This window comes from Bacillus rossius, assembly GCF_032445375.1.
Source record: "Bacillus rossius redtenbacheri isolate Brsri chromosome 9 unlocalized genomic scaffold, Brsri_v3 Brsri_v3_scf9_2, whole genome shotgun sequence".
Taxonomy (NCBI): Eukaryota; Metazoa; Arthropoda; class Insecta; order Phasmatodea; family Bacillidae; genus Bacillus; species Bacillus rossius.
Window position 1 is genome coordinate 22,802,630 of NW_026962013.1, and position 72,089 is coordinate 22,874,718.

A 72,089-nucleotide genomic window follows, 5' to 3' on the forward strand; every position below is an offset into this window, starting at 1 on the left:
GCCAACAAGCTAAAGCGAGTTTTCTAATATAAGCGTCTACGCCTGAGTAGTTAAAAACAAAAACCAAATGCAAACCATAGATATACAGTGTTTAAAATAAACCTTTTAGTTTTAAACATATTGTAAGGTCACCAATCCCATACGTTTAAATAAAATAATAACAAAACTTTCAATTTCAAACTGCAAAGTCATTTAAGCAATTAAAACATGATAGAATACAGCATCCTAATCTTAACAGATTATATTCATGTTAACTTTCTGCTTATTTGTAAATCGCACTTCTGATTAGGAAGTAAAATCCAGCACATTTAAGTTTCAACTAGCAGTTATGTTAAATTTTGCAGTACAAAAAAAATCATTTTGTCCTTGTGGAACGGGGAAAACCACATTTATCCACTTGTATCACCTTTTACGGAGTAGTGTTTGTAGTTGCGAGTGAAGTACTTTGCGTGATTATGAATAGGTAAATATTTATTATAAACCTAAGTATTAGTGCTCACATTATGGCACGCCTTAAATTACTAAAGGTACGTATTTGCATTTTTCAACTTAGTTGGCTGCAGCTATTTAACCACTTCATAAAAAAAAACTTGCTCATAAACAAACAACGTACGGGTTTTTCCCATTATGAGTTAAGCGATATAAATTCCAGCCGCGAGTGAAAAAGGCTGCAGTGATACAGGTCATGCTCATGTGGTGAAGGTTGTGGGTTCGATCACCAAACCCTTGCATGGCTCCAATTTACGAACTTCGAGATAGGAACATAAGTGGTCTTGAGCCAACGATTATGTTTACGATTATTATTACGGTTTCCTTAGGTCTGTGTCTAGAATAAATCATTTAAATTATATATAAAAAAATAAGTCTCACGACATCTTTTTTGACTATGCTACATTTTCATCTATCTATAAAATAAATTATCTATTCTTTAGGCGTTCTACCAATTTTTTTTATCCCTACTGCTATGTTATAATATCTCAGATGCCCTTTAAAAATTCCATAATACATTAATAGAATAAACGAAACTTTAAAATTGTTTAGTGAACAGAATATTTTAGTAAATAGGTGTGTAAAATATTATAATACTTACTGTTAAAACATAAAACATTTTACTGGAAATAAACTTTAACATAAAGCTATTTAAAAAAATTAAAATACATTATTTTCGCTTGTTTTTGCAGTAAAATTTAAAAATATTGCCCTAATTTTGGGAAAGCTGTAAAAGTGATTGTTATGAATTTTGTTCACATTTATGTGCTTGTCCATGTGTTGACACAGGTATTGTTAATGTATACATATTTTATATTATGTTTTTTAACAGTGCTTTTTTCTTGTGTCTGTGGGTTTTATGCTACCCTGTTTTATAGGTTTCATTTATATGTATCACTCTGTTAATCGACTTCAAACAGTTGGTTGGCACATAAAAACAAATAAATATAATTAATATATCAAACAACGTAAAACATTACTTAGATATTCCAAGCGCTACAAGAGTTAACTAGAATCGTAGCTAATATTATACCAACAGAATCCATACTTATTTGGAGACACGCAGAATTCACTATTTATTATTTGGATTCAGCCTAGAATTTATGGCGTTAAACATTTGATGGACTTTTATTACTGTAACATGGATATTTTGACACGTCCTAAATGACATGAAACCCAAAGCAAAATCATACAATTCGAACTAACCAGTGATGTGCAACTCAGAGAGAAGTTAAAATAATGTGAAATAGCCACTAAACAAAATACACCAAACTATTGTGTTTGCTTTTGTATAATCTAGCTTGGTTACATGAAATAACACTAATCTGACATGTCTCAGGTCATGAGTCAAGTTGGCGTGTGTCCAAATATTGTTTCATACTTTTCCATTTTTTGTTCACCTTTTAGGGGTTTAAAATCACGTAAAATCGTAAGATTTACATGAAAAATAATTCATTTGCATGTAATTGTTAAAAAAATTCAGGAGCATGCCGAAAGATACCTTATTCAGTGGCGAGTGTAAATTATTTATTTTATGAACTGCGCAACAAGTTAAGCTATAGGTTATTGCGGGCTTTTAAAAGGCCAGGGTTTAAAGAAACTCTAATACACAATTAGGAAGTACGCCTTTGTTACGGTTTGCAGAACTGTCTCTGTGATTTTTTCCTGCAAATATGAACGGCCAGTTTCACATTGTTTCATGGTGGGGGGGGGAGGGGGGTTGTGGTCCTTCTTTTTCCATTCGCCCTTTTCCTGTTCCAGGTGAAAAGCGAAGTGAGGTTGACTGGTTTAACTTAGAATCGCCGAGAGCAACAGAGATGAAAATTTGTGGCGAAAAAGGCGTGAATAAATCCAATTTGGCTGGTACACAGATGTTGGAAAAAAAAATTCCTACAGGCGGAGGTTGATGTTCATATTTCTCTAGGTTGAAGCAAAGAGTGCCAAAGTCCATTTTAACCAGCTGTAAACCATTGCAGCAAGGGTCAGTCATATCAAAAATTAATTTAATATTAAGTTTTAGGTGATTTTTAGAAGATTTACAGTAATTTTGAACGGATTTGATGATTTATTTTTAATCGTGTTATTAATAATATTGATGAATTATAAATATTTTTGAAGTAATACTTCTTAAGGCACGTTATAAAAAAATTAAGAGTCTGAATTTTACGATGTGCACGCGGCGTGTAACCAAAATTTACAGTATGAAAAAATGCTATTTACAAGTAAAAATTATATATGTGCTTTTAAATCACATTCTTTATTGATTGATATTGAAAACTGGTCCATATAATTAAAAACATTTATTTATTGATAGTATGATGGATATAAATTGTCTTGACAATCTTTTTCAAGTGTACTTTCAAGTAGTCAAGGTTATTTTCTCGGATGTATAATTAATTTGCCGTATAAATATTTACATTATTTTTTATAATAATATAAATAATAAATTAGAATAAGCATTCAGCATATTTATTGATTTTAACTATTAGTTTTAATTAATCTCGATTATTTTAATAAAAATAATAATAATTTTATACATGTGTTTATATTAATAATAAATACTGAGTAATTATGTAATTTTTTTGATTTGATTGATTTATATTTTACCAACCGTATTTTTAATTTCACTCCAGTACTTTTATTATAATTTTATTTTTATTAACTATTTGCATGCAATATTAAAGTTAGTTTTTATATTACACCAAGTAAGTAAAACTTCTAACGCACGTACGTAAGTACACGCACTCAATTTTTTTTGTAATATATTTCCATCACTTGAGCTATATGCTTGGTGTTTTACAAAACTTCTCTTAAGGCCAATATTTGATACTACATTTAGCAGATATATATTTTAAACTGATGAAATATTTTTAGTGTTTAAAAATTTCGTATAAATCTTTCGTCATTTCAACCCTAGATTTCACCCATTAATGAACTCGACCGAGATTCACGAACTGTTAATTTTATGTATTAATCTGGATGTAATTTTCTCACATTTATGGTAGTTATCGTGTCCATAAAAGCGGATAAAAACTTTTGAATTGATGATGGTTTTTGGTGTCTAGGGGCCCACAAGGTAAAAAAAAAACTGTGTATAATGCGACTGCAATATGTAGTCCTTCTTAGAAATCTGTCTATGAGGATATTGGGCTCGATCACACGATAAAACTTTACCGCGTTTCGTATTATGCTCATACTTACTCACTTATTATATAAATTTCATCCTTTGAAAAATTACTTTAGTGAACTATGTGCAAATGCCACGATCTTCCGTGAAAATTCGTCATTAATATTTAAACAATTTTTTTTTTTTTCAGGTTTTCCCACTGTAGTTGAAGATAAAGCAGGGCTCCACGTCCTTGGTAAGCGTTGTTCTGTGTACTACAATGATATAATATGTCTTAAACTTCTAAGTTTTATAAATAAGAATAAATGGTATCCATTCTCCCATAATATTGTTTACAAAACCAATATTTTTTATGTGTAACATCTTATTTTTCGCCACACGGAATTTGGTGGGAGTATTTTCATGAATTCAGATGGAGTCAAGGAACGGAAAGGTTTTACAACCACATTCTGTGGAGGATGGTGCGAAACAAAGTTCACAAAGACAAAGGTAAACTTTTAGTTTTAACTTTTTAATGGACTTTAACAATATGTGTATTAAAAACATTCCTTGTCGAAAATCAGGTTCAAAGCGTGGGTTTAGTATTTTTTTAAAAGTCTTCGTAGATTTTATCGAGCTGTTGAGTTATAAAGTTTAAAATTTCGGTCTGCTAAACAAATTATTCAATATTCGACGTAGCAGCCTCCGGCAGCGAATTCTAGTGGAAGGTGCGGAAACTTCAAGTGATTCGCGTTCAGAAGTGTAGTTTAAAACACAGTATGCGTATATTTATCACGTTCGGCATTTTTATAAATAATTCTACGTTAAATTTTAAATTTCGTATTATAAGTGTATTTTCAACACGAAGAGACATCAATTTGCTCGTTATCGAGGTTAGATAGAGTACAGAAAGACTCGATCACATTTTTGTTTCTCTTGCTTTCGGACGGAACGGACAGACAGGAAAGGGCGAGGAAGTGAGACAGGAAAGGTACTCCCTTGCTTTTACTGTGCTGTAGTGGGATGAAATGCCAGCGATCAACAGCCCTGGGAACCTGAACGATAAAATGTTGAGGGTCGCGAGAGATCTCCTGTCTGTCGCGAATTAATTGTTCAGAGAGCACGCTACACGCTCGCACAGAAGATAAACCTTCCAGAGTGGGCTGCCCCGTCGATATTAAATTTACTCAAAGCCAGTGTTTAATGTTTGAATTTATTTCACGAATTTATTGACTTTTTAATATTATTTTGTAACAACCAAAGCTTTTTAAATAAAGGATATGTGATTCTTTGCGTGTCATCAATTTCATGGCGAGAAATATTTAGCAAATAAACTAATTCAGTATTGGGGCACATTTGTTTTTTAAACAGCAAGATCACGCGAAAGCTTTCTGACAACTCATTAAAGAACTAAACAGATTTTACAGGAAAGAACTGCGCACAAATCTGAATTAATAGAGACGAACTGTAGTAACTTGCGAGATGTTTTGACGTTTTCTACCCATCACAAGAAGTTTTAAAAAATTATTAATTTACTGGCACACCGCGCGCGTTTAATACATCGTTACTGACTCATGTGAAATCACTAGATGCGTGATAAGAAAGTGATTTGCTTATGTACTTGATTATCGGAAGAGGCGGTTACGTAGGGAGGATTTGATATAGTCACTCTGTCTGTCGTTCAGATTAACGAGCAATAGATAAGTCAGCCTGCTAATTTCTTGAGAGGAATAATGCATAGGTGTTGTTCATGCTTTAAATGAAAGGAGCGATTTGTACGGAAATGTATATTAGGCTATTACAACACAGGGTACTGTCTAACTTTATATTTAGGAGAGTGATACGGGCTGAAACGCGTGTTTTCAGAATGATATTTTAAGCATGAAATATCCAGTAAACATTACTCAGACCACTCATGGGACCTGCATTACACACTTACGTTCAGTTATCCACCATATAATGTTACTGTTGCCGCTCGAATCTCATATTTGCCTTTGCACGACGAGAAGACTGCTCGCGGGTTCAGAGCCTTGCGCTTAGAGGAGGTTCCGCGCTGTAAGCACCAGCAAGCGTCGCCCTTATCATCCCGCCTCTATAACACACAAACACCCCTGACTAGGCTGGCCCCTTAACAAGCCTTGATAGTGTAATCAACTGCTATGAACTGTCTCTGCTCTGTGAGCTGCCCTTACATAGTACCGGAGTACCGGCAACCAGGATAAAAAAATAATTAAAATTAATTTCTATACCCGGATGATGTAACTGAGTCAGAATCTACCCGAATTTACAACATACCTTGCTAATAATAACGATCGCAGGCTGTTTGGTCAAGCTTTTTGTATTCTACACATCGTGCTTCTGTTGTGAAATCTTCCTTGTAGGCCTACCTTGGAAGGTAAACCAAAAATTCTCTTTCTACACGCCTCACTGTAAAAAAAGAGGTACAAAACATTTAAATTCATTACTTTTAAAGGAGTTTAGTGCCTTATTAAAACTCATTTTCGGTTCAGACCTAAATTGGCCAGGTGTCAAGTTATGTGAATGCGTTTATCGGTCAGATCGCTGTTTTACCTGTAGGGACAGGAAAAATTGAGGATTAATTTCACGATTGATTAAAATTCTAATGTGTTAACCTTTGTGTTGATATTGGTATCGGCTTATTTTTTCTCTGGCGGACTATGGGAAAATTATAATTGAAACATAAAAAAAAGAAATAAAGTTTTAAAATACTTAGCACAATTTTGTTTCCCACTAATTAGTACTAGATGAGAACAAATAACTTACATATTTAGAGTTCAAAATTATTAAGTATGGGCCCCAACTTGACGTCAAGCTAGCCCAAAATTATAATCTGTTTTAACTTTTTGTTTGTATAAATCTAACAATTGAACATATTAACTGTGAGCAGCAAAAACTGAGCATTACATTTTTGAAGAAGAATTCACACATATTTATTTCTTAAATAAGTAACCATCAACAAAAAAAATCCAGTCACGTGCTACACAATCCATATGGCTTTCAAATCAGGACTGAGGTGACTAGCCTAGAGATCATTGAAACCCGCAAGTTCATCCAGTGTCTCCTTATCTGCTGATGTGCACAGGCTGATGAATTGATCATGTACCATTCATATTTCTGTAAATGTAACATAAATATTCATGTTAAATTACAGATATAGTTTTAAATTTTTACATTTAGACGAAAACAACTGTACCACAAAAAAAAATAGTGTACGCTGTAACACTGGGTTTTTGTATTCTTACCCGGGCACTCATTTTATGCTTTGTGTTGTCTCAGTACCATTCCCCAAATAACTTTACAGTAACAACTACTGCACACATTAATAGGGATAATAAAACAAAATAAAGTCAAATTATTGAACATTTGACTTTATTTTTCAATGGTTTAAAAAAAATTCTCGAATGAATTATCGATTGAAATATAAAATTATGCGCCAATTTTGGTAAGAAATACTTAGTATTATCTCGAAAAACGTATTTTGTATATGCAAAAACAACCGTAGCCGTATATTTGCAATATCTTTCTTGTAGCATTAAGAACTATTTCTTGGCAACTGATTTTCAAAGGAATATTTTTGTAAATGTACAGAGAATTTTTTTTTGACGTGAATACGTCTTTAAAATTGCTTCCATAATGTGAGGCAATAAAAAAACGAATGATAACAAAATCGGGGGGTACAGTTTGGTGTTGCAGCTACATATCTATCATCTCCATACAAAAAGTATAATTACACCACTGGATAGCTAAAGGATCAGAGAATTCGTTACGCTAAGTGAGGACAGTGACGCATCGCGCGTGGTGGAGGGGGAAGCGCCGCCATTTTGAGGTCATTTTGCTGCGTTTCGAGAGGTCCATGTAGCATTAACTTTTGACTCGGAGAAGCTGCGACGTTCGTTTGAGTTTAAATCGTCAGCACTCGTCAAGATCTATCGATTGCATGCATTAAACATTACTTTAAAATAGTTACAGAAAATATATATTGTGTTAAAATTAAAAAAAAAAATTGGTTGTCTGTAAAGTCAGTTTACGGACGATAGTTTAACGTGACAACGTCATAACAAAACATTGATAAAATTGTTGCATACTTTTATGAATAAAATTGAATCATTTTTATTGAATTATCACTATTTTGTATCGATACCAAGAAGGAGTGAAATTAAATCTACAATTTAATTGATAAATTTACTTTTATTTGCACTCATTAATTCAAATATGTTTATTACTTTAACGAAGATATTATTTTAACTATAACTTTTTTACGTGTTTGCTATTTAACTTCTTATAATCTGTGTTATTCTGTTAAGGATAGGACGATGAAAGGAAAAGTAGGAAAGGAATGGGAGTGTTTCAAGTTTAATGTGCCTCGAAAAAGTCAAATCGATGGTTGTTCCAATCGAGTGGAAGAGAGATAGATGCGGCGCAAGCGTACAATGAGCGTAACGGGACAAAGCGTAACGGGACAATGTGCGTAACGGGACAACGAGTTATCCTTTTTCGTGCGTGCAGCCGGCGTTCATCAATTCATTACACGTTGTCACATCAAAAATATTACCTGTTACGTACACGTATTCACGTACAACACACGGCCGTGTGTCCATGACACAGCCACACCCCATTTTTTTTTTTCCTGTGTGCTCGGTGACGAACCTTCCCAAGATAGAGGTCCACTTCGCCGCTCTTCTCTTGGCTCGTCTCCCTCCACACACGCGCAGGGTGCGGTTCGTGAAGTGTGGTGCTCTGGCCGCGGGACGAGCAAACGAGTAACTTCTTTACAACTCACGTACACTCCGTTTTAGACTAAGCACGTCACCGTTCACAGAGAGTTTTGGCGATGTCGCATCTGTCACGTGTTTCTACCACGGCAGCGAAGCCAAAGCAATATTGGCAAGAACGCCTGATCCGCGGTATTTGCTTCAAACTGGCGAAGCAGTGTCTTGTCTTGTGCTTCGTGGTCTGTCTGCTAAACAGTATTAAGATCAAGTAAATTGCCGACGAGTCCTTCAAACACGCCCGAGTGTTTCGCAGCGCGTTCTCGCTCTCCCACCGAGACCTGACGTCACACAACGCGTAATCCTGGTTTGACTTGCAACAGTGCTCTGGCCGGTAGCTTCCGTCTCTTATGTCCCTGCGCAGAGCGCCCCGATTTACAGTTAAAGATTCCAGTTGGTAAAAAAAAAATAATTTAAGGATGCGCTGTTGCAGAATGTCTGACCTGTGTTATTTGTAGACTGAAAAAAAAAATAATCGAGTCTTTCAGTACTGGACCGGTGACTCGGTTACGAGCACATTAATGCGTTCTCATGTTTGAAAACGCACTTACAATACGAAATGTAACGTAGAATTATTAAAAAAATAGTGTCGAGCGTGATAAACACAAGCAAATTGTGTTTACAACTGCAATTCTTAACGTGAATCACACCAGCATACATACACTTTGGTTGTATTGGAAGAATCAATGCGAGTTTCGTTGCCTGTGCCAGCTTGTAAGAAGCCCTGAGAGTTCCATCAGCTACTGTTAAGTATGAATGGTTGTTAAGTACAGCTGGACTTCTTGTCAAACAGAATATAAGAAGACTCATTAATAATAATTAAAAAAACATTCTAGTTTTTCCCAAAAAAGAATTACTGCACTTTTTTAACCTTAAAAGCTGGTATTTTTGTTCAGATTTTTTTATTTATAAGCGTCATAGTTATGTAAATAATATGTACATAATTATGTATTACTGATTAATTATTTTATTAAAATTTATTCTGGGACAATAATAATTCTTAATTATATGAACGAACAATAAACAATTATGTTTGGTTTTTTACCAAAAGATTCAAGTAGTAATTTTTCCGTTATGGTTCTCAGGCTTTAGTTCCACAGGTTTTCAACTGTCCCCTTAACCGGAAAGACAACCCATAACTCTGGCACCCTCCTAGGAGTTAAGTCCCGCGCCCACAAGATGTTTCTGTCATCAAAACAAACTAACAATTTGAATTAACCGCGTGGGTACCACATGTAGTTGATTATAAAGACGTAGAAAGCGAGCTGCATGAATGTTCACCGCGATCATTGCATTCATCATCGCTGCACTCACGAGCTAAATTTAGATCAGAGAGTTCTTGGAAATGGGTCAGCGCTGGAGCCGAGAGGAAAGATTGCATTCTTTAACGGGGTATGTCCTTTCCACGTCATTATTTTGTATTACGTTCAAAACGGTTAAACTTGTTAGACTTTATGCATTACCTCCACATTCGATTACGGGCCCTGGACCCTCCCCCCCCCCCCCCATTTTACAGTCACTTGCTACATTATAATTTCATGGTTATTTCTTACCTACACTGTTTTTAGAATGTTTTTTAACCTTAAAATACAGGGTATAATTATGGTTGCTATTTTATAAGTCCAAACTAAGCTTTACTTATAAAATATTCAATATGTTTATTTTATATTTTGTAAAAAATTATAATAGTTAAACATTTAAAAATAAACAGGGCTGGGCCCAGGGGTCCACCCAGCCCCACCCTTGTGGGGGCCATGACTTTATGACTGACCGAACTTAAACAAAAAAATATATACCTATTGTGCGTAATTTTTGCATAGTTGGCTGGGAAAGTTGAATTTTTAACATGGTTGTGCAGTATGGATAAAGAGAACCAAATGGAATAAAGAACTGTAAATGTTTGAGTTTAAAAGCAATGCTGGTGGCTACTGCGTGATATGGTTTAAATTTATTTCACAAAATTTTATTTAAATTCGGTTGGTCTTTAGAAATAATAAAAATTGCAAGGAATTAAAATTGCGAGGTAAAATTAAATATTTTTTGTTTCTGAAAAAGATTAAACTTTATCATTTAGTAGCCAGTAAAAATGTATTTAAACCTTAAAAAGTCTCTGTTTTATATTACATTTCGTTATCATTATTCATACTTCACAAAAAATGTTTTTAAAAAATAAAGATTTTGCCAGCTAATTATGCAAAAAGTTCGAAATATATATTTTTTATTTTGTGAAAGGTTCAGCCGCTCAAAAAAATCAGCAAATTTCACCGGGTGGAACGTATATATAAAATAATGACCTGGAACGGGACGCAACAGAACGTAGCGCGTAGCTGTTGGCGAGAGATAAGGGACTAGGGTCCTCTGCCACGACACTCTTTCTTTGGATTAGCCCGCATGCGCAATTCCCGAAACTCCGGCAGAAGATAGCAACATAGTCGACGCTGGGACGCTCAGACCACAATCTACAATACGAGCCAGGGAGTCACGGCACAGACACTCGGTTTCCTCGTAAACTTTGGGACTTAAAAAGAAAAGATAAAGGAATTAATTTTTACACCCCTCGCTCTAGTTTGTTACAGTAACTGCACAGGTTCTTTATAATATTTTTTTTCTAGAATTATTTAAAAGTTGAATATCAAAAATGCTTAAGTGCCAAAAACGTGATTCCGGGAAATTCGAGGAAAATGTTAAAAATCACATCGATTCATTTAATTTATTGTGATGAAAATAAATATTTTGTTTACATTATCTATCTTTAGAAGATAATTAAACACGGCACATAACATATTTATTTGTGAAAATACCGTAAAATATCACTTTTAACACTTAGTCACTTTTAAATTTCATCTTCGAACATCTGTGTAGCTTATAGTGAAATAGGATTCAATTTTTGTCCGAAAGTATGCATGACTTGTCATTAAATCTACTTTCCATAGTTTCGCACACAACCTGACACATTATTACCATAAGTTATTTAGCAGGGTATAAAGATTATGTCTAAAGTGTTGAAAATAAAGCTATATACTTCCTAATAAATGTTACCACAAATTTCTTTAATCATTATTTCATTAAAAACTGTAATTAATTTTTTAATAATCCCCTTTTTACTTTAAATATCATGCATAACTGTTATTTTGCATACTTATAAACTAAGCGAGGACTGTCCAGCTGAAAATGGAACAAGGGAAGGAAGGTCCATGGTGCTAACCAATAACGAACAATAACAAAAGGAAGGACAGCATGTACTAAAACCAACATGTATTCACTCATATTGCTTCTAAGCCATTCTTTAACACACAATAACGAAAAGGAGGCTGAGCAAGCTTAGCTAGTTGCCCTCGCTGCTAGATGTCAGACACGAATATCAACAAGAAGTTATGTACCCTATATAAAATACTGTAGAAAATTTTGAATGGTTAATCTACACGATATGTAGGGCTTCAAAGCATATTTACTAATAGTTTATTTATGAATAAGCATATAAATAAAGTTAGAAACAAAATTATATCGTATAACTGGACAGGTTGCGCTATCTTCAGAGGATATAGCAAACTCCGTGTGTATTGTGTAATGCCTTATTTTTGTAAAAAAAAAATCGATCTTAAGGGAGATAGGAACCGAAAGAGACCATTTTGATTTCAAAGGTTTTTCGCGGCTAACAATTTGGCTGCGTTAAAAAATGGTATATTATGTTATGGAATGCCTAAAGTTAATAGTTACTAGGTTGCTACGATTAGGTTAACTGTGTAGTCTTTGGCGTTTAGCACCAAATTAATTTCTTTAAAAAGACTGTAACTGTGAGTGACTGTCAATGGACACTTTGTTACAAGACATGTATGCAGGTCCCTTAAGGAGTGTTTCATGGGAAAAGTAAACGGTATAGCACTTGCTCTACTCGCGTAAACGCTCCTTTAAAGTGTGATTCCTGCCGCAACGAAGAATTCTTTTCAATATCAAACTTCAAAACTTTGTAGTAGAATAAAAACTGTTGAAACTATTATGGCGTGTTTAGAGTCCTATCCTTCCGTTAATTATTACACTCCAATTGCAGTGCATACAATGATCTCGTGGGCTTGCGGACGAAATGAAACTGTCACACAGATCAAATCTGAGGCCAAAGCTAGACACAAATACAGTATGTTCATAAAAAAAGGCTCCCAGTTATAATTTTAATAGTATTAACTACTGTGAGAGTCTGTAGAGTGTTGGTTCAAGTTCACAAAGAGTAACTCTAACAGTTTTAGATAGGCGCATGCGCGGGTAGGTACTGCTTTGTTGTTTTCTCGCTTGCAACGCCACCTACGCGAAATGGCGAATCGTCATTTCCCCAATTAATAGAGAGTGAACCTGTAAACTTTATTTGGAAAAAAATTGATGGAGCCCCCTCCTCCATTGTAATCTCTACGTACGAGAGTGGTTGAACGTCGAAGTTCCTGACCGTTAAATTGGTCGTAATGGTCAAGACGACAGAGCTCTTTTTCGCTGGCCTCCACGTTCACCTGACATAACGCCATTGAGTAATTTTCCTTTGGGGCTTTTATAAAAGATCGTGTCTACGTTCCGCCGGTTCCTAATGATTTGCCAGAGTTGAGACACGGAGATGAAGAGGCTATTGCTTCCATTACCTACTCCGGACTTGTTAACCAAAGTGTGGGAAGAACTGTATTTGTGCCGAATAACTATATAGGTGCACGTATTTGACATTATTGCATGTTAAACTGGGTTAGTTCACGTTATATTTAATGCATGATTTGTTTTAGTCTAAATTAAACGGGTTGTAATGTACCGTTGAATCTGGGAAATTCTTTTTTTTTTTTATGGAAAGCTGTATGTTAAAACGAGTCGCCGGACGAGGTTCCTCGCCGAGATAACGAGCTTCCTCGCACTGCCAGGCGGGTCGATGCCGCTGACCATCGCGCGGTCCTGATAAGTCCGGTCCGACCGACGTGGCTGGATGTTATCATCGTGGCATCTCGTGTTGTGTCCTTCGCTGAAGAGAGATTAAAAAGATGAATATTTGCACAATGGTATTCATTCCCTTTCCCCACATGACTCCGCATTTCATCCTTCCCCCCCCCCCTCCCCCTTGAAATAACAACCGTTCACCCTTGCTTCCCCCCCCTCCCCCTTGCAATAACAACCGTTCACCCTTCCCTCCCCCCCCCCCCAAAAAAAAAAAAACAACAGATACCTGCCGAGGACTATGGATTCGATAGTCAACCAGGTGGTCCGAAAGTCCATAACTCAGTAAATGTTTGAAATTTTTTTTAATTATTATCCAAAATCGTGTTTAAAGCAAAATAAAACCCTTTGATATCAAGCGAAGTATTTCTCTTCAAGGTAAATTCATTTAAATTGATAAACATTTCTAGATTTTGTGTTTATTAATTTTTTTATCCCCCTCCTCCACAAAAGTGTTTTAATTCTCCCCCCCCCCCCCCCCCCCACCAAGGGCAATTCGCGATGGTCAACGCTTTTTTTTTATCTTGACTCGATGCTCAGAAATTTGTGTCATATAGGGACTCACCACTATTTTCTTTCGTAACTACGTTGACAATTGCAAACTCAACTTATTTTAATAAAATGTAACAATTAAAATTACTTTTACAAAAAAAAAGGTAGAGAGTTTTCACTTATAATAATGATATGTTGATATAAAGCAAAATACTTACGCTTGCAAATATTGTGCTGAAATTAAGAATTGGCGAAATATTCTACTTTCATTAAAACCAAAATATGAATATCGACAAACATTTTTTATTGATGCCATGTCTAGCTACGCTGTTTTTTTCTCACTTTTTTTCTGGTCTGGCAGGGTGGACTAAAAAAATGTTTTACAGATTCATACATTTTCTTAATCCATTCAGGGCGCTGATGCAGTCTACACAAGATTTATTAAAAAAAAATTGCTATTTTCCATTCGTCAAGGTTTTAGTTCAGTCCAGTTTAAAGAATTATAATAAGTTACAAAAATTAAAATATACAGCGGGCAAATTTATATCAACGACAAACACTCAATCTTTCTACAATTTTTCTCCCTAAACTATAATTTTTTTAGTGGTCAACGGGTTTATACTATCTACCAGACACACTTGTCTTTATCAATTATATTACTTTATTAGTCGCAATATCTACTTTAAACATCCAAATAATATGATCTGTGTGTTACAATATAGCTTTTCTCAAGTCATATTAGTTAGCAAAAGCACTTGATTACTAGCATACTTGACCACTTGCATACTTGCACACACTTGCATACTTGCAAACTTACATTCTTTATACTGGCATACTTACATTTTTTTCATCTGCGACCTCAGCCCAAGATAATTGTTTCCTATACGTAATAATATAATAAGCATGAAGTTTCAATTCTGTCGCGCGTGGACTTCACGCACAGACTTTTTTTTTTTTTTTTTTTCATTTTTTGGAAAAAATAACTCGATACATGAAATGAGCATTGGTAAAACTATCACACGACTGAAAATACTGGTGTGCTTGGCTACCCTTGAAAACTGAACGTTTTTTAATGTGACCAGTGAACTTTTTTTTTTACCACTGGCGGCTTAATGGTCATGCCCGCGACCTCTGGAGGAATAAAATTAAAGGAGAAACGCGCTTGAAAGTTGCTCGCATACTGGAAATTGCACGGCGGATGGATATTTTGAATCTCGTCGTGCCTCTCGTTGTAGCTGCTGCCTCAGGTACTTCACTTTGTATACTGTCGGCTGGGATGAAGAGATGCAGGATCGATGTGGCAGCGTAGAACTGAAACCAACCAAATTCTTTCACCGCTCAAAGGCTTCGCTGCGGGAATGTTATGTGGGGTACGTGGGATCGTTCTGCTACAAATATTTTTCCATAAAAAAATAATAATTTTTCTGTGTTTCAAAAGTAGATAATTTTTTGAATTCGGACACTGCTTTTTTGTTCTGCATCCGTCGGTTTCATCCTCAAAATATGACAAGTAATAATTCCAAACAAAAACATGTTGTATCAAAGCTTTTAGTGATTATAATTTCTTCTCTCGTGATTGAAATAACCACAAGCTTTACCACAGGAGCAACGTTTTGAGCAAGTATAATTGTTTCAAATTTTGTTAATGAAAATGTACATGCCTGTGTCTAATTATTAAAAAAAAAATAAGTTTCCAGTTTTGAAATACACACAATATTCTACAGTTTAAAGGAAAACCCTCAGTTTGTAAGGGCAACAAAATTAAATTGTAAACAATTAATTTTTTCACAAATAAATCCGTGTCCATATTTCATTAATAATACAATGTTTAAATCCCAGTCCGAGCGTATATATGAACAAATCAAATACAACCGTAATAAAAGTTGATTATTTTGTTTGTCCTACATTAAGTTCTTTATACTTTCAATCTGCAATTATAATAGTCAAGGATTTACATATTCTATTTCTTCTCTTGTTAAAAAAAAAACAATCAAAATCACCTAATTCAGTTTTTTCAGAGTACATACATTTTAACTACTTTTAAAATAGACTACACATTTTTAAAATATGATATAGAGTTCTGCACTTATGTTTAACTAAAATTGGCAGTTTCATGCCCTTCCTTATAAAAGCCCCTTCCGAGTATAATAATTAAGGATCCTCCTGCCCCTCAGAATAGATTTTTGGATTTTTTGCTAAGTCTTGGTTTATAAGATGGAATCGTTAAAAAATTTGGACTATAGAAGTTAAATTAAGCACGTTACATATAGCAGGAAACGTTCATCAAAATGTGCTGCAAACTCTAATATGCAACAAACATGATGGTTTAGAGCCCAGTATAAATAAGACTTACTGAAAGAGAAAAGACGCCATTTTGGATTCAAAAGTTTTTGATCATAACGATGTTAAATCACATACAGTCGAAAATTTGATTTCAAGACATAGCGTACTGCTTAATACCAAAAAAATTTGCTTGAAGTTAATAGTGATGATTCCCTACGAAAGCGTCGGTGCTTAGTATTGAACTATTCATATATATGAATGACTAAACAATTAATAATACCTACTATCAATAATAACTTTTTTAGAAGTCTTAGAAAATCTTTCTGCTTTAAGGTTCGGTATAAAATTTGACTTTTTTTAAATTTTTTTTTCGATACTATTATTTAAATGCTATTTCTGTAAATTTGTCAGCCAGGAACTCCTACATGTTATGATGCTTCGTTCAGAATTTGGCCACCGGAAATTTAGAAATAATTTTTTGCGCTAGTAACAAAAGTTGATACGACGCCTAAACTGCAATAGAGATATAGTAATAAATTTACAAGAAAAACCCTTGAACATCAATAATGTAAAAATAATTAAAAACTAAAATTGGATATGAGACAAAGTCATATGGGAAAGGAAGAGAAACCTTAAGACACCATCTTAGTTTCAACATATTTCAGACCACAACAATTTTCTATCGTTTAAATTTCAAATTTGGCTTTCTTAAAGCACAGTGTTTGATTTAATAGAATCTTGAAGTCAAAGTGGCTCGCTGCTAAATATTTTCACCTGTGAATTCAATTAATGGCTTTTTTTTATTGTATTTTATATTTGGGGTGATAAGTAGGTTTACTAAACTGTACTGTTTCGTAGGTAGCACTTCACTCTAAATATGGATGGGAAACACGTAAGTCAAAACGCAAGAAGATGAAAGTTGGCCGAGTATTGCATTGCGTTTTTGTGTCTTCCGTAATTTTATAAACGTGTACTTAAAATTCAACGCTTTTTGAAATTTTTTCGTGTAGCGTTTTCTTGCGACGTTTATGAACCCCCTGCCTTAAAAAAAAGGCCTCGTTGAAGGTCACTTCGCCAGCTATTCCAGTTTTCAAGGACGAACCACACCGCGTCAGCACCTCTTCGCCGTCGAACGCGCGAACCGACGCGACGGCGCTTGCGGAGGGGAAATTCATTTACCACGCGCCAGCGCCGAAGGGGGTCCCTCCGACCGCAGCGAAGACGGGGCGGAACTGGGCCGCGGGCTCTTCGGGAGCCGGTGGGAGGAGGGGGTAACCGAGCGGTAACCAAGTTACCGCTCGCTCCCACTACAACCCCTCTCTCCCCCCCCCCTTCTCCTTTCCGACCCAACAGACACGGCTGCAATCCCTTTCCCCGCCGCAGCCGAAACCACAGAGTTCCCTCGCGATCGCTCCCGTAAACCAACGATGATTCAGAAACGGATTTATTTTCTGCTCCTCCAGGGCCCCTTTCAGACGAGGGCGGTTCGGTTGGTTCTACCATTGAATATATATACTGTATAGAAGTCGCCATCCCAGGTTAAAGTTTCTAATACGGTTTTGAGGTAGTTGGTTAATTCACCGCCGCAATCGCCACCATCACTAGGGCATCGACTTGTGGTGGTCCCTAGCGGACAAGTGTCGGAACTCTTCAAACAACCCTTCCCCCTCCCGTTGAACGACCTTGAGCTGCAGTGAACGATAGGTGGGGGGTGCGGGGAATGACAGCGGGCGACAGTGCTGCGCTCTAACGTGTAAATAACAACTAAGACGATACAGGGCGTTACGGCAGCGCACTGCAGCGGTGAAGTTCCCAAGCTGCTCATCATACGCTTCTGAAAAACGTAGAGTAAATCCTATCCACTCGCGACTTATTTACAGTATATATATTCAAAGGTTCTACTAAGTTGCCTGGTTGACTCTCGACTTAGTTTACTGCCGTCTGGAGACTCTTTTTCGGGCTGTCTTCACAACGGGCAGGCAAATTGTTTAATCAACCTCTCTTCCCGACAGCAGGTCAGTTCGATGGTAGAACCCGAGGAAGGAAGAACACTTCTTGTGCTTGATCTTCTACAAGAAGCCCAGTCGAAGAAAATTGTGGGTTCATCAGGATGGAACATTCTGGGCCGCTATTCGTAAATCTTGCGATGGGTCTTTACGTGGGAACCCAGTGCTACCGTGCGATTAGTCCACCCGCCTCACAGTGGCGTCGTGAGGGGGAGAGAGATCCAGGCGCTGGCCCTGTGACTCTTATTCACTGGCGGCTAACTTCTTCCAAGAAGGCATCGAGAAGCCTGTGTCACGTTATGACAAATGCCTCGATCGTTTTGAAGGTTATGCAAATAATAATTAAGATCCTGCTGTACTTTTGGTGATAAAATTATTAAGTTATGTTCATTTTTATTTTTTTATAGCCCCTCGAAGTTTGAATAAAATTCAGCCCTCGTGTTTATATATATTCATGACTGAAATATATGATTCTAAGTTTTCTATAGCCAATTGTAAATAATATAATTTTTGTTAGTTCAAACATAATTAATGTAATTATTTGAATGTTTTAAATCTAAGCTGTTAATGTTTGAAATTCACCAGCTGCTTGGAATTGACTGTTTAAGAATAATTGGAAAGTTTATGGTTTTGAATTCCGTATACGCCCTATTCACATTGTGAATAAATAATGTTTTATAGGTCATACATTAATGAAAACCTGTGTTACAGTACCTTTGGGATCATGCGAGCATAACAAGTGTGAGGCAGCATTGTGTCAGTGTGAAGAAAGGGCATTACTGTTTGATTTATTTTTCTTATTGATAGTTCAATGCTGCCTATTTTATCGAATTAAATTGTGTTTGTGGCTCAACGCACATCTTCTCTTTCCTTATGAGTTATCACCAAACTAATCCAGTTGTCGGGATAGCCAACAACACGTTTGAAGCGTTTCAAGACATTGTAATTTACGTTGGAAAAAAACATCTGAAATTTTTCTTTTCTCATGCAAAGTTGTCAACAAACAGTCGCTGCTGCAGAGTAATCTGATCCAAGTCCGTCCGACGTTTCATTATGATATTTTTATTTTTTATTTTTTTTCAAAAGTTCAGTTACTGTTTAAGTTTTGATTTTTCCCCACGACAACTTTTTTTTTGGCACTTAGATCACTTTGCCCCTGAACATCACATGTAATTGCGGACATCCTAGATTTTTTTTTTATCACGCTCGTTCTGAGCATGCTACCCACGCGCTCGTTATTTCTTAACACGTGACTGCGTCTCACCGGTAAATTTTGTTGTCGTCAGTCTTGCTGTGTGTTCCCGCGCGGGTCACGTCTACCCCGTTGCCGTTAGCAACACGTTAACCTCAACTTCCCCTTTCCCCCTTCTACACCCTCGCTTCGGGCCATTCGTCTCTTCCCCTCAAACCTACCCCCGCCCCCCACCACCCCTTTTCCATAGCGACAACACGCACGTCATCCCTCAACGGAACGTGTTTCCGTGCGACAAAACATCCCCCTGGCCATGCGCAGCTATAAGTTGGCCAAACTGATAGCGCGCAGTTGGTTCACGGTCAATTAAACCACCGTGGAAGCGCTGTCTAAGTTCCTACCCTCTCTTCGCTATTCAGGCACGTATCTCCCTCCGCTAACATAATGATATTTGCATCCTGGCGATACTCTGCAACTCATTTGGATCACAAATAGATTTTATGTACTCACAATTAAATGTAATCAACGTCTACATGCTCCATTCGCGTTTTTAAAGCATAGTTTATTAATGTAAAGTGTTCAATGTAACTGTTGTAAAAGAGTAACAGTGTTGTATACTCTTCTTCAATCATCTCCGTAAACATAACGCCCCCCCCCCCTTGAATAATATCATACGATATATAGCTAGTATACTATAGTATATTATATATATTTTTTGTTTTAAAAACCTGGAGTCAATAGTGATTAGCTGCTACAAAGAGTTATGAAATCATTGGCGTTTAGTATTGAATTCATTTTCGGAACTGACTTGTACTGCAACAATACGGTCAATAGACAACGTGCTAAGGTCCTTCAATTTAATGAACAATGAGTAACATGTCCACCACTCCGTGACGCGTAAACTAAACGGCACGGACCTATCTCACGGTCATTCTTCACATTACAACCATATCGCCACAAAGTGAAAATGAAAAAAAACAATTAATATTCCACGCACGGAATTTTTTTTAACTTTTTTTTAAACTAGAATATTCATGGTTGGACTTAACACATTTACACACTCGTAGGCTCATAATTATAATACGGTGTGTGATTTAGTTAATCAAATAATAATTCGTAACAAATAATTAACCAGCAAAAATATTTAGTTACCAAGCTAAAACAATACTCATGTAACGCTGTTTAACAATACTGATTCACACAAGTAATTAAAATAATACGTACTTGAAAGGATACAGTTTTCTTGTAAATGTGGCCCGTGGCGCGGTGCACAATAAGCTCACACCTCAGTGTGTTACCCTCTGCCCAAATCTTACTAGATGCCAGAAAGTCGGGTGGCGTCAGGCGCAGGCGCAGGCGGGTCCCTACCGCCGCGACCCGCCTATCCCTGCAGCATGGCGGGGTGCAACCTGAGCCGCACTCTTCACGTGCAGCCCGCGTCCCGCTAAGTTCTCTGCACTGTCTGCAACCTACTAGCGTCATAAATCTTTTCAAAACAACAAAATGTCCACGCTCCCGCCCATTAGCATAGTAGTTTTTCTACTCTGTCCAACTCTTCTTCCAGAACCATCCTTCTGTTTCCTGTAACCAACCTGCTTGTAATTAATGCATGAAATTTTGCATCCCGCATGTCAGTTCCCAGGATTTTCCCTGTGTCTATGCAGGTTTTACCTGGTTTACCAACTTATCTAGTTTTAACTTAGGATAGTCAGTGAGGGGAGTTAGTCATGGCTAAAACGTTGCCATGGCTGGCCAATCACCTCCTAGCACATGATGCATGCTTCCTCTCCTGCATGGTTCATAACCTGCATGCTTAGAGCGTATAGGCTTCGGCCTGAGACGCACTTAGTCTTCCCTACCCAGATCCCTCCCAAATACACTTAGTAATTAGTTAGGTTAGGAAATGAAAAAAAAAAAAAAACAATGTTTCACGAAAACGTTGAATTAACATTCGGCTTTTGACATTTTATTCTTCAAAAACCAACATGGCGTGTGAACCGATTTTTATAAAATTATTGACATTAAATATGTTGTATGATATGGACTGTAAGTACTGGCATTTGTTGTGGTGCTGTTTGTCTGCTAGGACCAGAAAATTTAAAATGTCATGGCTCCACTGTTAAGAATTTTCAGCTTAAAATTACGAATCAAGCTGGTTACATATTATCCAGGGATCTATATAAATTTACCGTTGTCGTCCTATATTTATGGGTATTAATTTCATTGACTTTGAACTCGAATCCACGAAAATAATCTTGTATAGCAGCGAAAAAATAAAACCCTTTTAAAAGATTCCTGCAAAAACACTCTTATTTCTTCTACGAAAGTATATACCTTAAAAACAGAAAAGAAATCGGAAGATGAAATTCTACGATTCAGTAATTTAAAATTACGAAGAACTCTTCCTTTATTTCAGGTGAATTCTTTGATGAGAAGTCCGTAAAATTATCGTAATTTTTAAGAGTTTACCAAAAATATATTCTTACAACACATTGTCGTAATATAAATACAGGGAACCTGAGTCATAGTTAAGTAAAACGGAATCAAAATCTGTAACGTATAGAGTACACATTTGTTTAGTTTCGTAGAATTAATTGACTTATTTTACATCAAGATATTTTTTTAGGAATGGAATGTTTGATTTCAACTTTTACTTCGGTAATCTCTCGCAGTCCCCGAATGTCGCTTTACCATTTTGTAAATAAATTAATTAACAACGTCAACTAATTTTTAATTCCTAGCCGTCATTTCATACTTTTAATGTACGAACTTCTCCTGTGACTCCAAGCGCAGAATTTTCCCAACATTTTCAATCAATTTATTTTCGAAATTTCTGTTCCCCGTCCCTTCAACTCTGTCCCTTTAAAACCTCTCTGGAGCACCGTCTAATTTCCCCGCGTCACTTTTATTACTGCGTAATTAATTAATTTGATCATTCTTCCTGCCTGACGTGCTGCCAACCCATCTCTTACCCTCCGCCTCTTTCACTCTCGGTCTGTAAAGTCACCTCTTGCCCTGCCCCTCCTCGCACTAAGGAACTTTGCATTATGTACTCAAGTTTCAATTGGTTCCCAGGGATATCCCTCCTCTACCCCTGGCCTGCCTTCCGTCCACCATTCAGGACTCTCTATCTAACTTCCCCCCCCCCCCTTCCCGATTCCGCTTGTCTTCAGGTGGATAACGGCGCGCTGAGATGGATGGGCCTCTGCCATTTCCTGTTCTTGTTTACCGACAATGCGGCCTCCCTAAGGGCCACACGGGTGGTACTAGGGCGCCTAAGGGGGGGGGGATGCATTTTTTTATTTTTGTGAGAAGGAAGATGAGTTAAATGCACGAGTTTGAGCGTAAGGTAGTCCTGCTGGAAGAGGTGGTCTCTCGGTAAATAAGGATCATTAAAAAATTAACTTGGACACGAAATTTAACGTATAATAAATGACCAGCGTGGTAAATATACGCAAATTGTGTTTTTTTTAACCATATTCCTTGACGCAAATCACGCGTAGTTTCAGCACCCGCCTCTAGAATACGTTGCCGGAGCAGCAACGTCAACTATCGAATCATTACATTTGTAGACCAAAATGTTATACTATATAATGAAACGGCTCCGATAAAAGCGAAAAGGTTTTGAAAAAAAGCAACTAAACCCCGGCTTTGGACGGACAAGGAATTTTATTAAAATTCTGTCCATATATTAAAAATTTTCCAAACAGTTAATACTAAAGAGTTTCCCTTTTGTATTTGTGAACTTTGGTTCACGCCATACACCACATATGGCATCACCGCGGTTACACATTTCCGTTCCATGCGACTTCCGTTCCAGTTACGAAATTACTCCTACCGGATGCAGTATACCGAGAGCTAAGATGTTATACATCATAAAATCCCTTTCGGCTTGGCCTGTAGGCACAGGCAGATTTCAAGTACATAATTTATTTATTTGGAACATTCCAGAAATTTCGAGAACACATTTGAAACTTTTAGGACATTCTAGGATCTTCAACGTACAAAGCACATTGCATGTTCTGTAATATTTAAAAAGGATCGATAAAAATTTTAAGTACACATATTCTGTACGTAGACCAATCTAGAGATTACTCCCCGTTTTATTTGTTAACTCGGCGCTCTTGGCCGTTAAGCCCATACGTCCCTGAGCCCCCATGGGCGTGGATACGGATACGCCGTACACGCGACATATTCCGTACAGCTGGAAATGTTTCGAATATTTTGTATTCAATGCAGCCAGAATTTCACTAGAATAGCTAGATAATTTTTTTATAAGAACGACGTAGCCATTGATCTGACATTGGCACGGTGCTGCTAGTAAAAACTCAAATGGAGGAAACATAGCCATTGAAATATCCGCCCACGTACGATGTGGAGAGCTTCAGAAGAAGAAAAAAACCGACGTGATTTAAAAACTGCACGACATCCGAATGGTGTCTGCTTACTGAAATCTTTTGATAATACGCTCAGAGCTTCTGAGTAGTTATTTTTTCGTATTTCGTTTTTAAACTGTATTTTTAGGAGAGTTAAAAGGGCTAAAAAGTGTGTCTTCTGAGGAAATTTTAGGAAAGGAACGCCCATTAGAGATTCTTGAAAGCACTCAAGTAACTTGGATTACACCTTCATTTTCATTTGTCCGCCATATAATGTTATGATTACCGGTCGAATTTCATAGTTTCCCTATGCATGACAAAAAATGCTGCGCGCCAGTCCATAGCCTTGAGCTTAGAGGCGATACCGTGCTAGAAACACCAGTGAGCGTCACACTTATTAAATATACCACCTCACACAAAAACAGCCCAGACTAGGCGGGCCCCTGAACTTCCATAAGCTGAGAACCGAAATGTCTAATTTGCCCCTCGCTACGAGGACTGCGGTTTACAAACAAGTTTCAGACAGTATATTTTGGTGGTTAATGTTTATAAAATGTACAGAAAATTAGAACGGGCTATTATGACTAATAGTTCAGGGCGATGGGCGGATAAGGGTTGAAAGACAAAAAAAAATTGATTTATTCCTCAGAAGAGACAGTGTGAAATAATTACTAAGAAATTTACATTCAATTTTTCATAAATTGCAATACTGAATACCTACTTTTTTTCCGATATTATGAAAATCGAAGAACTACTACTGGATGATAACTTATTCATCAGAACCCATATGCACTTCGAAAGACCAGGAAACATGGAAATGGGTACGGATGTTTGTCAAGAGCTTCTTTCACTGCCTTCACGTGGCGCGGGAAGTGGAATTGTATAGCTAACAAGACGCTGCTTTCGTATATGCTTGTTAGTCTCAAGTGTTTTCTTTTATGTAGCGTCTGGGTCGTGCTGTGTGGGATGGAGGATTAAAGGTGATATTACAAAGGTCCTGTCACACTGTCAAATTTTGTGTCTCCAACTACATTTAACAATAGAGTTGGAGGGGTCATATTTTACGGGAAAAAAATGGCTTGCAATTTTATCCAACAATTAAAGTTTGACAGATAACCTCAAATATTTTTTAAATCACGTAACACTATCAAATTTATTTTTGTTCTGAGCTATCGCAAACTTTTTCAATTTTTATCTCATTTTGAAGTAAAATAATGTATCACACTGCTGAATGGAATATTTGAACTTAAAAAAAAATCTGTAAAATTCAATCCACATTATTACTCGTTACATAATAAAATTGATGTTATTGACACATTTTCTTTCTTATATAACATAATTGCCACAATTATTTTAGATATTTCACCTCTCGATCATCAGCCACGCATTATACCGCGGTGCTAAATAGATCAATCACAAAATATTATCTTGCCAGTGTTGTAAATCCCAAAATTACAACGAATTTCAAAAGTTGCGAGTATTTCTTTATGTGAATATTAAAGTTTATAAAATGTATTCCAGAACATTTTTGCTATCACAGAGATTTATTTGACACACCGATAATATTCATATGTCCCCCGGTGTTATTCTAAGCGAATATATATTATATATATTATATATGTGTGTGTTAATGCTGCCACACGAATACGAATACGAGACAAACTCGTCTAAGGAATTTTAACTTCAAAAACGACTTCGAGCAGTTAACAACATCGTATTTGTTGCAAACAAACATTGCACGATAATAAATAACTACGGGAAAACGTACATTCTAAAAGGCCAAAATAACCTTATCGCACATGCTTTAACGGCGTAGGATCAGGACCTGCCGCTAGAATGCGCTGCACAACTTGTCTCCCTTTTTTTGGACGACTTTCCTATATCGATCTACTGCAATAGAGTCTGCCCAGAGATCTGTATACCTGCCCGACCTAACCCACACTCTGGCCGGCTCCTGAGCTCCATTTACCGGCCACGCAAAGGGAGAGCTGAACATTTCCCCAACCAGAACTCGGTAAGAAGTGTGGTCGCGAGCCTTAGAAGCAAGTAGTTTTGTTAAACTTCGCTGCATTTATCCACCATTTATCCACGTTGATCCCAACCCATTTGATGTCTATGTGCGTTATGAACACACTCACTTTATTGAATGCAATATATATTTTTTCACGAGTTAAATATTTTACTGAATAACAAACGAGGTAAGACTATTTTTTTTACAGCTAAGTGTAAAGTTGGTCTGGTGGCTAACGTGATTGTCTGGTGGTGGAACAAGGTATCCGGGTTCGATTCCCGACAGGGGAAGAGCACTTTTTAAAAACTTTCTCCATGGGTCCAGGACTGCGTGTTTGCGACGAACTTTTCACCTTTATCCCGCGGAAGGCAACGGTAGACCATCGAGGAATCATGCAGCCTTGGCAAACACAGAGACGTCGCAGCTGTCATCGCCCTGGAGTTGCCTGCGCTCACGCCACCCTGTAATAGGTTAAACGATTCGTTATAATCATCATCATTATCATGAAGTGTTAAATAATGTGTGTTTAACATTATTTGCACCTCGTTTAGCTGCCTAATATTTTCATGAAAACCCACTTTGTGCTTCAGTCATCATCATCATGATAATCGTGATGATCATCTTCATCATCATCACGGCTTGTACGTAATGAAGGACCCGCGACGGAACCGCACAGACTCTAAAACGAAGACAGCGCGCCGTCATGTAATCATCATTAGCCCCGCGCGTTATTACGGCCAGTCTCATTTAGAACCTTTTGATGAAGGGCATTTAGAGGTAATTGCGGTCAGCGAGCGAAACTCCACCCCCCCCCCCCCCCCCCCGGCCGGCACTCGAACCTGTAGTCTGCACTTCACGCGGCTGTCAACACGCGCGGCTAACTTCAAAGCGACCGGCTTGGCTGCTAGTACAGATGACCATCAGGACGACAATGCGGATGAGAGATAACTATACATAAAACCAGTCAGATAAAGTAACAGTGCACTTTAGTGGCACCACAGTACCTTACAAACGATTATTTATTCAATTGCGACAAAAAAAACTACTACTACTTTATTGGTTATTTACTTATTTATCGAATTATTTTACGTTCCGAAGTTATCCACCACTTAACCACAGACATGTTGTAAAATTAAATGTAATGTTATAACAAAACAATCATACATAAATAACCTAACCAAAAAATGAAAGACTATAAACGATAAAATTATAAAGAACATACAAAATAAAATACAAAAACTGAATAAACAAAGCTTTTATTAACAAGTAATGAAACACGATTCACGCATATTAAACTAAATGTTGCTGATATCAAAACTGTAAACACGGGACAGTAATATATTTGACAAAAAAATGAAAATGAAACTCATTCCAATTACAGTGGAAACTAAAAACTATTCATAGTTAAAATTAAGATAAAAGAATGAACCGATAACAAACAATTTAAATAAACACACACACACACTTGTATAAAGCTCATAAAAATAAGGATCACATTCACTACTTATTCCACTTTGTAATATTTCATTGAATTTTGAGATATTTCATAACTGTTATACGTAAAACAAAATTGGCGAGTTTCTGGGGAGCAGCACATTCAAAGATATAATTCTCTGTTTTAGCACGCTCTGTAATCCGGGACCAATTAAGCCACTTACGTTCAGAATTGTTTTGGTTTTCGGGTGTATTCCGAATGTTGATCTTAGCCGTAAAGTTGCAGCACTGCGTATCCGGACTTTCTTAGATCGCTCAGAGTTTTTTGTGAACTGTCGGTGTTCATTTCAGTGCGGTGTTTCCTGTTTTACTAGGAAGTTACATTTCTGTAATGATTTTTTTAAATAAAGTGATCTGAATCATGGAATAAATGTGATAGCTGAAACTTTGTAAAACAGTAATGCACATCTGTATTTTTATAGAGAAGCCTAATGCATATATTTTTAATACCATTGAACTATATAGAAATTAAATTTTTCTTTAAAATTTTCAGACTCCAAGTGAATTATACATATTAGTAGCATTATTAGAGTGTTATTCCTTTTGCCAGACATTCTTTAAATAGAGTTTAAATGTGTAATCTAGCAAGATTTTGGAATACTTGATACTTGTGTAAATATAAGTGAATAAATATAAGTAGCTTAAAACCAATTTGACTATACTTTTGACCTTATGTTCCCCATCAGTCATAACAGTATATTTTTTGTGTTAATAAGTAATTATATTTAAATTAAATAATAATATTTTAAGTGAACTAATGAATACGTAAAATTATTTATATAAAATAAATAATTCCTTTAAATAAATAGTTCAAGAAAATTACACAGTAAATGAAAGGTCATGTTTAAAAAATTGAATGTAGCAGAATCAGGAAAAATATGATTGGTGTAGTATGACTACCTATTAAAGACTTTGACTTATTTGTAATTAATTTTTGAATAACTTCTAAGAAGTAAAAACTGAAATTTTATAAGTGAGAAAAGTAAAGTTAATCTTATAATATATATAGTATATAATAATCGTATATTTAATACTATAGTATAGTTGTAGTCCGTGATACACCGCGTGCAGGGGAATCGTAGTGCAAACACCACTCACAGAAGAAAAACCCCAATAAGTCCTTAATTTCTCTGCTGCGAAAATGAGGGCTAAGAACCCCCTCCCTCCCCTCTCCCACAGAAGGGTCAGACGTTGCCCAAAAACCTCGGCCATAAATCAAATTCCATCTACAGAAATTGTTTCGTAATCTTAAACTTCGGAGAACGCACTAAAAAATGAAAATATATTCAAAATCCTTATACATTGTCCTCCCTATACCGGCTGCGAAAATGTTCAACTTTGGCGGATGCCCCCACCCCTTATCACTATATTTCTATAGGGCCGCCATGGAGATTTAATACAATACAACCCACGGACCCTTCGAATATTTTTGGGGAAAAGGAGGGGTTAGGGTGGATCCAGGTTCAAGACTCGTGGGATGCTAATCGAGATTTTTTTTTTTTTCGTTTTTGTGAAAAGTATTGTACGTTTGTAGCGGTTGATAGGTCCTTTTGAAAATGTTCTATGATTAAATATTTAAGTTATTATTCTTAACGCTTAAAACTGTTGGAGACAATCTCTGAATGATTGGTATTTTCTTTTACTTGCACAGCCTTGAATAGCAGACAAACATTCCAAGATCTTCTGTCTGCGTACCTCGGGTTGAAAAGAAAAACGGGGTGTGTGGAAAACTGTTAATTGGATCGGGAACAATTTTAGGTCATCTTCCGTCACAATCAGTTCAATTAATCTAGGGAAGTCTTCCTCGCTTAATCGGACCTCTCACCCCGAATTATCTGTAATCATCTCGATTTGCCGAAAGCGAGTTGAGTTTCACATTCGTGTTGGTTTCGCCGCCTCCTGACATTGAATATATTCAATGCTCCTGATAAACAAACGCTAAAGCTCCCACGCATCAAAACCGCGTAGTGTAATGACTCGCTTCAAAGCCCACGGTCGCTTTGACTGCGAGAGTAGTAATGTTGATTGCGTGCTTTGCTCATTTCAGCTGAAGTTGCAGCGACGCGGGGATTAACCTGAAACGTCGAATAAATGAACCCAGTGCGCAGTTTTTCATCCACTCACATTTGTTGGGCCTCGCGGGAAACCCTTTATATTCATTGACCCCGAGACAGATGCTCGAATAATGCACGCGTGGGCGCATTTTCTTTGTCTTCGTAAACGTAAGCGATAGTGTAGATTATTTTTGATATGTAAATTAAATTCCCGAGAAAAACAATCGATCGTTACATGATCGTAAATAAGATAAACTTATAGGTTTGGCAAGATCATTAAAAAAAAATTAGAGAATATTTCAGTACTCGCAAGTGATGTGTAACATCTAACCACGGTAACGAGCAAATTCATGTGTTCTCGTGTTGCAAAAAATACTTTTAATACGAAACCTAGACGCAATTCTTTAAAATAATGCCGAGCGTGATACATTTACGCAAATTTTGTTTTCAACTACATTTTCGGACGCGAATCACACGTAGGTTCCGCACCCGCAGCTAGAATTCGCTGCCGGAGCAGCTGCGTCGACTATTGCATCATTCTATTTGCTGAACTAAATATTAAACTAAATAATGAAAAAGGCTCACATAAAAGCGAAAAAGGCTTGAAAAAAATCCTGAATCCCGGTTTTGGACCTCTGATTTTCGTTAAGGAATTTTATTTCCACCTTTAGTTATACGGCATACATCCAACCTGGATTCCAGTTATTCCCACACTTTGGTTAACACGTTAGAAGTAATGGAAGTAATAACCTCTGCAATTATGTGTCTCAACTCTGGCGAATCAATAGGTAGTGGCAGAACGTAGACACGATCTTTTATAAAGCTCCAAAGGAAAAAATAAAATAAAATTTTATGATGTACCATTAACATTGGGAAATTCCTTTATGGACATCATATAGAAGAAACCATGAATCGATACTTGTATGTACAAGTGCAATGGCTTTTAAATGCTACTCGTAATCACGGTTTGTGAATGGCGCGTTAACACCTGGAGATCTGTACGGGACCCGGCCAAGCGACCATTTTAACGTGATCATGAATTATACTGACAAACATTTGGCTGTATCTTCTTCTCGAAGAAATAATTTGCTTACATAAATAACACTTATGGTTCCAAGTGCTTTGCAAGGCTGGTAAAGAGCTCCTGAATTTGGAGCTGAATTCTGGGTTACATCGAATGGTAGAGTTTTTTTTTTTAATTGAGCACCAAGTGTCTGGAGAACCATGTTTGACACGGCCAGCCAGGACGCTTTTTCTTAGTTTTTCTTCCACACTAAATTGCTGTGATTGGCTAGCTGACAGTGTATGTGTACCTGAAATAAACACTCCCATGGACGATGCTACAGTGTTTTTTTAACTCTCAGTAGTCTAGAAATCTTTCCGTGAAAAAAAAACCCTTGCCCCTAACTATTTTTAAATCCAGATTAATATTCCCAATAATTTAATAAAATCATTTATGACATTGACAAGTTTCGCGATTCTTGTAGAACTTTTATCGGTGAAATAACATCCAGACACTTAGCGCTCCGTCTTAAATCTTTACCTAATATTGGGGGGGGGGGGGGGGACCTGTTCATCTCCAACTTCAAAGTTGTATTACCGCCTTTGGGAACCACTTTTGACCACGAGTCTTATTAGATGTTTTCAACTTACGTTTTTTCGTGATGACGTTTGTGGGACTCGTGCAATAATGAACCTCGTTGTTTTTGGGGGTTCCCCATGATTTCGGGACGTCGCGCCTTCACGCGATCCTCTTAGTTTCGACTGCCTTTCGGTCAGTGTCCACACACGGTGGGTCCCCTCCTGGGGGGTTGTGAGGGGTTAGGGGCAGCTCCGGTCCACTGGCCGCCCCCGGGGAGGTGGACGAGAGAGGTCCTTGATCCTCTTTGCGAAGGATTACGCGGGACAGTTTTGATGAACCGCGCGGGACCCGCCGGCGAACACGCACGCACCCTGGGGAAGTTTCCCCGCCTCGCCCGGGCAAACACGTGGTGTGCGGAGCTTCAGGATAACACACGCACTTTTTGGAGGGGAAAAAAACCGCTCATGACACCCGAGTGGAAGTCTGTTTCCGGAAAGCATTCAACAATTCGCTGAGGACGGATTAAAAACTGTATTTTTAAAAACTGTATTCCTAGAAGGGTTTTGAAACGGCTTAAAACGCGTGTGCAACCAGTACAGACCCTCAAAAGAAATTAAGGGGCTTCAGTTCTTTGGAATATAACGTTATGGTTGTCCTGCGCGCCGGTCCACAGCCTTGCGCTCAGAGGCGATGCCGCGCTAGAAGCACCAACGAGCATCGCACTTACCATCTCTTGTCACCAACACACACCTCTGACTAGGCAGACCCCTTAATCCTCGGTCGCACACGTGATGTGGATTTTTTTTCCCTCGTTATTTCTATTAGTTGAGGCGATAATATTCGAAATAATTTTACTTATAATATTTTTTGCACGTATTTTAAATAAACTCATACTATAACTATATTTTATTGCTAATAATTTTTTTTAATAAACAAGTACTTTTTTAATGGTTTTTAGAACTTCAAAGCAAATACTTATGTAAATCGTAGCATGAACTGAAAGCCTGATATCATGAGGTATTCAGATTTTGATTAACCGTTCGTACGGAGCCTTTTTCTTTAAACTCTTTAATTTTAATGTCTGCTTTTATCAAATTAATAAAAATTAGGTTTTCCAAAAAAAAGCCATAAATCTTAATTGTTTAGTGTTTTGGGAAAACATAATTTTTTTAGACTTATGACTGGTATATTAGAAATAAAGTGTTTGAAGACGAAGATTACTTATCTACGGTTAATCCAAAACTGTATACAAAATGATTACACTTTTTACTAAACGCTACGATTGGCATAAAAATTTGCTTTTAAGTTGGTAAAAACTATTGAAACGAGTATGTGTATAAGTAGAAAGTATATTTTATAAACAACTAAATATTGTTTTGTTATGAATTTATTACAAAAGCATGTGCGAAAAAAAACGAAATATTAAAATCGAAATAATTAAGGCTATTACAAACACTTGCCGGTCATTTTACAGCAATTATAACACAGTAAATACATATTGATCGTATTTGTGATAGAACAATACCTGCAAGAGAAGTATCGATTTGAATTTAAAGAAATATACCTTATCTAATAGTGATGAAAAAATTAATAAATTGCGTGTGAGACCCCACCTTCAACTCCCGCAGTCACGCGAAACGTGAAGCGTTCGCAGAAAAGTGGGACTCGTATCACCACTTCCTCCGAGCCAGAAACATCATGTCGGCGCTCTGTCCTTGCGTTTGCCAGCTATTTTTTTAGGTGAAACCTTTTTTTCCCTATTACATTTCATGGAGTAACTCGCGGCGATAACATTAAAGGGTGATTATTGAAAAGCGAATAACTAAAAGTACGCAACTAACATTCGCACACTCAGCGCACTTGCTCACTTACGCACTTCCACATTTGCGCACACGCACAATTGCACGCGTCTAACGAATTCTCATTCCTCTGGCTGTGAAGTTACACTTCTAAAGCATGTGACGGCCATACGCACCCATAGTTTATTTCATTTTTTTCTCGATTATACCGTCCTGACGATGCATTTAAGGGAAAACATTAAAATATTTACATGTACACTTTATACGATTATTCTGGAATTTAAAAAAAATTCAAATCTTGAGTTACTTATTAATTGTAGACAATGAATATTTAACTCGTCGATTTTCGTAAATAACAATTGTTTTTGTAGACATGTCCCGTTTAGAAATTTCGCTTCTGAATTGTTGAATTTGGCGACAAACAATAATTTTCCTATGTTTGTACACATTGTTAAATTTATCTTCTGTATCGTCTCTGGTTCACATCAATTTAAACTTAACAATTTAAAATAAACAATTTTTTTAATCAAAAGTAGTATTCAGTAATGGATATGTTAAACAATTACGTAGATTATTTATATACAGTTAGTATATACTTTTTTTCCACCGAAATACAGAAATTCAAACGCTGGGTCCAAACCTGTTGAAGGAGCGCAAGAGCGCCAGGAATCACAACACAGGCCTGCAACTGGCACATTGGGTGGCTGGTTCACTCACACAGGCCTGCAACTGGCCCAGTGGGTGGCTAGTTCACTCACACAGGCCTGCAACTGGCCCAGAGGGTGGCTAGTTCACTCACGCAGGCTGCATCTGGCCCAGAGGGTGGCTATTTCACTCACACAGGCTGCATCATCTGGCCCAGAGGGTGGCCAGTTCACCGCAGCCATCGCCACCAAGAGGCAGAACCATAGATCTCTCGCACCGCGCGACGAGGCAAGCAAGTGCTGCCGGCAATACATCAACCCGCGTCCGGAACAGAAAAAAAAAAAAAAAAAAATAGCTGTGGAAGGGGTGCGACTCGTAGCTTTATAACCAGAGTCATCCGCGATTCCGCTGCTGCCTCATTCCTTCCTCCCAGCAATGGATTCTCTTTTCCGACATGGCGCAGCTGAGGATAGTAACAGACTTGGGAAGTGTTAATTTGCTAGGAAACAGCCTGTTACTTAATACAGCCTGGGTCAAAATAATACCAACATACTTCAGCTGCAGGTCCATTATGGGAAAAAAAAATTTAAAAACATATGTACGACATATGATCAAAATGCTTCCCAAGGGTAGTTTGCGCTGAACAACTATTTAATTGCAAAGAAATAAATTATTTGAGATGGATAATGTTTAATTTAAAAAAAAAATGCAATCACTGCAAAATATTTCTAGACACAAGTTTTGATAGCGCCTCACAGGTTGTGGCCCGGCATTTGTTACTACAAGGTTAATAATTAGAGTCCCGGAAATTTCGGGGATTCCTCTGGCCTCAGGATAGATTTCAAAGTTATAGGTGTGTTCGACCCATGTTTATTTTCCCATTGATTGATTTCTTGTTTAAAAATGATTTATTTTAAATCATAGGAAATAAAAACAATCAGAAAAATGTATGAAAAGTTATCACCCAAAGTTTTTAAAGTTGAAATAATTCTACAACAGCGACAAGTTTTGCGGTGTTTCTAAAACTTTTCAATTAAACACACTATGCATACACACAAGGTTCCAGCTTAAATACTTTCTCTATTATTTAAAATTCAAGATTTGTTTATCTTCAACTCCAAAGGTGTATGACAGACTTGAGATGCACTTTGAATCATAAGTCGTAAATACGATTTCAAATTATTTTTCCGTGTTGAACCAGCAACCTAGGTTTTTTCACTTGAATTATGGAAAATAAAAGCATTAGTTATTGCTATATATAAATTAATTTATTTGTGCCAGTTAATAATCTACTATTTATTTTTCTTTAGATATTATAACATAAAGTGGATAGTTTGGGTGATATTGCGAATTACAAATCGATGAATAATTTTACCTTTTCCAGCGCAATTCAGTGCCCGACTTGGGATAGCAGAGACGTTCGACATCACATTTGTAAACGAGGCTAAAAAAAAGAGAGAAAAACAAGTGTTTGCGATGCATAACAGAGAAGGACAGGTGGGGGATACGGGGGAAAAGAAACCACTGCCGAGGGTGAACCAAGCCAGAAGCAGCGCCGATCGCCACCCTGGTTCGGCGCGGAAAAAGGCGCCGAGAAGCGGGGTTAAGTAGATTAGCGGAAGTGCAGCGATATTCCGAAAGAGGCCGTAACCTTGTTTCAGACGCGCCTCTTAAGTTAAGTGTGCTCTTAAGGACGTGTCTCGTGGCTTGCTGGAATTGGCTGGGTCTCCGAACGAAGGAGGTTGAATGGGACTGGGGTGGGACAGATGCTAGGCTTAAAGATAGAAGGGAGAGAGAAAAAAAGGAAACCGAGATTTTTTCACTGAACTATAGAACAATTTAATACAGTTCCCTGTATGACATTATAAGAATAAAATTTCGTGCAGATTATTTTTTAACTTTGAAATGCCTAAAGTACTTCTTTCCTTCGGGTATTATGCCAAATCCATGGAAAAATGATGGTGTAAGTGATGTTTGGAATATGTCTTTTTGTTGCCATCCATAAGCAAGGACAATTAACAACTGAAGGCACAGCATTTGTGTCGGACCATTCGCAGCCGAGCTGTGATTGGTCCTTGTGGGGGGCCGTGACTGGAGGAGGTTATTTCCATTCAGAATTAGCCTGCTTAGTCTTGATCGTGGCTAATACTTGGATGGTATGACTATGGTTTGCCTCAAAGCCAATAAAATTAAGGGGCCCTGCCTACCTGGGCACCCACACAGTGTACAGAGCTTCAGAAGAATTAAAAAACAAGCTATCTAATATCTGCTCAAGATATGCTAACGAACAGGATTTAAGAATACTCTGAGAGCAGATGAGTAGTTCTTTTTACGTATTTTATTTTTAAAATGTATTTTTATAAGAGTGAAAATTTCTAAACAGAGTGTTTTCAGAATAATTTTCAGGCATGAAACACCTGTTTCATTTAAAGCACTCAAGAGACTTAATTTCTCCACTGTCAAATGTTATATTTACCGTTAAATTCTCATAGTATCGTATGCACGATGTGAAGACTACATACACGCCAGTCTACCTTGCTTTTAGAGGCGATACCCTGCTAGTAGCACAAGAGAGCGTCGCACTTATCATCCCGCCACACTAGCACAAATACACCTCTGACTAGGTGGGCTCCTTAAGACAGTTCTGTTAAGATGCATGCTACGAATGCGTAGCCATGAGCTTGGTGTTGTTTTTTAATAAGCGATGCAGGCGTAGTTTTATTTTCCATGTTTATTTACACCAGTACTGATCAAAGGAAGCTTACACCAAAGTCCCTTATAAATATATTTCCTTTTGTTTTACATGCATTACAAAATAATGTCATCATTATAAACTGAAATATTTTCATATAACTGAAACATCGAAATACAAACGGAAAGTAAAATATATTTCGATTAACTTAATATTAGATTTCATTTAGACCTAATTAAGTCAATAATTGCTTTCCTTCATATTTATTTTGAGGAGAGGAAAAAGGTTTTTTTTTCTTTCTTTTTTTGCTTTCAGTATTTAATAGAGGTTCGTGCCTGACGTCAGAGCTCATATCTTTCTTGCTTCTTGGCCGTGAAATAAAATAGGAGCAGTACAAAGACCTTCAAAAGCCTTTGTCTTCGCCTTTCCTTAACTTACCTTTCGTCCGTCGCAATAAGTCAGACAGCCACCTGATACTTGTCTCTACTACAATAGAAAATTCTGCAAGACTGCGTCTGTCAAAGGTGAACAGATTTTTCGATAGGATTAATCTATTCACTTTTAAACATGTAAATTTTTTTACAGAAAGCGGACAATTATTATTCGATGTTACTATCACAAAATTAAAATAATGACATGATATACATTAATAATAAAAATCTGCTTTATTAAATGTTTGTAATGAAATGAGTATATTAAAAAAATATTTACATTATTTGGAATACACACATATATGTGTTTTTCTTGTGTTTTTCTATTTGTTCTGGCATCACCCAAAAACTACAGAACCGATTTCCATGAAACAATTTTGTTAGAAAATTATTTCACAATTTTAAACAAATGTCATATATAATTGTAAATTTGAACCCTAATGAGCATTTAAAATAGTAAATATAGTCCAAAAACACATATTTATCCAGTGAACGTTAATATATCAATTAGGAACAGTAAATAGAGAGAAAAAAACAACTCTTGTAAGCATTGTCTTATAAATAGAAAATCATAGCTCCACAGCACATCAGCTGGGAGGTGAGAAACTTATCACGAAAAAATACATAATGAGTTACATAGTGTACGTTTTTCCACTCTTGCAAATTCCATCCTTGACAAAAAGAAAATTAGGTATTTTTTTTACTATAAAAATCATATCTCCTAAGCTGATCAATCTGAAGTTCAGAAATGGGTTATCTGTAAGGAATACATTGAAACTACCATCTCTTATTTGTCATTCTTAGATATTAAATCATTGAGGAATGTACAATTATTGGTAAGTTTGTTTTTACAAAAAAATAATTGAATACACTAAAGGGAAAGATATGCTATCAAGCATAAACAAATTTACTTAAATATTCATAATTTTTTCAAATTCAACAGATTAGGTGATTAAAACGATATTCGTTTGATTTTATGATAAAAATCATATCTCCAAAACATATCCTACAGTTTTCAGATGTTTTTACTCTTTAGAATGTAAAAGAGATAATTTTTGTTTTGTGAAGGAATTCATATTTCTGACGAACCTAAGTGAGAGGAAAAAATCTTTGCATGAAAGACATACCTAAATTTTGAATTATTAAAAATTTTTAAGTAAAGGAGTCAAAATGGAAATAAGAATTTGTTTCATAATAAACCACCAGATTTCAAAATATTTATGAGAAATGCACATTTTAAAATGGAAACAAATACATTAACTATTTTTTGAAATTAAAAAAATAAGGAAGTAAAAAAAGGTGTTACATAGTAATATTTTCTTCATTTCTCGAAATGCCATCGCTTTAGTGGTGAAATGGAGGCAGAAAAAGTTACAATAAATATTAATCTTGTTTGTATAATTTAAACCTAACATGTCGGAATACATTAAATCAGTGGATACATTTAGAAACATAAATTTACGTTATAAATAAATGTATATCATTGTTATATTTTACGCCTAAGGTGATATTTAAGAAATTACTTTAGTTTTATTGAATTACTTTTTTAATTTTACTTTGCACAAGTTTGTTTAAAATGTACAAAAAATTTAGTAAATTTGTTTTTATTTAAAGAAACTACCAATTATTTATTCTTGTGGAAAAGAGTTATTTCCTTTGAGGTAATACCCGCATCTCTACTAGTCTTTATTATTATCGCTTGTTCTATAAAAGATTTGTAATAATTTATTCTGTCTATACCTATTAAGCAACGGGTTTCACATTGACACGCATGGACTCCATACGTAATTTGTTTTATTATTTTATATTGCTTATCATCTCGTCAACAGCAAAATCATTCTAGACGGTATTCAAGTAGAATAATAATCGAAAATTCTAAAGAAAAAAGTGTTACAAATTAATTCTTAATATTTGGTGGGTATATTACGAGAGCATAAAATTTAAAATAGGTGTTTGTGTGATATATAATTTACGAGTTGATGGCAAATGTGTAATAGTATTTCTAGGTGTCTCTTTTAAGAATTGTTTTTATTGGATAGGAGGACAAAAACACTTGTATACTTTTCTGACGCGATCACGCACGAAAGAAAGAGAGCAAGAAGATGTAATTATCTTTCACTTTCAAGAAGAAGAAAAAAACATGTATTTTTTCTCATTCGATCATGCGTGAAAGAAAGAGAGGAGTAATTTGTAATTAAAGGGCCCGCCCTATCCAGTTTGTGATCTTGTCAGTGAGGCGGGATGGTAAGTGTGACGCTTGCTGGTGCTTCTAGCGCGGTATAGCCTCTAAGCGCAAGGCTCTGAACTGGCGCGCAGTCTTCTCATGGTCACAGGAAAAATGCGAAAATTTGAGCGGTGACCTTAACATTAAGTGGCGGAAAAATGAAGATCAAATGTGTAATGAAAAGTCCTTTAGTAGTGTATATTGGGTGCTCCGGAAACTGGCGCTGGCGCGTGGTGTGTGTGTCGGAGCCACCATCTTGGATTGTGACGTCACGGCGGCCATCTTGGATGACCTTGACCTTGACCCCAGCGGCCATTTTGGTTAAGCGTAACGGGACACAGCGTAACAGGACACATTGTAACAGGACATATCATAACGGGACAAGTAGATCACGGCGGCCATCTTGGATGACCGTGACCTTGACCTTTGACCTTGACCTTTTAACTGGTCCATGACCCCGACAGACATTTTGGATCCGCCATATTGGATCAGACATATTGGATACCGTCGACTTTGTTTCTGTTGTTTGTTCCTAGATAGCACCAGCGTCGCTCTTGATTTTTTTCTGTTCCACTGGAGGCCGCCATCTTGGATACCGTCGACTTTGTTTCTGTTGTTTGTTCCTAGATAGCGCCAGCGTCGCTCTTGATTTTTTTCTGTTCCACTGGAGGCCGCCATCTTGGATACCGTCGACTTTGTTTCTGTTGTTTGTTCCTAGATAGCGCCAGCGTCGCTCTTGAATTTTTTCTGTTCCACTGGAGGCCGCCATCTTGGATACCGTCGACTTTGTTTCTATTGTTTGTTCCTAGATAGCGCCAGCGTCGCTCTTGAATATTTTCTGTTCCACTGGAGGCCGCCATCTTGGATACCGTCGACTTTGTTTCTGTTGTTTGTTCCAAGATAGCGCCAGTGTCGCTCTTGATTTTTTTTCTGTTCCACTGGAGGCCGCCATCTTGGATACCGTCGACTTTGTTTCTGTTGTTTGTTCATAGATAGCGCCAGCGTCGCCTTGTCTCATCACATAAGGTCGATGTTCCATTACCTACCAGAGCTATTATGGTCCTTATCGACATATTAAATTTATTTTTTTATTTAAAATACATTGGAAGCACTGTGATTCGAACCAGCGCAGCTCTGATCTCTAGGTTGGAAAACATACGCCTTTAACCACTCGGCTATCGAGTCATTTACCACACTGAGAATTAAATAAAGTATATAAAAAAATATCATGCATATCGGGACTTGAATTTTTTTAATTTTAAGTAATAATAGCACTTCCTGTTCGAGACAGAACCACCATCTTGTATTAAGTCGTAACTGTTGCAATTATCGTTACGCCCGCAATAATTCAAATCCGCAATTTTTATGTTAGAAAATCGGGACAAATTTTAAAAATCATAAAAAAATTAATTAATCGAATTAAATAATAAAAATCTTAAAAACCACTGTTGTAGTTATCGTTACGGTCGCCATCTTGGATTATATAAATGTTGCATATTTCGTTATTCCCGTCATCTTGGTTGAGTACTATGCCATCGTTACACTTTATGTTACGACCGTCATATTGGATCATATTAATGTTGCAATTATAGTTGTGATCGCCATCTTGAAATTTAGACACCATCTCTGAAATCGTAATTTTAATGCTAGAGATTCGGGAAAAATTCCAAAATTCATCAAAAAATTAACTCATTAAGGAAATTATTGATTCCTGTCCTTGGTTGCTTCCAAATGTGCTGACTTTTCGATGTCGGTGCTTCCAAATGTGCTGCCTTTTCGATGTCGGTGCTTCCATATGTGCTGCCTTTTCGTTGTTGGTGCTTCCAAATGTGCCGCCTTTTCGTTGTCGGTGCTTCCAAATGTGCTGCCTTTTCGTTGTCGGTGCTTCCAATTGTGCTGCCTTTTCGTTGTCGGTGCTTCTAATTGTGCTGCCTTTTTGTTGATGGTGCTTCTATTTTTAATGTTGTTTTGACTCTAGTATTATAGTAAATTGATCTTGATTTGACTAGCGTATTATTCCATCCAGTGCATGTATATAAGCGAGTCCTAGACAGCAGGACGCTCAGTTTGTTACTGACGCCGACGGAGTAAGGATCACCAAGTTCGTTTAATCTGGTTCATAAATCGCGTAATTACCTGTTCTTGCGAACTCGATGGCATCTTTACCGACTTTAACGTCGAACTCGGAGGTTGTACCATCGTCTACGGGAACCTTGACGACAGCTACGATGGAGAAGGTGCATATCCCGATGGAAACGACGACGTCAACATTGGAGGAGATTTCAACAGATGTGATACCACCATCAGCCAAAGTTTCATCATCAGCAATGGATACTTCAACTAATGAAGAGCATACATTGCGTCAGTGAAAATATTGTAACGCATCATTTACTATTACCTCAAATGCTCGCAGACATGAAAGAAGCAGTTGTTCTAATAATGTTAAAAGAATACAATTTCAGTGCAATAAGTGCAATAAACTAATTTCACGTCTGGATAGCTTACATCTTCATTATAAAAAATGCTCCGAGAAAGTTAAGTGCAAGTTTAATAAAAATGGTTATTGTTTTGACTCATATGTTTTACCAGCTAATGAGAATATATAAGTGAGACCCTCGTGATATGAACTTCAGTCCGTCTCTGACTGCGGTGATGAACGGATCGGATAGTCAGACTTGACTAACGTAATAGACCAGTACCTAGCTATTCTTGAGAACTCGATGGCATCATTACCAGTATCAACACCGACCTGGATCGAAGGTCTACCATCATACGTGCAGAGCACGAGGACAACGTCGTCTACAGCTGCACCTACTCTCTCAATACCGCAGGAGATTTCGACGCGTGCAACATCTTCCGCAGAGCAGACCTCAAAGGCTTCCGAAGTTAACATGTCAGCAGTGTTACAATGGTTGTCAACAGTTCCAGTGTCATTGATGAAGGAAGGAGCAACCAACGGTGTTCCGTCGCCCAACTGTGCGTACTGTGGAAAGATCAAAAACTGGAAATTACGGGATTATGTAATACACAATTGTAGTAATAACTCTGAACGCATTAAATATCAGTGCAACAGGTGTTTAAGCAAGTTTTTACACTATGGAAGATTAAAACGACACCTCAGGAATTGCGATAGACTGGCTGTACATTCCTCAGAATCAAGCTGTATATTTTGTAACAAAACATTAACAAATATTCAAAGTGCTAAACGACATGAAATATATCACTATCCTTTTAATGAAATCGATAATTCGTCTTTGTGTGAAAATTGTGGTGTACCATTATGTCGACCTGATTAACTGAATAGACATTTACGAACATGTAAAGGAATTAGTCCGTACGATAAGAAGGCTGTTTGAATCGAGAAATCCACAAGACTTTAGTACTTTGTGTTTTTTTGTACTTGTAGTAGTGTATAATTTATGTAATAAAAATTTATAAAAGTACTTGATGTGTTTTTTATTTTCTCCAACCTGTCACTTTTGTGGTATTTTTTAAAATTAAAGTTGTTTTGTATCGTCCAGGGATCGAACCAAGGACAGGAATCAATAATCTCCTTAATGAGTTAATTTTTTGATGAATTTTGGAATTTTTCCCGAATCTCTAGCATTAAAATTACGATTTCAGAGATGGTGTCTAAATTTCAAGATGGCGATCACAACGATAATTGCAACATTAATATGATCCAATATGACGGTCGTAACATAAAGTGTAACGATGGCATAGTACTCAACCAAGATGACGGGAATAACGAAATATGCAACATTTATATAATCCAAGATGGCGACCGTAACGATAACTACAACAGTGGTTTTTAAGATTTTTATTATTTAATTCGATTAATTAATTTTTTTATGATTTTTAAAATTTGTCCCGATTTTCTAACATAAAAATTGCGGATTTGAATTATTGCGGGCGTAACGATAATTGCAACAGTTACGACTTAATACAAGATGGTGGTTCTGTCTCGAACAGGAAGTGCTATTATTACTTAAAATTTAAAAAAAAATTCAAGTCCCGATATGCATGATTTTTTTTATATACCTTATTTAATTCTCAGTGTGGTAAATGACTCGATAGCCGAGTGGTTAAAGGCGTATGTTTTCCAACCTAGAGATCAGAGCTGCGCTGGTTCGAATCACAGCGCTTCCAATGTATTTTGCATAAACAAATAAATTTAATGTGTCGATAAGGACCATAATAGCTCTGGTAGGTAATGGAACATCGACCTTATGAGATGAGACAGAGCGACGCTGGCGCTATCTAGGAACAAACAACAGAAACAAAGTCGACGGTATCCAAGATGGCGGCCTCCAGTGGAACAGAAAAAAATCAAGAGCAACGCTGGCGCTATCTAGGAACAAACAACAGAAACAAAGTCGACGGTATCCAAGATGTCTGATCCAATATGGCGGATCCAATATGTCTGTCGGGGTCAAGGACCAGTTAAAAGGTCAAGGTCAAAGGTAAAGGTCACGGTCATCCAAGATGGCCGCCGTGATCTACTTGTCCCATTACGATATGTCCCGTTACACTGTGTCCCGTTACGCTTAACCAAAATGGCCGCCGGGGTCAAGGTCAAGGTCAAATGTAGAGGTCAAGGTCATCCAAGATGGCCGCCGTGACGTCACAATCCAATATGGTGGCTCCGACACACACACCACGCGCCAGCGCCAGTTTCCGGAGCCCCCAATATACACTACTTTCTTTTAGTGTGCCGGGCGTTCAACGCATAAAAAATTATTATGAAAACATCCTTTTTTTTTTTTTTTTTTTTAGCCATTTTTCACTCTTATAAAAGTACGGTTTTAAAACTGTGTACGGAGACAGCACTACTCATTCATAAATGTTTTTTATTATTTTTAAGATACCATTCTGATATCTTGAGCAGTTTTCAAATCGCGCTGTTTTTTTTTTCTGAAGCTAAGCACAGCGTACGTGCGCAGAGGGCGCGGGGGCCTTGACATTCAGCTTCGAGAAGAAGGAAAAAAACGAACACGTGCTTAGTTCACGACGTGAACATGAGCAAAATCAAAGAGAGGAAGCACAATTAATTAACGTTCACCCTTCAAGAAAACAAATTGAGATATACTGGCGATGACGTCGTCAACGTGTGTGGCGTCGATAGCGCCTCGTTCAAGTACACACATCCATCAAGCGCACGCGAACCCCCACGGAGTTTTTTTAAATTTAATTTTTTATCTGGATGTCCTCAAGCCTCGACTTTCTTCATGTTATTAATCTCCGTCAATTGTTTTTTGTGTCTCCTCCCTCGAAGAGATTGCGGAAGTCGGAGCGGCTTCGCGGAAAAGCAGTGCGAGAATGCAGCGTTGCCACGACTTGGAAGACGATCAACTTAGAAACACACAGGATAACAATTTTTATTTTTACGACATGTATGCTCTAATTTATGTGGTTATAGCTTGAGATAGTTTTTTACAGAGAAAAAAAAAGTTGGTTTGTTTGTATATGGAGGGAAAAAAAATATTTACTTGATATAACAACATATTTGTTTATCCATACCTCAGCTGATTTTAATCCGTGTCCGTACAATTTAATCCATTAATGTTTAGATAATTTACTTCGGGTGAAACGAATATATATATATATATATATGTGTGTGTGTAGAAGAAGTTTGAGTAGTAAATTCTTCTAGTCAACAAAATCTAAAATTTATATTTTGCATTAATATGTGATTTAAAAAGAACCACTTTATTTGTCATTAGACATAACAAAATAAGTTTTTAAGTAGCTATATTAATTACATGGGCTTAAAAAAATATAATATGGAACGTGATTCAGTTTCAAGAGGAAAAATTAAAGCATAAATACAGTTTGGAAGAAACCGTTTCTTCTTTGTTAGCAAATATAGTTTTAAGTCAACTTTTATAATTTGAGTATTTGTTTATATATTAATACTGTTTGAGAAACGAGAATATTTTTTTTTGTATGCGTGAATCAAAAGAAAAGTTTAGAAAAAAATTAAAGTAAAGTTATTTTTTCATTTACAGTGAAATTTGATTGCGACCATGAGTCATGTCGGACTGCTGCTATCGGCGAACAATCAGAGATGTTTCATTTAAGCAAACCACTGTTGGGACCGCTCTCGCTAATCAGAGAGTGTATTGTTCTGACTAACCACTCTGTCTGGTGCTCTCGTTCAGTTATTTATGGTTTTAAATCTCACTGAAAGCCAGGAGAGTTTATTTTTTAACGCAGTCTCTCAGGGAATAATTTATTATCCATCCGATAAGCCACCTGATGATTTGCAAATTCCAGTAGCCATCTACTCCTGTAAGGGCAACATTACTGATGGTTTCTGCATTGCATATAAAATTTAACATCTGGAAATTTTGCAAATTGCATTGCATTCTAACCAAGTTTAAGATAGCTCTTCACTTAAGTGGGTACATTTATAAAAAAAACTTTAATATATAATAATGCGTTCGTAATAAGTATATTTAAACGAGTTCCGGTTTATAACATAAAAATTATTTATCCTCCATACAAACTGCACTTACATTTAGCAAAGTAAGATATTTAATTTCACTATTGTGGTGACAAAGTTTAAGTTACATATATAATATATAAATTGTGATTTATTTTAGACACACCAAATTAAACATCATAATATATTTTATATTTCAGTAAACTTACGGTAATGTCGTGCGTGTACCGTACATTATATATATTACTTTTGCTTACGGGTGATTATTATCAAAATATTTCAAGTTTGTAGTTTATCTTAAGTTATGATTTCATACATTCAAACAAATAAAAAATAATCTCTTTCCCCTTACAAAAAAATCGTATTGACCTTTATTCTAATTTTAAAAACAATTTTTATCCATCCTGAAAAATTTGGACTCTAAGAGGCTTAATTACTGTTCAAATTTTTACATATAGTCTATAAAATAAAAACACTGTCAAGAAAATTTAATTTACAGACCTCTGTCAACCTTTTAAAGCAATAAAAATTAAACTTCACTTTTTTGTACATACTGCTGCAGAAAGAACAACACAATAGAAGCAAAAACTTTAATTTGTTATTTACTTTCGGAATTGTGGTTTTCTCTTAACAGAGTTATTACTTGCAGTAAAACAAGTTTACAGTGTCGCCTTTCTTCTTTCAAACATCGTTGAACTCGCTAGTCCTTTGAGTAGATTTCAGCTGAATTCTCCGTGGAGAACAAACAACTCATTCATGACAATTAGGTTACCTTTATGGAATGGCTCTGTTCAATGTTGCATTCATGAAGATTTTTTGCGCCAGATATGATATAAGCGTAATATACTGTTTTTAAACGTAAGGTAGGCGTAAATATATATAAGATTTTTCTGACTAATTTAGTTCTCTTTTTCTACGTACAGGCATTGCATACTAATTTGCTTTTTCTGTCCCATTTTTTTTTTTCGTGTTTCTTTTATAATTTTCTAGAACTAAAAAAAAATTGCAATGTAACGCGTAGAGACCAGCCTAAGATAAAGTTTATGGAAGATAGCTGATTTTCCGAGTGAGTGTTTATCCTCGGCTCACATTCCTGTATCGGAGAAGATCACGCATACAGGCCTCTGCAGACTGGAGGATAACAAAACCGTCCTCTCGCTTCTAGTGGTCCAAGAGCAGTTTCTCTATGCACAAACGCTGCAATTCACAAAACGGATCTTTTTTTTTTCTGAATCAATGTTTGATTTTCTTGAGAGACTTCCAAATACAGCGAACTCATGTTTATTCGATGAAAGGTTTCTACCATACGTTGTAGGCTCGACGTGGAAGAAAAAAAAATACGCATGGCTTTGAGAGGTTCTTGTTATCCAGAATAAATATTAAGGTTGGAGGTATTCAGCTCAGATTGGACAAGGATACAATCTTGCTTAAATATTTCTGTGAACTATCAAGAATAGTTAGTGCTTGGTTGGTGCGAAAGTGTAAACTTCCAGAATTGTGTGTTTCTGTGTTTCGCCTCAACTTATCATGTCCAGTTTATTGAAATGGGAAATTCGAAAATAACAAAACGAGGCGGGGCAATTTTAAGACACTGGAGTGCGTGTTCCATTTTCTAAACAAATATATATATATTATTTAATAGAGCAAAGTTTTTTTATGTGAGTACTGAATTTAGTTTTATCCTGGTTTTGTGCCTAAAACTAGCAAAAACATAATATATTTCTAAATTTCCCCCTTTTTTTTTATTACGAAAGCCACGCAGTAACATTAGTAATCAGAAGGTTATATTGATACAGGATTATTGCAGAATTACCAAAACCAACACACAATTATACGCACATTAACTTCCATGAATACACAATTCGACAACAATAATCAACAGATAATCCGACACACCTTAACACACATCGATGGCCACCAGGCATGTTCGTGGCCACCTTTGAGCGATCACTTGACATATTATGCATGCATTTGGAGGCAATGGAGGAGAAGATTCATCACAACTTTCTCACAGACTCTTTATAGACTACTTATAGACTCCTTTACGATCCCTCATAGTGGTAGATTCATCACTGCTCCATCTGGCTACAAACGTAGACTTGTAGTCTCGCTACAAATGTCACTAATTACTACATCTGGCTGCAAATGTAAACTAGTTGACTTGTAGCCTGGATACATTTGTAGACAATTTCTCTATCTGGATACAAATGTAGCCTTATATCAGGTTTTCGAATGTAGACAATTTCACCTACTGACTACAATTGTATACTTGTAGCCTTATGCCATGGCCACAAAAGCAACAAATTATTCCATCTGGCTACAAATGTAGCCAACTGCTCCATCTGTCTAAGAATGCTGGAGCAGGGTACAAGATGTGGCACGAGCATTTTTCTTTAAGTACAAGATTTTTAGGGGTTTTATCAGTGTTCTTTTCTTGAAATATTTCACTGTATGAAAAGGTCCTCAGTTTATTCCAGAGTTGAAATATCAATTGTATTAGCAATCCAATTATTGATTGAAGTAGATCCATAAATTAATATAATAAGTTAATTATTTAATAATTTCTGGAATCTTTACCATATTTCAAGTTGATAATTATGAATTCTAATATGGTGGCCAATATGGCTGCCAATATGGTGGATGCTACGAATCTGACCATCTGGCGATTGATGTTACTGCACTCTAGTGAGTAAAAAAAAACCAAAATGGTGGTAGCGAACTCTAGCAGACGAAAACAAGATGATGGATCCAAGATGGCCACCATGAAGTCTGGTGTAAGTAATATATATTCCTTGGCATAAATGTTGGGGGTCAGTCTGCTAGTAGATACCATGGGGGAAGGATTGTTTAATTTTTCCATCGCCAGGTTTGAACAGATGACTCCTAGGTAAATGATATATAATTTTTATTAAAATTTTATATAATTTGTTATTAATTTTTTTGGAAAATAAAAATTCGATTTTTATTATAATTACTGAATTTCAAGATGGCGGATGTGATGTCATACAATACAGCAAAAAAAATGGCAGAAAGTTATACAAAACAAAATGGTGGCTGTGATATAATCCAATATGGTAGAATCCAAGATTGCTACCAGGGTCAAGGTCATCCAAGATGGCAGCCGAGTCTAAGTCAAGATCATACATAAGGTTTAGTTCAACCAATATCAAAATCCAAAGTGGCGGTTCCCGTAATCATAATTTACACCCTTCAATTAGGCACCGAAGGAACCAATATGTACTACTGAAGTACATTCAAATATTCAGAGGCCACAAGCGTGAAGAATTTGTTGGTTCTAGCTGCCACAAAATTATGGTAAAATGTAAAAGGATGTGAAAAATTTGCTCTAAAAGTATCTTAATCTAATTAAGGTACTGCTGAATAAGACAGAGTCTTGATAACCATAGTTGTAAAAATCTTTAAAGTAAAAAGGCTTATAAAATTTGAAGTTAGCAGTTGTGTGAAATAAATTATAAAAATTACAAGTAATTTATTTTACAAATTTTGTTAATTCTGAGGTATACCCGACGGAGATTCCATAATATATGTATAAACGTTACAAACATTTTTTTTTTTACAGCTTGTAATGCTATCACCGTTTCCCCGTGTTCGTGTTAATGGCTGGGTATTAAAACCAGCGTCCGGAACTTCCACGTAATCATCATTCATTGTCTGTAACATCCTCGGTTGTACTCGAACGTTCCACACTCTCGGTCGGCTCGCGTGACGTCACAGCCAGACGATTCCACCTGTTTCTCCCCACCACGCCTTCAGCTCCCGTCCTCCGATAATCTCGCGTGACGTCACTGCCACTGCCGGACGATTCCTCTTGTTTGTATCCACCACGTCCTTAAGTTCCCATCCCCATTGATCATCTTGCGTGACGTCACAGCCACAGCGGACGATTCCACTTGTTTCTATCCACCACGTCCTTAAGTTCCCATCCCCATTGATAATCTCACGTGACGTCACAGCCACTGCGAACGATTCCACTTGTTTCTATCCACCACGTCCTTAAGTTCCCATCCCCATTGATAGAGACCTGCAAAATTCGCGGTTTCGATGGCCTTCAGGATAGACTGCACACATCCCTGTACACTCGAGCAAATAACGCAAGTTCATTGGCTGCCGACTTGTAAGTCGTCTCAGCTGGTTTGTCTGTGATTCGATCCTTTTTTGGTTGAGGGTTTATAACTGGTTGAGATTCGTCCAGATGAACAGTAAGCCAATAGCAAAATTATCTAAGAGGTATATGTGTTTGAATTCTAGCCTATCACCGAATGAATCCGCGAATTTTGCAGGTCTCTACCCATTGATCATCTCGCGTGTCGTCACAGCCACTGCGGACGATTCCACTTGTTTCTATCCACCACGTCCCTAGCGATCCTTCCCTTCCTCCTTATCGCGAACGATCCGAGCAGTGGTTCGGCGTGGAGTGGCGAGGACTCGAACGCGTTGACGCCCCAAACAGCCCTGATCGGCCGCTCGCGAAACTCGTGACCTGCATGCGCGCAAAGGAGTATTGATTACCACCTGTTGCCCACCGCAACCATTACTGGAGGGGCGGCGGGCGGCTGGAAACAGCCCGTGATGCCGCAGGAGTGAAGAACGAGACGCGAACATGGGCAACAGTTATTCACCTGATGCGCCACGCACATACGCTCTAAAACTAAACAAGAGATCTCAATCGACCCGTGGGAGGGGAGGGGAAATACAACGTCTGTCAGTGAAGCTCTACGCAAAAACATCTACATCTCTCATAATTACGGGCACGCTTGCCACTGAAACAATCGGTAAGATTTCGCTGGTCCCGACTGAGAAGTTTCAACCGAATCCAAAATCAGATGTTTCCGATTCATAGCTGTTTCAACTTTTTCAGGGAAAGAATTCTCTAACATTTTTTTTTTTTTGGCTGATATCAGCTTAACATTTTATGTAAATGAACCGAATTTTATTGTAAACTTTCTGAATTAGTTTTATACAAAAAATTAGTTAATATATAATTTTTTTTTTTTACTTTTTATTTGAAATGCAGCGTATCCAATATAAATAAATATATATATTCCGACCATACTGTCCTAATAATGCTGAATTCGAGATTTACATACTGTAACTTGTCAGTAGGCTAATCTAAATAGTTTTTCAACGAATAAACGAGTGTGCTACAAACCAAATGTAGAAATCGATAGTTTAAAATGCAAAACAAAGAAAGGTCACTATGGAAAACGCTCCCGTTTCATGAAATTCGATCAGTACTCCTAAACTATGATAATAATGGTTAAGTGGCCCACATAGCCAAGGGCCTATTTGTGTAGGTGAGGCGGTATGATAAGAGAGACGCTCGCTGATGCTTCTAGCACGGTATCGCCTCTAAGTGCAGCGCTGTGAGTTGGCGCGCAGTCTTCTGGTCTTGCTTATATCAGCTATGAGACTTGAGAGTTAACCATAACATTATACGGTGGAGAAATGAATATAAAGTTGTATTGCAATCCTCCCAAGTGCTTTCAAGAATCTTTAATGTCGCTATTACAAAAATTCAGTTTTAAAACGAAACACAAAAACTGAACGACTCATCTGCCCTCAACGTATTTTTATTTTTTTAAAGGCTCCACTGGGATATATTCAGCTGTTTTAAAACCTCGTGGTTTTTTCTGAAGCTCTGCACACCGTATGTGTGCCCGGGTAGGTTTTTTATACACATTATAAAAGTTTTGTTAGTGAAGTCATTTTAAACGAAAAGTGTCTGTCAGAAGACAATGTAAAACTTATGTCGGGCTGAAAACTCATCAAATCTGCAAAATCGTCTTGGAACATGAATTCGACAGTCAATGTTTTCACCATCAAAGTTTTTTTTTTCATGAGGTTTTTTTTTCGCCGCACCGTTACGTGCAGATTTTTATGGTGGACTCCGAACCACTTGGGTGACTCGGAAAGGTTGACGCGGTGGGCGAGTGGCCAGACTACTCGTGTCCGGCTAAGCCAGGGTTCGAACCCCAGAGGCGGGTGTTTCTCGCAAGTGCTAAACGTGGCGGACGTTTCCCTGTACTCGTGGGGTTTCGGCGGTGTGCTCTCCTTTCCCGTACCTGTGCCATTTCAACGACGCTCCAGCCCCATGTTGTCGCACCTCATCGTCTGCAATGCAGTACACGTAGTGTAAATAAAAAGTCATGGTGTTCCTTGTGAAAATTATACACGCGAAGAAAGAGAAATCTTAAAATTTTGTTTTTACGAAACTTAAAATGAAAACTTTCATAAGTGGTGCACCCATGAAAAAACGCAAAATAGTCTCATGAAGCATGCATTTCTTACTTAACTGTAAATCTGAGAGATGTGTAGCAAATTTAGGGTTGTCCCCGATACCTTAACGTCCTTTATGACCAGAAATTGGGTAAACACAATTCAAACAGTCTCGATTAAAAACAAACGATTGTTTAAACATCTGCAGGTCACTTTGCACTGCATGTAGGCGGGCCCATACCTCAAGCCCCGATTCCTCCAATCGTTCATCTACGCCGACTCAGCGCTCATAAATATGAGAAATGGCCGAAATGTTGGGACCGAGCTCACGACCTTCGCGATATGGGTGTGGCGAGTTGGAGATCGGCGCCTCCCCCGGGATCATGTATCGAATGTTAATAGCTCATCGTATCTTTGAATATATATACTGTATAGAAGTCGCCAGCCCAGGTTAAAATTACTAATACGGTTTTGGAGGTAGTTGGTTAATTCACCGCCGCAATCGCCACCATCTCTAGGGCATCGACTTGTGGTGGTCCCTAGCGGACAAGTGTCGAACTCTTCAAACACCCCTCCCCCCTTCCCGTTGAACGACCTTGATCTGCAGTGAATGATAGGTGGGGGGTGCGGGGAATGACAGCGGGCGACAGTGCGGCGTTCTAACGTGTAAATAACAACCTAAGACGATACAGGGCGTTACGGCAGCGACCTGTAGCGGTGAAGTTCCCAAGCTGCTCATTATACGCTCCTGAAAAAGTAGCGTAAATCCTATCCACTCGCGACTTCTATACAGTATATATATTCAAAGATCGTTTTCATTAACGCATTGAGGTTATTACATGCAATATACCAAATATGTTATGTTCAAGCATGCGTCACTCATTAAAAATGTTCTCCTTCATGATAATTGCAAGTGACTTTTTTGACACCTTATTTATCTGAACGACACCCTAGGCATGCATATAAATACTCCCAAATATATAAATAAATGTTTCTTTGTAAACACACAAAACTTATATCTTTATAAAAAATTAACCAACATATTTAAGTATAAAATAACATTAATTGTAAGAATTTTCGCTTGTTAATCGTTTTACGTATTCACCCGGTATGTAAAATCCAATTTACAAATAAGCCGGAAAGAGTAGTCCACTAAAAATTTATTTATGGATCAAAATGCTAGGATAATAGTTATGCGTACATAAATAGCAATAATATTCAACGATGATTAATATTGATAGTCATGCGTACATAACAATTATATGCACCAGTATTTTAGCTGTATGACTTTAAAAAACATTGATAAATTATAACGAATAAAATCGTTCATTTAAGAAGCTCTAACAAAAACTTCAGCTAAAAATGTAGCTAAGAGTATTTTTTTTAGTAGCATCAAAAAACCATAAAAGCATCAAAAAGGTTTTTGGGCATGGAACTAAATATGGAATCTTAAAAAAAATTAAACATTTATCCATCCATTAATCCATTAAAATATAACTGCGAAGTTAACAAAATAGCATTGCGTTAACAGTAGAGTCACAAAATGACTGTTTAAAAAAACACTATTTATGCAAGTTTCAAGCATTGTTCATCGATTCGACGCACCAGCAGGCTTCATCCAAGCGGGAAATGAACCCGTGGAGAGAAGATTCATTTCCGGAACTGGTTACCGTTTTTCCACTCACGAAAACAACAATACACATTCGCGTGATTTTTTTTTTGTGTTAAATAATCTGCACGAAAATCGATAGGAAAATCATACATGAGATTGCTGGGGGAGGGGGTGGGAAGGAGGAAGAGAGATTGCTATTACAACGTTGAATTAGTTACCACAATTTGTTTGCTTTCCTTTTATTTATTTTTTTTCTCCCGTTTCCGTATTCGCCGGTTCATGTTTCGACCCTGGATCCTTTTTTAATTTGTTTCCGTAACTGTAACTTGAGTATATATCTCTGGATTCTGTATTTTATAGTCAAATTAATTTTGTTTTCCATTTTTTTTTAAATAAAATGTCTGCTATTCAGATTCTCATTATTTTCTTATATTTGCATGATTCTTTTTATTTTTTATGTCTTGAAACATAAGGAGAACGGTATGTATTTTCCTTCACTCAGTGGAGACATTGAATTTTTTAAATGTATGGAAAATAAGTCTCAGATTATACTGCAAATCTGTTAAAATATATTTATTGGAAATTTTTAACAACATACTCGAACGAAGCTGTTCGATAGCCAACAAACATTCGTCGAGCCAAACTTTGCCAGGAATTGTATGAAATACAGTTCGAAAACCACTCGAAATAAATAATCTAAAAAAAAAAAAATGTTGCCATGGTATGACCCTACATTCTACCGAATTCAAGTCAAGCTCGCCGACAAATATCTAAAAACATTGAGAAACTCCAGATAAATTAATTAAAATAACTGGTTATAAGTAACCAGTTCCATCTTGCATGCCTATAAGCTGTGTGAATAGACATGTGAAGTAAGTTCATCGAAACTTCATTTACAGTTTTCTTTTCACTTTTCTCGTCATTCAAGAGCCGCCAGCAGATGAAAATGTAGGTTTACCCTAAATATTTTAGGTCACGGATAAATTATAAAAGTTGCGTTTTTTTGTTGGTACCATTTGTTTGTGTTCGGATATTAATGAAAATTTTTGCATGATTTAAGTTAATTTTTTTTTTCAATTTTTTATGTGTTTGCGTGTCAGTAATAAATATTACAGTCAAATATCACGCATATCATAGTATTATGTAACCCGACGAGTAGTATAGGAATGTATTTCCGGGCGCAGGGTCCAGGGTGAGGATTGAGGAGTGGGATTGTCGGTCCACCATAGTGGATTGTGACGTCACGGCGTTCATCTTGTGTTGTGACGTCACGGCGGCCATCTTGGATGGTTGTGACCTTGACCTTTGACCTTGACCTTGACCCCGGCGGCCATTTTGGATCCGCCATCTTGGATCCGCCATTTTGGATGACGTCATTGTGTTTTCTCGAAAATTCCGGCGATGTGTTTTCCGCCATTTTGAATTATGACGTCACCGTTGCAATTTCCGTTACGGTCGCCATCTTTAACTTTTTTATTTATTATCCGATTTTAATGAAATTTTTTCTAAAAATTAGAAAAAAAATTCATTTAATAAAATTTTAATAAATTATTTATAAAAAATAGTACATTAACGACACGGAGTTTGGAGTCCTCGGTTCGAACCCGTCGAGGTCAAAAAAAATTAAAAATGGCGACAGGCTCCTTCCTCAATGGTGGGTGCTAGCAGACTGACTCCCACCACTTTTTTTCAAAGCATATATATCGTCACCTAGTATGACGTCATGTCCGCCATCTTGTCTTCGATGCTGGAGACCACCATCTTGTTTTCGGCCGCTAGAGTACGCTGACGCCATGTTAGCTTAACTCTTACCCGCTAGAGTGCAGTAATCATTTATTATTGCTGTGACACCCGCCATCTTGTCATTCGGCCGCCATCTTGAAAATCCGTAATTATTTAGCTAGAAATTCGGGAAAAGTTCCAAAATTCATTAAATAAATCACTCATTAATTTACATATTGATTCGATGGATTCCTGTCCTCGGTTCGATACCCGATCGATGCAATAATGTTTAATTTTATGAAAAAAAACAATAACTTCAATAAACCATGTTCAACATTCTTAAAGAGACTTTAAATCCTCTACTACCATCATCCTATAAGCCATCAAGACCAACATATTGGAAATTCGTTATTTTAATGCTAGAGATTCGGGAAAAAGTTCAAAATTCATTAAATAAATTTGTAATCTATATACTGACTGATTAGATCGACTAAGCTCCTTGGTTCGATCCCTGGATGACACAAAACAACTTTAATTTTAAAAAAGTACCACTAATGTGTAAGGTTTGAGAAAATAAAAACACCGCAAGTTCTATTAAAAAATACTTTTATTACATACATACTACACTACTACAAGTACAAAAAATACACAGACAAATTACTAAAGCCTTGTGGATTTCTCGACGTCTGCATCAGCCACCCACGAATTGAAGCGAGGTGGAAAGCCCCACCACTTGACGTAGGACAGTCCATTTCTTCGTTTTATAATATTCTCCACAAAGTACGTTTCGGGATACAACGTAGGCTGAATCTCTTCGGCATAGAAGCCGCCATGGATAGGTTTGTGGTCCAAATCTTCGAGGTAGTAGGTCCTAGGCTCTGATTCACGAACATGTGTCACACGGAAAAGTTCGGGACTCCAGTTCGCAGTGAAACCTTTCTCGAAGATACCTTTCTGCTTGGAGATTCGCACAATGTCGCCGACGTTAGCTTTACGCTTTCGTGGATCTTTCTTCTTCGTGTTGGGAAAAACTGTTTGAAGCAGGCGATTATCCTTTACGTCCTTTGGCTTCATTTTCGTGGTAGAATGCACAGTGGAATTATACTCGCTTATTAGTTTCGGCAAGATGTCAAGCCACTTGTAATTTCCGTTAGCCGTGAACTGCCGCCACATCTTGGAACGCAAAGTTCTGTTAAACCTTTCGACAACGGAGGCTTTGACGTTACTAAATGTAGAGTAGTGTTTGATGCCATACTTCTTCATCAAAGCCTTGAAGGTCGCATTGTAGAATTCATTCCCGAGGTCCGTTTGCAGGTGCGACGGTACACGTCCATCACGCAAAATATTGTTCATGGCCTTGGCTACGTCAGTTGCAGTCTTTGATTTGACAGGTCTAGCCCAAGCGAACTTGCTATAAACATCGATGACTGTCAACATGTACTTGAAACCTTTATTCAATCGGGAATACGGTATCATCTCAACAAGGTCCGCCTGGAATAAATCATCAATTCCACGAACTATGACTTTGCGACGAAGGTATTTCCGTCTAGCAGGAGCATGAAGTTCGCGAGCGATTCCGGTTCGGCTCATTGTATGTAGCCGGCTTCCTTCAGTTCTTCAAGTATGGAGACTATTTCGTTGATGTGCGAATAGTTTCCTACACTAAGCGATGCATGTAGAATTCTAAGGCGATCAACTAATTCATTAGGGTCGTCCCAATATACATAGTCAAATGTCTGACCACTTTCTAGCTTTTTTAAACCTTCGCCATGTATTGTTAGTTCACTGAAGAGATTAGCGAGAATGTCGATTTTTTCATGATCTACGTCTTTATATACACCACTATCTGGATCGTTATCGCGAAAATGTGCATTGGTTAGCTCTAGCAGTTTTTTGTACTCTTGTAAGTCGTTGTGAGAATATCCTTTAGGCTCCCTGCGAAACAGCAATTCGTACAGACCCGGAGTCCCGCGCGTTTTGAACTCTGCTACGCGCACGATATTTCCTGGTAGAAAGTCTATTTCTTTAGCACCGAGGAACCATTTATTATGTTTTCTGTACACTCCGTAGGTCGTGTCATTATTCCGGCTCGTAAACGATATCAGGTATGGTCGGACCATTGCATTAACTTGATGTCCCTTTTTCGGTATTTTTTTCTTGTGCATGGACTCTGTACTTGTTAAGTCCTCTTCTTCTCGATCTGGTTCATACTTTCTCTTCTTTACAGTCGGCATTTCATCTTCAACTTCTGTCTTCACAATGAAGGCTGGTTCTTCCTTGTTTTTAAGTTCGTCGAGGCGACTAGTGATTGGTTTAAATATCTCCTCATTTTCCATCTCACGTGCAAGTCTGGTTCGTCTAGCAAGTAAATATTTTTCGCGAACAGACTGTATAGCTCGATGAAGGTCACTGGCCAGGTCCGACATTGTACTGGCTGAAAACTTATTGCAAGACCTCCTTTTATACTTTTCTATTCGTTCGCAGAAACTTCTTTCTTGTGTTTGGCCAAATCTGAATTTGTTGACGATTGAGATAGTGATGCTTTCAGACTACTTTGAAAAGTCCTCAGATCGTCCCGTCTTTGTGCATTCGAAACTTCGATCATGTCGCGAATGCGAGAATCCGAAGCTTCCACGCGCTGGTCTATGGCTACGAGGTACTCAAGTAATTCCTTTTTCACCCCGTCTATTTTTTGAGCCAGTAGCGAAATGTATTTGCGGATAACGTCGTCATGAGACTTGAGAGCAGTACGTAAGTCTCGACTGCTACGACCGAATTTCGAAATGCTATGACTCATGTTTGGTGATAAACTGATCGAAACCTCGTCTGTACCTGCCCTTATATAGAGGCCAGTCTTTGACTATGACTAGGAATCCGTGTTCTTCTTTCCAACACAAGGAGCACATATCTTTGAATTCCTGGAATGTCATGTCGGTGTTTACGTGATCATCATAAGCGTGGCGTAAATTAAGTTCGTCCATGCGAAACAAAACTATGACATTTGCGTTGTCTCGTAGGAGATGTTTTGGAATACGACTGTACGTCTGACACAGGTAAACGCAGTCTACCTTGGCGTGTCTGCCCATGGAAAAGTACTCTTGTATTATGCCTTGTTTCTCGCACATTACATCGTCGAAAACAAACACGGAATTGGCTTTTGCTTCGCTTGGAGGTACAACATCGGTATTATCGCTAAACGGAAAATACTCCAGACCATCCACAGATCGTAGAACAGTTGCTAGGCGCTGGTACTTTGGCTGTTGCAACGACTTGGAATACAAGTAAACGTTCTCGAACCGAAGACCGTTTGGCTCCTCCAGTAAACTCAGTAAAACACACGTTTTACCGCAGTTGGACGGACCCGCCATTATGCAACGTACGGCAGAAGGCAACAGTAAGCCATGTCGTGATTCACGCGCACTAAATACATCGTCTTGCGTAATTCGCACGGGCAAACAAACATCTTGCTTGACGACCTGCATTGTACTAAAGTAATTGTATAAAATCAAACACATTTATACTTTCTGGTCAGTTGTGCGTAATGACTCGAAGAGGTAAGAACAAAAAACACATCGGCGCAGGACTCGTGAACTCTCTGATAAACAATCTACCATTCGAGCTACACATTCCCGGCTACAGATTTTGCGGCCCCGGCACGAAACTAGCGAAAAGGTTAGCTCGTGGTGACGTGGGCATTAATTCTCTCGACGAAAAGTGCAAGCAGCACGATATCGCATATTCATTAAGCAAGGATCTGGAATCCAGGCACCGGGCCGACGAGATATTGGCACAGGAAGCCGAAGATATAAGTAAATCGCCGAACGCGGGACTAGGAGAGAAAATCGCAGCGTGGGGCGTATCTAAGATCATGAAGGCAAAGACGAAATTAGGACTGGGTGCTCGTCGAACCAGCTACATCAGGTCAAAGACTAACTCACGCAAGACCAAGAAGCGCAAGATCGGTGCAGGCGTGCAAAAAGCCAAGCAAAAACTACAGACTCTCGACAAGAAGATTATAGGAGGATTTCTTCCTTTGCTTTTGCCTGCATTGGGTGCTCTCGGAGGCCTTATCGGTGCAACGAGCGGTATAGTGCGGGCAGTCAACACTTCGAAGAATGAGCGCAAGCAGTTAAAAGAAGCACAGCGACACAATGCCAGCATGGAAGCCATTGCCATCGGTAAAAAAAACGGCGCAGGACTGTACTTGCATCCTCACAAGACAGGACGAGGCATGAGAAAGAAACGTGTAAAGAGAAAATCCTAAGTTCCCTACCGAAACGACCGCTCACCAACGTAGATTTAATAAAGTACGCACGCAAACTGAAAATACCAAATTTCCGCGGCATGTTTATGCGAGACACTTTGCCCAGCAAGCCAAAGACACGTGAGTGCGCCATAATTAATTTAGACACGTCGGCGGGTCGCGGCACGCACTGGGTGGCGTACATAAAGTCTGGAAAAAAAGCTACTTACTACGACAGTTTCGGTAATTTACGCCCTCCGCCCGAACTGCGACAGTACCTGGGCCGGTCCACTACGTTGTTTTACAATTACGAAACGGAACAGAAGCCTAATCAAACAAACTGCGGACACTTGTGTCTTCGCTTTTTAACAAACAAAAATTAGCTGACAAATAAAAATTGCTACTTAAAGGTTGTGCAGTGATGTTAATTTATTAGTCATGTCGATAACACTTACCCTGACAGGTCACGCATCTGAGCTGCGGGCGGTTCATTTCCCGCCTCTGGATTTAGACGGAGAATGGTGTATCGGACTCGTAGATTTTCAAACGTATAATGCCATACCTAATATCGACGAAGAAAATTGCAAGATCTGCTTCCTGAAAAGTGATGGGACCGCTCATGAAATACGGTTACCTGTTGGCTCTTACGAAATTGACGACATTGCAAATTACATCAGGGATATGTTACCACAGGATGTAGACTTTCAACTGCGTGGAAATCCAAACACTCAAAAAAGCATTCTAACATGCAGTGAAAATGTCGACTTTACGAAACCTGGCACCATAGGTACGATGCTCGGATTCTAATCAAAGGTTTATGATACGGGAAGAACGTACGAATCTACACGCGCAGTAAACATTTTGCCTGTGAATGTCATAAGAATAAACTGTAATTTGGCAAGTGGAACGTATCTCAACGGAAGACTAAGCAACATGCTGCACGAGTTTTCGCCGATGGTCCCGCCAGGATATAAACTGGTCGAAGTACCGCAAAGTATCATTTACGTTCCAGTCGTCGTGAAGTGCGCACACGAAGTCGTCGTCCGAATCGTTGACCAGCGAGGACGATTGGTGAATTTTCAAGACGAAGAAATTACATTACGTCTGCACTTGAAGCGATGGGCATAAAGTTCGTAACACCGAACAGTTATAAAAGAAATCGTATTGGCGTGAACAAGAACAGTTCTCTACCAGACATCGGTGCATTAACACCTGACAACATAAAGTATCTTCTCAGTATTGGACAAGTGCCGAATAAATATGGAAGACGAAATCCTCAACGTGGAAGATCCAGTCATTTTTGATGACAGCATTACGAAAATGGAATTGCACGAGTACCAGCCTTTCCTGCTCGGACCGTACGCACTACCATCGGAAGTACGCATTGCAGTACAGCACCAAGATATTTGTACTTTACCTTCGCAGTCATTTCTACGTATAAGAGGCACGCTTACAAAAGCGGATGGTACGCATCCGACAACGACGTCAATATCTTGCAATGATATTCTTCACCTAATCGAGCGCATTACTTATGTACTCAATGGTGTCGAGGTAGACCAGACGAGAGATGTAGGCATAACATCTGCTATGAAAAATTACCTTTCGCTCACGCCAAATGAACTGTCTGCTGCAAAGATGGCCGGTTGGGCTCTCGAGGATGAATATAAGCTTCCGGTTTATGCCGAAGGGAAGTTCGAAGTTTGTGTTCCTCTGTCCATGCTTCTTGGATTCGCTGAGGACTACAAACATATAATCATTATTTCGAAACAAGAGCTCGTACTGCTTCTAGCCAACACGCACATTAATGCAATTGTCGCCGCTGCAGAAAACCCTCAAGATGTCTCGTTAACACTACAGTCTATCGAGTGGATGCTGCCCCACATCCAAGTGAGCACCGTTGAACGAGTCAAGATGTTGAAGAACATAGAAAATGGCAAGAATTTCGATGTGCCATTCCGATCCTGGAGCCTGGAAACTTATCCTGGCTTGCCTCATAGTCAGCGTATCAATTGGATAGTAAAGTCCAGCTTCGCTACGGAAAAACCAAGATACATCATCGTCGGGCTTCAGACCGGAAGACAGCTCAATGCAGGAGTAAGTCGCTCCGTATTCGATAACTGTCAAATACGTAATGTAAAAATATTTTTAAACAGCGAAAGTTATCCGTACGTTGACATGAACATGGACTTTGAAAGTGGAAGATTCCTTCTAGCATATCAAATGTATGCCAAGTTTCAGCAAGCTTACTATGGGCGGAGACAGTCACCGATACTGAGTCCCGACAGTTTCAAGAACAAGGCACCGTTAATGGTGTTTGACGTTTCCAAACAGGATGATCGAATAAATTCAAACATCATCGACTGTAGGATCGAGATAACGACTAGCGGAAATATTCCACCAAACACCTATGCTTTTTGTCTGATACTTCACGATCGGCTTGCTTTGTACAATTGTCGAGACAAACTTGTGAAAATTCTGACATAAATACGGTTTCGTTTCCGATAGTAATTTAGTTACGACCGAGCATTGCTAGCGACAAGATGTACTGCAACCTGCAAGGTTTCCAGAGTCAAAATGGATTCGTGCTCAAGGAAATTAGCGTCACCTCCGGAGACAAGACTCGAACCCGCAGCTTCCGACCTCCGTATCCGTGGAAACTACTAGACGAAAAAAGTAAACGGTCGAACGAATGGCTATGTAAATATTATCACGGACTAGAGTGGGACGAAGGAAAAATTCCGTACCACCAAGTGAAAAACACTATTGGAGATTTACTACTGCAAAACGAAATAATCTACGTCGCCGGACCCGAACAGAAGAAATGGCTACGAGAACTGTGCGACGTTGGAGCAGCTGAAGTCGTAGATATACAGACCGACTACGGCTGTCCTTCCCTGCGCAAGCTTAGTGCAATATACGACATGCAGCCATGTGACAAGTTTGAACGTGTCTCTGCCTGTACAAACTCGCAGCTAATGCAGAAATGGCACACACAATGTTAGTAGGAGCCTGCATATATAAATGGCGTACATACGTACGTGCCTTCAGTTGACGTTCGACCTGCAAGAAGATGTTTACGTTTCATCCTGCTAACGTGTACGTGAGCGCAAGACCTAGCTTCAGCAGTGTCGAGTACAGCTACTGGGATTCCGGGTATCTACGTACATATACAGAAACCTGTGATGGAGCCGCTCAGCATTGGCGGTTTGCGCACTTTCCTGTGTCCTACGAACCGACTCAGCAGCTGGTAGCTTGTTGCGAACCTGGAAACTGTGCCGTCTATCACATGAGACCACACACAATCCTTCCTGCTAGCATCGCTGAGGTAGTCGCCTCGTCTGTATGTGCAACACCAAACATGGACGTGTTGCAACCTGTTGCGACCTGTGATGCATCTACGCAGACGTCCAAACGGTGTGCGTCTCGTCATCGCAGTTCAGGCAGTGAATCTGTCCCAACTAGCACTGAGCCAAAGCCAAGGCGTAGACGTGGTCACAGACGTCATCGACCATGTCTTGTCGGAGTTGTCAACGTCAAAGAATATGACCAGCTGGAAACCTGTGTTCCTGATCCTGTGGCCTGCGAACCAGTTGGAACCGGAGTCAACGAACCAATTGGAACCGGAGTCAACGAACCAGTTGGGACCGGAGTCGACATGTCAGTTCGTGCGGCATTAAAGACTTTGCTTGTGAAAATGCTTGATTCCTTAACCTAATATGTATTTGTGTAATTTTTATAAATAAATGTGTAAAACTTGAACTCGTATGCTTTTTATTTCTACAATTTTTAGGTACCTAATAGGAAAAAAAAAATAATTTTAAATACAGACATTATTTTGACTCATGAGGTATACCAGTAGACCACGGGTATATAAGCGAGGTTCAGACGACTGGACCCGCAGTTCACCTCTGGTCGCGGTGTAGTACGGACGTGCTCTCTCCATTAAGTTTCGTGAGATTTAGTTATGTCGACCGGAATAGAATGTTTACCGACAGCAGCTGGGACCTCGATGGCAGCAACGATGATGGAGTCGGAGATCCCGATACCGACTGCAGAGGAGACCACGGCGGCGGTGGAGATCCCGATACCTGCTGCAGAGGAGACAACGATACGTGCTGTTCCATCATCAGCTGAAGTTTCACCATCTGCATTCCAGACTTCAATTCATGAAGAGCATACATCGCATCAATGCAAATATTGTGACGCATCATTTACTTTCACTTCAAATGCGCGCAGACATGAAAGAAGCAGCTGTCAGAATAATGCTCAAAGAATACTGTTTCAGTGCAAAAAGTGCAATAAACTAATTTCACGCCTCGATAGCTTACATCGTCATTATAAGAAATGCTCCGAGACGTATAATGAACATGGTTATTGATTTGACTCATGTGTTGTACCGGCTAATGAGACTATATAAGTGAGACCCCAGGTGATATGGACTTCAGTCCGTCTCTGGCTGCGGTGATGAACGGCTCGGATAGTTAGACTTGTATAACATAATGGACCAGTATCTATCTATTTTTGAGAACTCGATGGCATCATTACCAGTATCAACACCAACCTGGATCGAAGGTCTACCATCATCAGTGCAGAGCCCGATGACAACGATGTCTACAGCTACACCTGCTCTCTCAGCACAGCGGGAGATTTCGACGCGTGCAACATCTTCTGCAGAGCAGACCTCAACGGCTTCAGAAGTTAACATGTCAGCAGTGTTACAATGGTTGTCAACAGTTCCAGTGGCATTGATGAAGGAAGGTGCATCCAACGGTGTTCCATCATCCGGCTGCACGTACTGCGAGAAGATCAAAAACTTGAAATTACGTGATTATGTAATACACAATTGTAGTGATAACTCTGAACGCATTAAATATCAGTGCAACAGATGTTTAAGCAAGTTTGTACAATATGGAAGATTAAAACGGCACCTCAGGAATTGTGATAGACTGGCTGTACATTCATCGGAATCAAGCTGTATATTTTGTAACAAAACATTGGCAAATATTCAAAGTGCACAACGACACGAAATATATCACTGTCCTTTTAATGAAGTCGATAATTCTGCTTTGTGTGCAAATTGTGGTGTACCAATATGTCGACCTGATAAACTGAATAGACATTTCAAGTCATGTAAAGGACTTAGTCTGTATAGTAAGAAAACTGTTTCAATCGAGAAATCCACAAGGCTTTAGTAATTTGTCTGTGTATTTTTTTGTACTTGTAGTAGTGTAGTATGTATGTAATAAAAGTATTTTTTAATAGAACTTGCGGTGTTTTTATTTTCTCAAACCTTACACATTAGTGGTACTTTTTTAAAATTAAAGTTGTTTTGTGTCATCCAGGGATCGAACCAAGGAGCTTAGTCGATCTAATCAGTCAGTATATAGATTACAAATTTATTTAATGAATTTTGAACTTTTTCCCGAATCTCTAGCATTAAAATAACGAATTTCCAATATGTTGGTCTTGATGGCTTATAGGATGATGGTAGTAGAGGATTTAAAGTTTCTTTAAGAATGTTGAACATGGTTTATTGAAGTTATTGTTTTTTTTTCATAAAATTAAACATTATTGCATCGATCGGGTATCGAACCGAGGACAGGAATCCATCGAATCAATATGTAAATTAATGAGTGATTTATTTAATGAATTTTGGAACTTTTCCCGAATTCCTAGCTAAATAATTACGGATTTTCAAGATGGCGGCCGAATGACAAGATGGCGGGTGTCACAGCAATAATAAATGATTACTGCACTCTAGCGGGTAAGAGTTAAGCTAACATGGCGTCAGCGTACTCTAGCGGCCGAAAACAAGATGGTGGTCTCCAGCATCGAAGACAAGATGGCGGACATGACGTCATACTAGGTGACGATATATATGCTTTGAAAAAAAGTGGTGGGAGTCAGTCTGCTAGCACCCACCATTGAGGAAGGAGCCTGTCGCCATTTTTAATTTTTTTTTGACCTCGACGGGTTCGAACCGAGGACTCCAAACTCCGTGTCGTTAATGTACTATTTTTTATAAATAATTTATTAAAATTTTATTAAATGAATTTTTTTTTCTAATTTTTAGAAAAAATTTCATTAAAATCGGATAATAAATAAAAAAGTTAAAGATGGCGACCGTAACGGAAATTGCAACGGTGACGTCATAATTCAAAATGGCGGAAAACACATCGCCGGAATTTTCGAGAAAACACAATGACGTCATCCAAAATGGCGGATCCAAGATGGCGGATCCAAAATGGCCGCCGGGGTCAAGGTCAAGGGTCAAGGTCACAACCATCCAAGATGGCCGCCGTGACGTCACAACACAAGATGAACGCCGTGACGTCACAATCCACTATGGTGGACCGACAATCCCACTCCTCAATCCTCACCCTGGACCCTGCGCCCGGAAATACATTCCTATACTACTCCGACGTGAAAAGTTTCTTTCACTGCAGTAATATATATATATATATATATATATATATATATATATATATATACTGAGTGTAAGTTATGTTCTTATAAATGAAAACTGCAGCCGTAAACTTTGAGAGCTCGTGGGTTACGAATACGTAGATATATTATTTTTTTTTCTTGGCATACTGTTGGATCCGAGCTCTGAAAATGTCTGTGAAGTTTGTGCGATGATCATACGCAGACCTAGATGAAAAAAAATTTCCCTTGGGCGTTGAAACTTGAAGGGCGGGTGAAGGGGGAGAACAGTGAACACGAGGGACTGCTGAATAGAAAGAGAGAGAGAGAGAGAGAGAGAGAGAGAGAGAGAGAGAGAGAGAGAGTTGGCCAACTTCCATCAGGTACAACTGCTCGGAGCAGGTTGCAAGAACTTCCCCTGCAAGAGGGGAAAATGTAATGATATCAAACTTATTCAGACAGACACCCTTCCCGCCCCACCCCCCTACGTGACCCCATCTCTCCTTGCTTCACCTCTCTAACCCCTTCCGCGGGTACCACCTTCACAGAGGACGAACCCGAGCGACGTCAACTGGCATCATATCTCGCCGGACGAAGGTTGGAAGCTCGTCCTCTTGAAGGAGACCTGTGGGCAGAAACTCCTTCCGACGATTTTACGGCTCGCGAATATTACGCAAAGCCGGATGATACCCTCGCAAGCAGAGCCGCTCTCATCCTCACGGATAAAGATTCGAATCTCTCGATACGTAAAATGATTTTCTTTTTCCGTCCTTGAAATCTGTCGCTATCGAATGTTTCTCTCGACGCGCCGTTGAAGAGGTTTGAGGCCGGGTTTATTTATAAACTACGCAAGATACGCAAGAGGCAATAAGTTCAACAAATACAAATATTAAGCTCTTTTGTAAACTACGCAAGACTCAAAAAGGCAACTCAAGTATCGACCAACTTTCAATTTTCTTGCGTTTCGGCTTGTGTTTCCGCCTACCATATTTGAAGTGGCGTGCTCCGATAAATTTTAAAGGCGAAGATTTTATTTGCGTAGAACGATGTTCGTTATATATATATATATATATATACATTATGTTTTCACGTTTCAAATTTTCGCATAGTGAAAGAAAAAAACTTTCAAATCTAACAACATTTTCACATGTTTTCTTGATAAACATGAATTATCAAAATAAGTCTGGGGAAGTAATTTGGTTTTTCTACCATCTAAAATTTTTAAGTTGTAGAGTTGGTGACGTGGTTTCGAGCTTCATAAACGACTGTGATTTTCTTGCGCTGGTTGCTTGTGGCGACGTTGCGTCCCTTGAATAGTTTATACACCCGGACAAAGTTTGAAACGAAGCAGGTTGGGTCTGAATTTCCCACTGGAGTCGGGAATTGGATAAGGCGTGTTCACTCTTGGGTAGAAAGTGGTAACCTCTTTAAGGGGTCCGCCTAGTCAGGGGTGTATCTGTGTTAGTGAGGCGGGATGATAAGTGCCACTCTAGCTGGTGTTGCTAGCGCGGTATCTCCTCTAAGCGCACTTCTCGTCGTGCATTGGACCACTATGAAATTTTAAGCGGTAACCATAGATAAAAATAGATAGCGGAGAAATGAAGATAAAGATAATGACATGACCCTTGGGTGCTTTCATGAAATTTTACCGGGCGTTTCATGTCTAAATATTATGCTGATAACACACGTTTTAACCATTTTCACTCTCCCAAAAATACAGTTTAAAAACGAAATACGGAAACAGAAAACTACCCATCTGCACTCAGTGCATGCTTAAATGCTTTTTGTAAACAGACGCCACTCGGATATTTAGAGCAGTTTTCAAATTGCGTTGTTTCTTCAGAAGCTCTGTTTACCGTTTGCGTGTCCACTTAGGCGGGCCTCCTGTAAGACTTGTAATTGCCACGTTTAGTTTCATATATATCTTTGTATTTTTACATGTGATTTAAATTGAACCTTTAACTCAACTATGTTTTATTGTATTAAAATGATTTGGTCACTTAAATAAATGTTATTTAAATGTTTTGAGAAACTTAAAGCATTATTTATATTTCCAGTCAAGCATGAATTTAGATCATGAAATCATGTGTTATACAATTTTTAATCAACCATATATATGCAGGCTTTGTCGTTGGATTTTTGAAGGAGAAAAATGTGTTGGTAGAAGAATGATATTCTAAAGTTAAATAATCTTATGACAAGTTATTCATACATACGTTTACTTAAATACTATAAACCAATAAAATTAAATCATCATTGTTTATGCTTGGATTTTTTAATTGAAAAATAAATGGGTATTTAAGTTTCTTATTATCATTAAATAACAATTTATTTATTTAATAAAAAGATAATTTTAAACCTTTACTCATGGTAACATTGAGAGTTTATTAAAATCTTGTGGACAAAGGGGAACTTATAGAAGTATTAAATTAAGCCTGTTATAACGCAGATAACAAGAGGTAACATATTACTTCACTGCGAAAAATATAGAGTTGCATGTACAAATAATCTGCGCCAATACGCTTAAAAAATAGGTAATATCAACAAGAATATTTCATAAAAGTCACATAATTTATGTTGATTGCCAACATTGTATGTCTACTTTACCATTACAAACTTATAATTTAAGACAGGCTACTATCAAAATAAATTATCACAATTAATTTTTTATTTTAATATTTATTATAAACTTTAAAATATTTTATACGTAATCCTTTCAGCAATAACCAGCTTTTTTCATTGTACTGTAAAATGTATTTTATCCGGCACGTGCCGAATTATCGAGCATAAATATAGTTTTTTTTACGTGGATACCAAAGAAAAGTTTATATACAAAATAATGGTGTTTAAAAAGACTTTAATAAGCAGCTCTATAAAAAATACAAGTGATAGTGGGCCTTCTTAAAAACATCATTGCGGAAATTTTCCCGTGAAATATGACATTCAAAATGCAACCCGCTGGAAAACACGGAACACTGCACCGAAATAGAAACCATCAATATAAATAAACTCTGGGTGAACAAAAAACGCTGTTACCTGCCATCCAAGGTTAATAAACGGAATCAACGCGATAAAATTTGAACGCGGGCAACTGAATAACAAATGTGCCAAACCATAGAATGTTGGATTTAACACCGTTCTCTGCATTAAGACCATGTGGGAAAGAAAACAAAAATATTGGCAAGACTAATAATTGCTACACAAATTGAATTGAAGATGACATCGTATATATCTTTATGTTGTAACACATGACTATTGATTCAACGTTGTTCACCATAAATTCGCAACATTTAATTTTAAGAAATATTACTGCCGAAAAGGAAACCACGAATAATGTGGACGAGTGGCTTTAAAATCATCTGGAGAAGTGACTTCATACAACTGTATGTTTATGTCGTCTGTATTATTTCGCCTCTCGCGCACATCAGTTTCTGTTCTTTTGTCAGCGGACGAACTTCTTCTCGTCATCTTGTTCCTACATCCGTCTTTACGTCTTGCCCTTTGCTATACAGCAGGATCACTTTTTTTTTTACTTCCTTAGAACGTCAAGTGTTCTTTATTTGACTGACATTCCAATATACCATTTCGTGTTATGACGGCTTTATTCTCGAGTTATAGTGGGATGAAGAGGCGGGTGGGGGGGGGGGGGGGGGGGGTAAGAGAGAAACCCTAGCAGGCGAAATCTACAGTAAAAATTTGATCGGGTCTTTCGTAGTGAAATGTTTCCCATTTTGTGCGCGAGATTTCGCCCAAACAGAGACGCGTGGCATTTTGAATGTCGATGCGTTTCTGCAGGGAGAAAGGTTGGGAGTGACGTATTCACGCACAGGCTTTATTCAACGTTTTATCTCCACCTGTTTTATCACGTTCTCCGTATCCGTCTCCTCTCTCTCTCTTCAGGCTGCGGTTACAGTAGATGCGTGTTCTGACGAAAATGAATGCGACAGAATAGCTCAGATTTGTCCGTCAGAACATAGCGGTTTCAATGCAGACGTTGATCTGATATCAGTTTGCTTCTATCCGCCAGCGAAGATGAAACCCTTAGACGATGCATATTTCCTTGAATAATCCTACGAGAACAATATAAAACAGGTGTGTGTACGTACGTACGTTAAAAGTCACGCTTCTTTTTTTTATTTAAGACACTGAAATATATTGAAAATTTATTATAACAAATTTTAATTAATTAAGTACTCAGTATTTCCATGTTAATATAAACACGCGTATAAATTAGTATTTTAGCAAAATGTTAGATGTAAGATGGGCAATATTTTAATAAAATTCTCTGACTAAAATCAGGTCCAAAGCCGGGGTTTAGTATTTTCTTCAAGTCTATTTCGCCTTTATTGGAGCCGTTCAATTATGTAGTTTGAAATTCCGGTCTGCTAATCACATGATTTAATAGTCAACGGAGAGCGAATTACGGCAGCGAATTATTTTTGGAATGCTGATTGGTCGATCACATGGGTCACATTCTTTGGCGAGTTACACGTGATTGGGTAACCACTTGTTCTTTTTTTTTTTATAACTTGCTCAGTGTCGTTAAGGGCACTCTAGTCAAATCACAAACGCGAAGCTGAAAGTGTACTTTGGAACACAGTTAATCAGTGAGAGAGTCGTGGCTCTACAGATAAGAGAAACCTATTTTTTTTCTTAAGGGGTATGCCTCGCCATCTTGCAGTTTCAAATATTTTGATCCCTCTTGCAATAAAGATCCTGTGTTAAATTGTTTGGCTCGTCATGATGATAGTAGCTCTGGCTACTTATTGAAGTCAGTACTTGAGAACTGGTATGATTATCTTGAAAGTTTTAGTCGTTCGCGTAAAATGATCTGTCATGTCCTCGCGGCACTTACAGCCTGTTAATAAATATTTGGACACATTTAGGTATAAAAATTTAGTCAGGGGGGAATTAACTAATGCCTTGACATGCCAAAAAAAATTGGAACGGATGGTTAAATATTAGAATTAAAACCAAAAAGTGAAAAAAAAATCCTATATAGCGGGGCTCAATACGCCTTAAAGATTCTTTACGTAAACGTATGAAGTAGGCTCGTGGTAGCTTGATGTAAGTCGTCGTGATTCACGAGCGAGGTAGTCGGGTTTGTTCAGAGATGAGCAGGTATGTTAGGATTCGTGTCGCGCCCTGGGGATGATTACTGGAACTGACGTCTTTGCGAATGGGCATCGTTGCGGAAAATTGAGCGTCACCCGTCTCCCACGCGCATTCACACACATCCCTTCTTACTCGCTTCCCTTCTCCCTCTCAAACCCTCCCCCTTCCTCATTCATCTCAACGTCACGCTTTCCCTGGCATACTTGAGTAAGCAACAGGCGTCATTCCGTTCCGGTCTCATTTCCATACATCTCCTCCTCCTTAATAAATCAGTAGCCGCCTTCAAGCCGCGGCTCCAGCATGTGATTTTCTTTTTACGTTCCGAGGAAGAAGTCTAGGCGAGCATTGGTTTTGCTTACCCCCTTCACGAGTAAAAGGTGAAGTATACCGTGTATTATAACTGATCTAAGAAATATCAGCTAAATTCGTTCAATTCATAAAATATAGTAAAATATATTCAAATGAATGAATTAATACCCTAAATTATTTTTCTTATGAAATGGTTTTGACTTACGAAAAATGAACTGGAGAGCCAAAGTTAAAATTTAACTCAACCTTAGCCTTTTTTTCACTGTCCTAAAAAAAAACACGTTCAAAAGGAATCCTGGAAACTAAACCTGTACAGACAAGTGCAATGGCTCTAGTGTGCTACTCGTAACTGGACGTTTTTAAGAAAAACTGAGTGGTTAGTAAATGGCGCGTTGACACCCGGAGCTCTGCACGCCTTTTTGGCTACCCGGTCAGGTGGCCACTTTAAGCTCAGTCCACTGCATTCTGTTCACAACATACTTTACCACATACTGCAAAAAAAAAAAATTGTCATCTATTATTTTAAACTGCCTCAAAGGTTTCTGTTATTCAAATAAAAATTAAAAAAAAAAAAAAAAACAGAATTTTTTTGGTGATTTGTTGTAGTTTACAGAAATATTAGAAAAACGTTTACAAGTATGCAAGTCAACACGCGTATACTGTGCGGAAGTACATATGTGAATGAGCAAGTACACAAGAGCGCAAGTTCGCCAACTACATAAATACGCAAACGGGTAGCTATAATGCAGACATATCATGGAGGGCTGCTGGAACCATCTGTGTTTTCGGCAATTAATTTTGTAGAACACAATTCATGTTATCCCTGGAGATTCATATAATTGTAACAGATCCTGCAAAAAGTCATGTAGTTCCCCGATTCTAAATTTTATTTGCTTTGAAAGATAACCCTATTTTCGTTAAAGTTTTTGATGCGCTTTGATGACGTCACTGCCTCGCCTTACCATACTGGCTAGAAAGAAGTTTCACTCCAAAAAGGCCTATATCGTTACCTAAACCCCATTATATCGACGGAACACCTTAATTGCCTAAATTCGACTTTATACTTTATGAATTGTGCGAAATGCAAATTAGCTCGCTAGACTTTTCATGTGTAACATCTTAGCTCTCGGTATACGGCATTTGGTAGCAGTAATTTCGTGCAAGGTACGGAAGTCGCATGGAACGGAAACGAGTAACCACGGTGCTGCAATTTGAGGCGGATGTTGCGAACCAAAGATCACAATGACAAAGGGAATCTGTATAGTATTAACGGTTTCACGAATTTTAACAAGATGTGCAATATTTTAATTAAAAATTCACTGTCGGAAATCAGGTCCAAAGCCTTGGTTTAGTATTTT